This window comes from Nothoprocta perdicaria, unplaced genomic scaffold (genome assembly GCF_003342845.1).
Source record: "Nothoprocta perdicaria isolate Ctin4 unplaced genomic scaffold, notPer1 scaffold_93, whole genome shotgun sequence".
NCBI lineage: Eukaryota > Metazoa > Chordata > Aves > Tinamiformes > Tinamidae > Nothoprocta > Nothoprocta perdicaria.
Window position 1 is genome coordinate 1837006 of NW_020456232.1, and position 68306 is coordinate 1905311.

Consider the following 68306-nt stretch of genomic DNA (forward strand, 5'->3'; position numbering starts at 1 on the left):
ACAGCAGTTACTGTTTGTCCAAAGGAAGTGCTTTCCTGTGAACAACTTCAGGACTTTGGGGCTTGTATGTCACCAAGCTGCAGCTTCTGTCTACGAGCAACCCCTGGGGGAAGGTGAGAAGTATCTGGCAGTGTGGAGCTCACTCTGTTAACTACTTCTCCCAGGAATGTAAGAAAGTCCAGGAGGGGGAGAAACTAATTTAGATTTTTTTTTCCTTTTTCTTTTTCCTGGGTCTCTGCTTTAACTCTTTATAATACAGTCATATTGCTTTCATATGTGTATATGGCTTCATATATATACGAATACCCCCTCTCCCATGCATTTCAGGCTTTTCCAGGGTTATAAGCTAGATAAAACTATAAAAATGTTGCCTGACTTCGTGGCTGTTCATTGTGTGATGGCGTTTTTCAATCCRTGAAGCTTCATCCACCACTAAAAATGCAGTCACCTTTGGGTTGGGAGAGTGCCAAGTAATCTGTAACAGTAGAATTGTTCAAGCATTTCAGAGCAGGTAATGGAGAGAGGAGCAATGCATTGCTTGAGAACTGCAGCAGAGCGCAGCCAAGCAAGTCCTAATTACCTCTGGGAAGCTGGACTTTGGAGCAGGCAGCAGGGCTCACATATCTGCTCCGGGGAGAGTTGGATTCAGTTTGTCAAGGCCATCAGCGGTTAAAAGACAATTTATTTCTTTTCTAGCTCGTCATTTCTGGCTCTTAACTGATATCTATGCCCTTACTTTAAATAAATTCTGGCTTTCTTCCTTATTGACCTTGTGTATTTAGGCCACTGCATTGTATTGCAACAAGCTCTCCTCCAAAATGCACATACATTTTATTCCTAGTTCTTGCCTATCACCACTCTGTTGCTCCCTCTATGATACTTAGATATACATTTCCACCATTGAATCTGTCTCTCATTAAGTGATAATTTCCACTATGCAGTCCTGCATCCTAGTGGATTTTCTAGGATTTTTCTTTGTGCCTGTTAAAAAAGGCAAGTCCACTTCATAAGCTGAAAGTTGTTCCATTCCTGCTTTGCAGAAAACCTCATGCTACTCTGAGAAACAAAACTGGAAACTTTCATTGCTTTCTAGTACTATTGAGTTTTAGTGGACTATTGAAAGCATTTGGGCCACTTGCCTTAGTATTTCACAACGAAATCTAGCTTCATGTCTGCTCTTTCTTTCTGTTAACTTGCTATTTCCTCCTCACCTACCTCCTCTTTGTGCTCATCCCCAGTCCCCTTTTTAATTTATGTTAAGGAGTAGTATGATACCAACTTAGAGCACCAAGATCCTGACCTAAAGGCAGACAACCATGGCCTCTGAGCCTGATTATTCCAAGGAATCTAATCCACAGTCAGTTGAAACCAAGGCAAATACTTCCACTGGTGACAGCAGACTTCAGATCAGGCTCTGAATAAGGTCACCAGTAAGTCTGTGTGCTGTTTGAGATAAGTGTGGGGCATGGATAGACAAATAGAATCTCATCCCCAGCAAAGGGCAGGGACTGATTAGCCCTGCTGTCCGAGAGGAAGAAACTCAGACATTATTTTCTGGGCAAAATGAGGCAAAACGAAATGATAACATTTACCAGGTTAGGTTTTGCAAAGGMAAACAGTGTGCCCTGTATATGTTCCCTCTGAAATGTGCTGATATGCTGTAATTTCAAAGAGAATATAGCTATTGCATTGTAACTTTCCTTCTTGTAATGAGAGATGTGTATCTCCTCCACTGAAGAACACAGAATTCTAATAAAACAGAAGGGAGAAAAGAAGAAAATATTAAGTAATTAATCATGGCTGTTTCTGCTCTGAAAGCTGAAAGTTCATGCTGACCTGGTTTTTACCTGGCTTTGTAAAAGGAAAAGATTTATTTGAAAAGCTAACAGTGCTGAATCTTGCATTTAAAATGAGATTAAATGTATTAGTGAGCCACATAATCAATTGGTGTGACTTAGCATAACCCAGTGCTGCTGTGCTACACTACAGGCTGTCGAGCTCCTGCGCTGGGGCTCATCATTCATGTTTTTAAACAGAAATGGTTATACCTGCTAAAGGAACAGTTTTTTCTATAAACATAAGTAACTTCAAATACCTTTCCCTCAAAGCCTGTTTTTATCCAGTTGGTTTCATTCATGCAGATTCTCAAAGATAAARTTCAGGCAGTTAGTCTGTCTTAGGAACAGTGACAGTGAGCGATGATGAAGCAGCAGAGGAGGAGCCCTGCATGTTATGATGGTATTTCAGGTAGGGTTTTGCTGCACTCTGCTGGTATATAACCTCACAGAACTTTATATGGCTTAAAACCCATTTCCACAGCTGAATTTTTGCTAGATGCACATCTCTGTATGCAAAAAACCAACTGAATAAATGAATGTGTAACAAAATGAAACCTGCACTTTCAGGCACAGTTTAATCTCACAGACTACCATTTCTAACAGTAATAACGCATTTTTATTCTGGATCTGGAAGTGGAGAGAATCTTTTCTGCATTCCAGTAAGTGTACAGTAAAATTATGCACCTTCTGCGGAGTCCTTTAAAGCAATATTTTTAACCCTTGACTACTCAGGCATATTACTGATAGAGCAGGAGTACAATAGAGTTAGAATAAAGGAAATTCTCAATGAACACATTTCTAAAAAGAAAGAGTGGAAGAAGATTCTATACATTTTTGTTATAATTTTAGTTTTCCTTGAGCTTTTAAAATGACAAAATGATTGTGCCAATGTTTACTGCCAGAATCCGTGAGCAAAATTGCAGTTACCATAGTCAATGCTAGCGTTAATAGCCAAAATCCATGTTATAGACCAGGATTGTAGAAAGATGCCTCAGGTATGTTTTTTGACACGAACACCTGATTTCCTATTTCTAACTCAAAACTGACTAGCTAACAAGGAGGAACATGTACAAATGCTCTAAACGAATACAAAGGCACTGCAAGCAGTTTGCTAGGGCACGTCTGTAATTCTGCATTGACTGCTCCCATCTACCATACATCCACATAGCCTATTCTCACTAAAAATCCCAGGCTGCAAATTTCCAAATACTTTCCCTTGCCACTAGCCTGTCAGAGGGACTAGAAGAGCAGTGTGGAGCAGCATGAAAACTAAAGGCTATCACATCAGCACATTACACCTCTGGTGCTCCTCCCGGATTATTTATTTGTTATAATTACCATTCACTCCAAGGAGAGGAATACTGTTTCTGAGCCGCAGTGCTGTTGTACCAGAGGAAGTAATTTCATTTTTCAGATAARCTGGTTATTTGGAAGAGGTGCCGACTGCTCATTTGGTTGATTCCTCTCTCCTAGAAATTACAGCTCTCACTGGAACTGCATGCAGGCCAGTTTATTGATCTGCCCGACAGAGGTAAACATACTTCCTCCAGCTACTGTAAAGCAGCAGCACAAAAAAGAAGTGTACATCTTCAGAAGAGCTGCTCTGTCAAAATAGTACTACTATTCACTGTTCTTTTTTTTTTTTTTTTTTTTTCCTAATCAGGAACAGAAATATTCCTTGCATATTTGAGCATCTTTAAAAAGAAAAGATACTAAAATTAGTATCGATGTGCCTTAGATTCAGATTGAGGTTTTGTTCTTCCCCCTCCTTTTCGGTATTTTTGGTTCAGTCTCGTCCCCATTCACATCTTTCGAAACCTCACAATTTACCTCAAAGGGATAGAGATGAGCTCGCAGATCGGCAGGATCAGGGAATTGCTGTTTGATCCAGCTCAGTGCTGCTTCAGCCTGACATGCCTCCATGCCACGCACATGTACACACACACACAGGTCATTGCTGGAGCTCAGGGTTGCTATGCTGAGCAGAACAGACCTGGAAAGTGATGGACAGTGTTAGGAAAGAAACTTCTGTTCTCAATTAGACATAGATATCTCTCAGGAATAATTTGGTCATGTAGAAAGCAGTAAGAAGTGCAATTTAGCTGAACTAGAGATGGTCAGTAATGGACATTTTAGCTACAGATATTGCGGTTTAGTGATTAAAGTGCAGGGTCTGCACACAGAATATCTGGATACAGGTGCAATTATCTCATGCTAAATAAATTTACTTTTTGACAAATGCCTSGATTACCTTCATGTAGAGAAGAAAGAAACATGATTAAAGCAGCTTTTAGTTTATAGTCCTCAGCTTGGGATGATGAACAGGTATCCTCTACCTTTGAAGGTACCTTTGAAGGGATATTTTTATATGTATGGTAGGGCATAACCGTCTATGTTGCATCAGGTTGGTTTGGTTGCCCTAAAAATTGATACTTCCAAAATGCATCATCCTTACAATGTAGGTGAGTCTCCTTTACCTTCAAGCAGATATTATGTATGGTCCCAAAGGCTTGGCTGGAAAGAGGACTGTAAACCCAAGGTGCTAGTAATATATCCATGATTGCGAGAAGGTGATCTCAGACGGTAGATAAAACATTCACACATTGGACTTGTCTGCCAGAGTTTTGCATTTTGCTAGAGCCGCACTAAGCCTGCGTAGAGGAGACAGGGGACCTGGCCTGGTCTATTCAACAGTGCAACTTCCAAATTGACAATGTGACAGCTGAATATACAGCTTGAAGATGTTTTGTGAATATTTGAGCATTTCAGTCTATCATTTGCTTCTCCTGAGAGTATTCACCTAAGTGACACTCAAGGATGTGAAAAGCCCTCACGAAACAAACTAAGGTATGCCAACCCAATTAAATTGAAATTCACCATTGGCTTCCAGCAGCCGTTCTCCCCAGAGAAGCATTTGTTTTATTTGCTCAGCTGCACAGAAACAGGCATTGGCTGCCTAGTCCCTTTGAAGGTTTCCCTGCAGGTTTTTGCCAGTAAAAGCATGTTCTTGAGATATGACGCCCATTTTTTCCAATTCCTGAAAATATACGTCTTTTATTGTATCAACAAGAGTAGCAGAAACTGAAAGGGTAAGAGCAGCAAATGGTTCTAAGATGGTTTCTGATGAACTCGTGAAGGGGATTGTATGACGTAGCTTTTGGTGGTCACAAGAGCCTAGACTTGATAAGGCACAAGTCCCTTTAAGTCTGATGTTCCTAAAAGGGTTTTGTTATTAAAAAAGGAAAAAAGAAAAGCTGGGGGAAGGGCCTGGATGGCTCTCTGCTGTGGCAGAGGCCTGTCAGTTTAGTTCATCTCAGCACTGAACACATCAAGGAGGAGACAGTGGAAAAAACCCTCAAGGCGCCAGGAATGCACTGAGCATAATTGAAAATGCGATGGACTACTTTTATAACACAGCAGCAGGGCCAGCTACATGCCTCGCATTTTCAGTATTAGCAAGGCACTTCAAAATCATTGTACCCAGTTTAAATATTTTTTCTTAGTGTTGCAAAGTAGCTGCTCCTGGAACAAGTTTTAGGCTGTAGAGATTATTTTTTGGGTCTGCTAAATAATAACTGGATAATAAATAAGAATGCAAGTAAACAGCAGGCATTACAAAAGGGATGGTAGTTTCTGCAGTATCCCCATTCCCAGATTGGCACTCGGGGCACTTCATGTTATAGTATTAAGCTGGTAGTGTGCGACAGAGCAGCCTGGCAGCAACTCTTGGTCTCCAAAGGCCTCAATAACTCTCCTGCTTCTTTCTTGGAGCCTGGGGTACAGTCCTCTTCCCACTCCCATATAGTCTAGCCAGCCCCCAGCTTCCTGCTTCCCTGTATTCCACAAATGCCACCAGGGCAACCTCTTTGACATGAGAGAGATGCAAGGAAAGAGTTTTCAATCAGATTATCTTTTACGTGGTTGAAGAACTGCAGGAACATAAGTCAAAACACAGTTTCCTGAAGACACGGCAACTGCTCTCTGCTTGCCTCTGTTTTAGCAGAGAAAACGGAGCGAGGAAGGCCAGAGAGAGACGCTGTAGTGGAACTGGGACACCACCCAATGCCACGTTCATTCCACCAGACAAAGCAGAGCGGCACCCAGCAGCCCTGCTGAGGGCAGGACTGTGCAGGCACAGGCAAGACATTCCCCACCAACCTACAACACCCCACAACACAAACGTACAAGTGGGGAAAGAGTAGCAGGACAGGAAAGCAGCATGTGCAGAGGAAGAGCTGACTCTCAGCTCCTGGCCACATAAGCACCCTTAGCTACAAGGACTCCAGTGCTTCCCTTCTCTCCGACTGGTGCATTGATTAAGAGGCCAGAAGGGAACACTCGCCAGCTAGCTGAACCTCCTGTAAGACAAAACACCCCACAGGCTATAGGCTTCTCTGAATTAACTGCTTCTCCAGCAATGCAATTATCCAATCTTGATTTTAAGAATTGCCAGTGGTGGAGAATGTGACAATATATATTTTTAATTGAGTGGTGAAATCCAATAAGGCTTTCCTTGTGAATGCAATCATTTATCTCCAAAGTTATTAAACCGCTACCTGATTTGAAGAGCTGTTGCCCCAGGCTAGGGACAATGGCAGAGGTGTTGTACAAACATCTAGATTTCTAAAATACTTGTGGGTAGGAAGCTAGACTACTTCTGGTGTGACATGACCAGTCAGAAGAATTTTCTTCTTAAAGGGTACATTAGCAGCACACTGCAGTGCTCAGTTTGTCCCTGACAAATTCYCACGTAGGAGGCCCCACTGGCTTAGTCCTCTTGTTTCACGGATCAAGATCTATCTTGGCTGGGGCTCTGGTGTGATTTTTTTCCACAGTTGCTCCCATTCCCTCACAGAGTAACACTTACTTTCCTCTGTATTATTCACATGCTCGAGGGCTCTGTTCTTTCCTAGTAAGGATCGTATTACCTTATGTTCCCTCCTTCCCCAGAAGGTCTTTCCTTGCATTAGTAGACTACGAGGCTTTCAAAAGGCCTGGCAGGTGAAGAGATAAGACACTTATCCAATGACTAAAACATGTTCCATGATTAGAGCTTCAAGCACAAATTGCAGGACTCTAAAGCTATGTACAAATTTCCGTTTCTTTACCTTCTACTGTGTCTAGTCTGTTTTTCTCTTTATAGAGAGATGTGTTTTACACTCAGCTCTTCTCCAGGCAAAGAGCCCTTCCATTCAGATTTGTAGCCAGAATCTATTTCTCATGAGTCTAGTTCCTGTAAGGACTCGGAAAGTATTCACAACACTAATAATTTTTTTTAGCATCGTCAAATATGGTAGGGCAAATCCTGGGCTCAGAAGGGTTACTTGTCTTAAACACTGAGCCACTGTACAAGGAGGCTGAGGAAGGCGACAAGAGCAAAAAAATGAGAAGGAAATAACTAAAGCAAAAATAATTAAAAGGAAAAAAAGAAAAAAGGGAGAGAGAGAGAGAGAGAGAGAGAGAGAGAGAGAGAGAGAGAGAGAATAAAAGACAGGCAAATTAAAATAGGAAAAAGGATTGGATGGACTTTTTGATGAATCCTCTTTCTTACTGATGTTTGCATGTCAGCATAACAATGACAATTACCTAGACTTAAAAAAAAAAAAAAAAAAAAATTCAGCAGTCAAGGTTTTGGCAGTGGCACCATAAAACTTCACTCAAGTGTTAGGTTATAGTGTTGTCTTCCCCTGTCTCCAGCCTGCATCCTTTTACCTTCTCTTTAAGCTTTATATTTTAATCTGGGCTCACCTGTGCTCTCCTTTTTTCCTAATCCCATTAAGAGTTTGCATGAGTCTATCTTCCACTTCTTTCACTAAGAAAAGAAATCCTGTTGCCTTTGGTGGGCATGCACTCTGAAGGACAACTTTGCAAGCCACTTTTGGAAGCTGAGAAAGAGAGGCTGATATCCTTGTCTGTCCTGTGCTTCAACAAGCAGACAGCACCTCCAAGCTACCACTCTAGTGCCTGCCTTTTCCTTAAGCCCTTCTGCTTGCTGTTTTTTCTGAGTGCTAAGCCTTCTGGCACCAGATCTCCTGTCGAGAAAGGCAGCAGGAGAGCAAAGCCACCTTAGCTGTTTCCCACCTCCAAGTCTGGCTGGCTCCTGAGTCGTGATCTCTGCACCATCCATCGGCTGCAGGAGAAGAGGAGCTTGGAAAGGCTTGGCTGCAGGCTGCCTTTCTCCTCTCCCCATGGGCTGCTGCACTGAAGACCTGCAGCCCATGGGGAAGTAAGCAGCCTCAYGGACCCAGGTGTCACAGGGCACAGRGGGAAGCCAGAACTTCCTCTCTGCCAAYACCAAAGACCAGCCTACCCRGTTCCTGCCAGGCAGGTAGCTCTCATTCACATGACAGCTGGTATTCACGTGCAGACATATAACTTGGCATGGCATCTAGGGGCAGCACACGTGCACCATGACACTGGTTTTTTGCAGAGAATACATGTTCTTCATGCATTCAAGCTGTGCCACTTTTGATGACTGCAGCGAGTTAATTCCCTGCTAGAAATGGAGGAAATCAAAAATCAGCCACAGTGTTTAGTCACACTGAAGTCTTGCATATGTATATACAGACACCAGCTGGATGACAGTTTTTGTGAGAACTAAGACAACTGTTCCACTGTACTTACTGTTTCAGAGACAAATAGCTGAACAAAACATTAACCACTGCTATCTGCTCACTGCGGTATCTGAAATAAGCATTTGGTCTGCAGTACTTGCTTTGAAAATCGAAGTAAACCACTGTTTGGCATAGCACAAAGTAGAGCACAGGCTTCTCCTTTTAGCTAGAAAACCTCCCCAAAAGGCATTCTTTTACAGTGTTTTAGAAACAGAAACCTATTTTAGAAAAGACATAGAGTTATCTGTGCAAATGAATGGCTCCAGATAGGGGAGAGGGTAAATTACTGCCTCGCTGTTGAAGTCATGAGACAGAATGAAGARGTGGAATATAGAAAAGGCATCACTAGAAGTGGTGGGATCACGCTGCACGGGAGGGTTGTGAGTACTGTGCTCCTGCCTATAAGCAATTGCTCAGGTGACTGATGGTATCAGAGTGGGAGGAAGGAAAAAAGCCATAACCATTTTGAAGACTGTGCGTCATTTTCTACTACTCCACTCAGGACAAAGTGTCCAGCAGCGCAAGCACAACACAGTAAAACGTGATGGAGCTTTATCTTTTGGCCTGTCTCACCATTGCCAGGCTGGGGGAGCTCACTGCAGGAGGCAGTGGGTGTTCAGCAAATAAATACGGCTGCTCAGCAGGAATGGCAGAAAGTGAAGCTGCTGCCAGAGCAACAGGAAACTTCATGAGAGACACTGGTAGCAAGTTTCAGGGCTCTGTTAGTGAAATATAGATGTTTTTGCATTAAGAAAACAATTATTTAATACAGGCATTTCTCAAAACATTTCAGTTTCATTGCACTTAGGTAGTAAAAACATTTCTTCCTGTCCCATCGCCACTTTCCATGGGTGAAGAGAAAGAGCTGGAAGTAAATGGATACTTTCACTAATTTTGAATAGTGCAGGGAAAATAATGTCTAAGAGCTACTCAAACATGGTCTGATATGGAGTCCTGAGCAAAACAGGACATCAAAACAAACAAACAATATTTTTGAAAAGTCTTTTAAAGCAGCACTGGAGTAGGGATGTCCTGATGCAYAAGGCCTTACAGGTATGATCCAGGGCAACAAGACAGCTAGGAACTTTTGTTCTGATGCCACAGACAGGTCTTACCAGTCACAGAGACAGCCCTTCTTCTTCTCACAGATCATGCCTGCAAGAAGTTGTTTCAGTGGCAGAAGGCTTCTCACTCCAAGTGCATATTTAGTCCTTGATGCTTAGCTGAGCCAAATCAGTACAGCACCATCACAGTCAGCAAAGCGAGGCTGATCTGCACCACACAAAGAGCTTAACTATGCCTGACTTAAAAACACATTTGCAGAGGAAGAGGAAGGTGTTTGGGGTGGTAATGAAGCCATTTTTAACTCTCTGGGCACAGTAACAAAGAAGTCTCTTTCCAAAAGCAAGAGGCTTAMGTGCAAGCCTATCAGTAATGCATGGCCTTCTTGTAGGGAAGATGGAAGATGGGGCTTCTGCTCCTTCAGGAGGCAAGAGCAATGTGTGACTAAAGGCACAGGGCAGAACAGAGGCTCRGGAAGTATTGAACCTCAAGTCCTAAGAAAGCAGGGACTTGGTTTTTGGTCTTTGGCATGCAATTATGTGCAAATAAATAAGAGCACAATCACAGCCAACTTTACCCTATATCTCACTGAGCCAATAGTAATTTAATTAGCCGGTTGAGAAGCTAGACAGCCAGCTACATACATGCAAACATACAACGGATTATATAAGGCAGGAATATAGCCTAAAGAAGGTTTAATTACTTACTATCTACAAAACCCTCATCCAGTTGAGCTCAGTAGAAATTTTGCTATGAATCACCATGCATCTAAAGGAAAACTTGGTCTGTTTTTTTCTCCAAAATGGCAGAACTCAACTGACTCATTTCTACTGAATCAGTTTATTAAGTACAAAGCAGGGGCACGGCTGAGAAAATTGTCTCATCGGCACCTCCGTAATCACACGGCTATCTGAAGAGACCCTCTTAAGGAGTGACTCAGTTGAAGAAGTAAGGGAGCAATTCTCGGCAAATAAATTATATAGTGAAATCCCCATTATTTTTCTGGCTTTGGGATTGCTCACCACCCAATTGTGATTTTTCTCAACTTCTTCCTCGCTTGAAATTATTTGCTGAGTCATTTCTGAGAAAATTTCTAGATCTTCAGGCTCATCATTGCGCACATTTGAAACTCCACCTCCACTGCGTTCCTTCGATTTAGTGGGAATGGTGCAGAAGATTTTCTGCTCTCTTACCCCATGTGCAGAGACTATAGAGGTTCCTAGAACAGAAAGCTTGGATTTCAATTCAGAATTTTCTGTGAGTATTCCTAATTATTAAGAAAAAGAAGAGATATTTCTGCAAGCATTACTTCCAGCCATTTTATCYGCAAGACTTTTCATAATACTTTCAAGAACAGGATAAAAACCAATGCAATTTTGAAGCAGAAGGGGTGTGGATATGTTGTTCACATTTCCCTGGATGAAGCTGTCATATTCAGCTCTGCAGAAATAGCAACTGTCACCAGCAACACACCAAAGATGCAGTCCTGAAGAGTTATGTTGAGCAAAGAAGAGTAACAGGTCAGCAACTTTAGGTTATCCAGATTGTAACATTCTTCATATATGCTTTACCATATCATTGATAAAGATTTCCTAAAGGAAGATCACTGGCTATCCAGGTCTGCCATGGCTACAATAGCACAACAAGGCGCAATTGCAGAAATACTAATGTAGTGTGATACACACAGACATATGAAAAATTCTAAGCAAATTACTGTGGATATTAAAAAACAAACTTTTTTTTTTTTTAAACAAAATCTCTTTCTCTGCTGCTAAATGTTGTAATACAGGAAGGAGGTCCAAAATTGTCTTTGAACCACTGGGTACACTTTTTGGTGTTTATKGTTGATAATCTTATTTTCACAAGCTCAGAGGCCCAAGGACACTTGGAGAMAGGAAAGATTATAAAGATGTGGAAGTTGAGAACAGCGTACATCTCAAGTCGGAAGTGAATGATTCTGACCTGATGCAAAGGCACAGGTGATCCGCTATTTGGAACTTCTTAATAGAACTGCTAGGACCAGCCTCTTTCCATGGAAAGCCAGGATACTGCACGTGGACCTGCAAGGGTCGGCAGCAATCTGGCATTCTCTGAGCAAATTGTACACGCTGCAGGACTGCCAGATACAGATGGACCACAGGGAAACGGCCAGATGTCACTGCAAATGTCATAGGAAATTAAGCTATTCACTTGTGTTTATGATTCAAGAAGTTCCATTTTTAAGTCAGGCAGCAGTTTAGTTGGCTATTACTGGAAAAATCTCTGATTTTTCTTGAATTTTTCTGTTAAAAGTTCATAAAAAATAACAAAGGAAAAACACCATTTTTATGGGAGCACATTGTAAAACCACGTGAAGAATTAAATTCATAGAAGCTAAGAGCGAACTAAGGGAATATGATGTTGAATTATGAGCTTTTGTAATATTCAAAAAAAAAGACAAATGGAAAAAAATAACCATTCATTGTCTATGCGAAAACTAACTTTGCCAATATTTTTTATGTAGAAAAAAAACATTTGTTTTTTTAGATACAGTTATTATGATTGCGATGAATTATATCTTTGAGTAAATTATCAGTAAAGTTTATTCATCTCTACTGTTGCTGTGTCCTGCTGAATGAAATCCTGGTATGGTTGTTATCTATGGGTCACTGAGAGGCAAGCAAATACAATGCAGATAAACTGTTTGCTTAACAAGTCAGTCTAGCAAAGAATATAGGAACATTTTTAATGAATGCTTTTGAAATTAATCTATTTCAGAATTTAATCATCTCACTGTATAAATGTATTCATTACTATTTACACTATTAAATATTTCTTAAATCAAGTCATTTCAATTATATGGTAAAATCTGAAACCTTGGGGAAAATTTACTACATTAAATGAGAAATTCTATTCATTTTCCATCTATTCCAATAGCAAAGAGTAGCTCTTCTCTYCAGTAGTTGCATCATCTATTGCATTTTTCTTTAGTATCTAGTTAATCAGCAGAAAACGCAGTAAGATAGTAGTCAGGTTCCTAGCCACTGGGAGGTGGGCCTGTACTTTCCTAATGAAAACAAAAAGTCAGTGCTTCAAAAAGAAGCAAATACTTGTCTTTTATTTATATTTTTGATATAAGAAATTAAGAGTGTAAATACTCTAAGTCCTGAATTCTGTATTGAACTTGTATCATAAAATCTAGTTGTAATCCATGCTTCATGGTACCTTATGGGCATCTACCTGATTCTTAAGMTCTCAGATGGGAGAAAAGCATCCCTCAAAATGTCGGTATAAAAATAACATAGTTTTGCATCCTTTGCCTTCTACATGGTCTATGCCACTTCTGCTTGTGGTCTTTAGAGTGTCTTAAAATTAAATAATCTAAAAAGCACTTCTGTTCTTTAGTGGTCCTGGAGGAGGCTACCAATGGTCTGAGTGTGGGTCTCTGTCAGGGATGACTGCCAAGGTACATGATGGAAGGTGATTTCAGTGGTGCCTAAAAGGCTCCTATTTTGAAACCTCTTCCATCTAGCTTTTGAATTCGTTACGATTATATTGCCCTTAGCTTCTCTGGGGGTAAGAACAGTCTACTGAGAGTCATAAGAAAAGTATCTGCTTTCATTCCCATGTCTCTGCATGGGATGAAGTTCTGGAATTTTCCCACAGACTTCTGAGGGAGGAAGGCAGTGAATCCTAACGGTTAGACTTCTATGCCAAGGAAGGGTGAAGAGGAGTTTAAAGACTCCATGCATTGTGTGTTAAATGGGTACAACTGATCAGGACACTGGTTTTGGATTTCACTTTAGGTTTTGTAACTTCTTGGGCAGAGAATCCTGATGCTCTACTAAAATCATGTGCTGAGGCAGAAGTAAAAACTGCATTGACAGACCATTTTACATGGTATCATCACTACATCTGCTAACCAGGGTCAAATGTTGATTAGTACTTGAATGAAGAAGTCTTCTCAACAGCCCAAACATGGCACATTCRTTACCTATTCAAGCTCTGCTGGCTCAGTGACCCTATTTTGCTCCTAATCTAGTGCTCCCAGTGCTGCAGTTCAGTATATTTATTAATTCTAGGAAAGAGTCTTCGTATGAATTTTGTTGCTACACTGAGACATATTGAGGTGAAGATACGTGTGCACACACCTGTGCTATAAAACATTATGTTCGCTGTGCTTATATTGTTTGTGAGCTGTGCTTAGCTCAAAGCCAGTGAAATCTCTGGGAAAGACAACAGCTTCCTTAATTTTGGGGGAAGTTCTTTAATTCCTGTTTTAGTCAGAGGAGGTTTGAAGCAATAAGGTTTGCCAAAGACTAGAATTCCTGTTTCATGAGATATATCATTAACCTGGTTCAGAAATACGAAATAATGAGGATAATTTTTCTAGTGGATGATCATTCCAGACATCAATCAACACCTAACTGAGGACTCACAAGTTGGACAACTGTTTTCATCTCAGGGATGGACTAGGTTAAAAGGACTCCTTTTTGCTGAAACATAAGAAGAGCAGGAAGTACCACATTTCAGTAGTAAAGACCCTTTTTTTTTTTTTCCCCACCAAAGGGGAAAATCACTTGATATTCCTAAATAAGTGAAATCTCTTCATTCAGATAATTATTATAAATATGAATAAATACTGACTATTTTCATTAGGAATAGAAATCTATATTTAGACAAGGCAGTTAACGAGAACTACTAAAATGTATTAGATATGCTAGATTTTGAAGTAAAATCTGTTATTACTGAGTTCATAAGCAAAGACTTTCTTGCTTGAGCAGAAGGGAGATGAGAAAACTCATGTGACTCCTCTATAAAAAAAGTCTTCAGGACTTTATTTTTGACCTTAGCTTGACAAGGGGAAGAAGCTTTGGTGTCTCATTAAAATGAGCGTGACCTGTTCCAGGCTTTCAGGTCAAATCCTCAGAAGAGATCCAGTGACTTTAAATCATTCCCTCAATGAACCAACTAATATTTTGTATCACACCAGGGTATGATTGTATATGCTTTCCAGAAGTGAAGAAGCAGATGAGTGCAGAGCCCTTTTTCACAAGCTGGCTTTGGTTTCTTAAATATAAAATTAGTCTAACACTATTTTTCCATATTTTTTCAGTATTAACCACTGCTACGTTGTTTCCATATGCTAGGACAAAGTTTTCAACCACGGTGTCTCATTTTTGGGGTGTCTGAAATACTGAGATTGAAGTTCAACCTGATCCATGGATTGCTGCCAACCATCTAAGAGCCATCAGTGATGGTTCCTGTTCTTTTAGGGCCTATCTGAGGTTTTAGACAGAGATTACCCTCAATGTCTAAATCTGAGAATGCACTTAGTCTTTCTTGTGGCTCTACTGCTCTGGGTTACTTGAACTGGATTCTAGGCAGCCTCATGGTGAGGGAAKGGCGATGTATGGAAAAGAGAAGAAAATAAATAATTTGTCAGCTTGTAGTTGTGCTTCCCTGCATTTGTGTTTGAGCAAAACTAGGACACAACACAAAGGCCTCGCTCACAGCTGTTCCGGCTGGTTGAGGGGGAAGGAGACTGTGTCCTCCTTTCGTGGAGGCTGAGCTCAAGCCCTTTCCCTGCCCGACTGCCTACGGAGCTCTCTGCTCCAGGCACAAATGCCCAGGCATTTTCCCTGTCCAGTGAGGCCTTCTTGTTCCCATCGCGCTTCAGCACCACATCCTGCAGCAGTCTGCAGATTCTGCGGCAGATCCCCAAGGCAGAGGGTTTCTCCGCATCAAATATTAAAATGGATACTGCAGTATGCCCTCTCTGCTTTTATCCTGCCCTTATTTAACACACAGGAAACTTTCCTCTCAGTCTCCTCACTACAAGCGTAGAAATAGCTCTTGGAGCAAAGATGATCCCTGTCTGCAGAGACCCCGACCTGAGCGCACGAGCCCATAAATACTCCCTAGCCGTAACACTCACCTGTGCTCAGCAGCTTCATGCCCAGCAGTTTGGTCTTCATTTAACCCTCACCCACAGTGATACTCTGCAAGGGTTGGAGGAGCTGGCAAGCAGCAGGCAGCAGCTCTGCAGGGTCAGGACCCAGGGCTAGAAGACAGGGGTGGGCACGAGGCCCCTTGCACTACCTGAAGAAGCCAATTATTCTATGACACTGCCTGTGCAAGGTAAGAGACAACCCCATGATAGCCCTTCTTGCTCTATCAAAGACAACCTGGACAACAGCCCCAAGCAGAACGTGGTGTACAATATCCCATGATAAGTCTCCACCAGACTGAAGGGAGCCRAGTGGCCTTCATGTGCTCTGTATTCGTCCACGGGTTCCAAACAGCAGCTCAAAGCCAACGAGGGCCAGGAGATCCAGTAACGATTGTCATCGATACCTGAGCCTAAAYTAGCAACGAGGACAGGCAGGTGCTGCAGCAAATTTTAAGGCTCAAAACGGGTTTTCAATATATTCCTCTGAGCAGGAGGCCACTCCTTTCTATCTGGCAGMAATCCAGTTCCCAGAGTGTCATAAATTCCCAAACTGGATTATTTTTATTTAAAAATAGAGCACAGCCCTCCCACGAGCTCCTTAAATAAACCTCTTGCTCCTGTTCTTCTCTCCAGGCCAAGGTCATCTCAAAGTGCAGCTCTCCACTGGTGTGTAGGTATTCATCACACTCAGGTGAAGGCCAGAGGGCTGGCTGTCCTRCCCTGTTGCTTGCTGTATCTGGGTTGAGACTGAGACATTTCAGACAATTGTTCAGCCTTCAGTAACTGGCCTCCATGCTTACAGGGASTGAAACACAGTTACAAAGCTCTGTTAAGCCATTATCTGATTTAAGTGACACAAATATTATTTTCTTTTTTTCCCTCAACAATGGCCTGTTTTATTTGTTTGAACAAGGGGCTTGTAATCTACCAGATGGGTCCAGGTTGGATATCCTCAAGACACACTCTTCAGATGTAATTTCCAAGCTTAAGAGGGTAATTTCCTTTAAAGCTGTAGTCCTCAATTTACCCTAAGGTTAAGTGTGAAGACAGCAGCTGCACTACAAGATCTTTTACACTGCGTGGATTTTCTGCAGTATGTGTCATTAGGGTTTCATGAAGGGAAGAGTCATCTTCCTTTCTTTATTTCCTGTTATTGAGAAATAAATGTCATTGCTGTGAAAGCAGTCCAGTCTGAAATATCTGAACAATGCTATGTGGAGGGATGTTGCTTGCAGAAGATGAATTCTGCACGAGATGTGGAATTATTTCTGCATTACTCTTCGGCACAGAATGAAGACTCACTGATTCTTCATTCTGGAGTTTAGACGACATAAGATACACAAGAAAAAGATTGCAGCTTTAGATTTAAATTGGATTACATTCAAGCAAAGTTAATGGTCCATCCTCCTCTCTTTACTCACAAAAGTAGTATCTGAAAATACGTAGTAAAGCAGGCCAGTGTTCTTGACTAACTTTCCTGAAGACTTACCTCACTATCAAATATTGTTCTTGTCTTGAAAACACATCAGTTTCTAAAAATCTTCAACAAAATATTTGCAGAAGCGGTATATGGAAAGAGAGAGCCTTCTAAAACCAGATGAAAAATAAGGAATTCTTGGATGATACTGAAATACAAGAACACATCTACCAAAGTCTGTGAAGATGAATCTTCTCTGCTGGGTCTATCAGAAAGGACACACATACTGCTTCCTGAATAAGTCCAGCAGAACACTCAGGTGCAAATAAATTTGGCACAGCACCATCTGCTTGAGACGCCTAGCCTTGAACACAGACTGCTTGGTCATTTTAAAGTGTAAAAGTAACCTGTGGGGTGAAATTTCCTCATTCTACAACACCTGATCTCACACACACACCTCTGTGCACTGACTCCAAGTGCCCCATTTGGGGACCCAGCCTGAAGTCCATACTGCTGCTGAATACGGCTTATGGGACAACACGTAAGTGGCCACCCCCRTTATTTGGGCATCTCCTCTCTGCTGCTATCATGGACTGCGTTTGGCCAGATGCTCTCAGTGTTACAAATTGTTCATCCCCCGCTCAGTTTTGTCACAGACTTTGCCCTGTGGTCCTTGTCATACTGCAGCTTTGTAAGCGRCTGCGCCTCTTGCTCCCGGGTTGCCGGCCTGAGTCATCTCCGTAATGCTCTGGAGGCAGAACTGTTGATAGTTGCCTGTCCTTGGGACAAGCTCTGCTCTCATTTAGAGGGCTCTCTACAAGCAGACTGTCTCAACCAAAACCCAGAATTCCTCTAGATTTATGCTCAGGTGAATGAATGCAGAAGCAACTGAATAAATATTATGATGACAGAGGTTGGAAGGCAAATTCTATCTTCCCCATGTAAAATAAGTATCATTTTTACRTTTTGAAAATCAGATCGACTGTCACTATTAATCCACTGCAAGGAATATGTTATTCTTKTATTTTGGCATGACTGTTTAGAAAGCCTCTAGTCTTAAAAGCTGAAAGTCACCCTATGTAGCATCATTGATTTTTTTTTTTTTAAGAAAAAAAAAGATTTAAATGGAAAAAAATGGATCTTTCATTTTCAGGCAGTGAAGCAAAACTCCTCTGCCCTCAGCTGTATAGCACACATTTGCTCCTCAGCTTGAAAACTGAAGTTGTAGGCCATTTCTAGTGAGAGTGTAGGAATATCCAAACACAGTTCAGTAGAAATCCTGCATTTTCTAGATGCTCTCCTTTGTCCATGAGCAGACTATAATTGCTGTGAAATGTCAGCTATTAGTTTGTTTGCCGAGYTTGTTCTTGCAGTGGTGGTTGGTTGTATGGGAACTGCTCTCAGCTCAGCTCACTGTTGTGGTCCCCTATGCAGCAGCTGAGAAACGGGTTAGCCTCATTTCAGCATCCTGTAGCCTCTTGTTCAGAGGAGCCCTGGGAGTTTAATGAAACCTCTAAAGATCCACCCAGCTTCTGCCTTTCCCATGCCTTTCTTCTACAGATTGTATCACTACCTATATCCAATATACCCATCTCCCTTCACATGAACATGAACTTCAGCATGGAAAAAGGGGGAGTTTTTGAAAAACATTTTAAGTTGGGTCTTTCAGGGCCATCATTTGTGGACTGATTAGGTTCAAATTGTACTAATGTGGCTATGAGGCTCAGGAGAAGGGCAATGTTCTCACAAGGAATGTGGCAAACTGACTCGAAAATGACTGCATGCTGAAGCACGAAAGGTTAGAAGTCAACGCCGACCACCTTACTGGTCCTTGCAGGTTTTRATTCCTTCACAGATAATGTGCAAGCTGAATAAAAACAAACGTAGCTAAATAAAAATCCCTCTGCAGAAAGATTCTGATCCTCTGTTAAAATAGTTTGAGTGAAAAAGGATTTTACAGCCTCTCTGCTAATCTGCTGGTCACATGTTTGGAAGAGATGCCCTCGAGGTACAATCTAGCCTGTTGTTGAATTGATTGGTGAACAAAAATGGAAAGAGGGAAAAAAAACAGAATGGAAGTTGTGCCTCTGTATTGGTACAGCTAAATCCTTGCCTGTGAGTCTGGGTAATCTTCAACACGCTGCAGGAGTGTGCTGGATTTTTTCATCAGCTTGTGAAGGCTGAAATTGAGTTCAGAGGAAAGCGGCTCAACCTTATGAGCCTATAATGAATAATGGGGAGTTCTCTTACACCACACCAGGGAAAGTCAACGTGTGTGTGCGTCCATGGCCTCTTCAAATTCATATTACTCAATAGTAGGAAGTGAGTAGCAGTCATGAATTAGTTGTAGGTATGAATCAGAAAGAAGCAGTGGGTTTTGAAGATGAGTGAATAAGTTTTGTAAATTCGTGTGGCTAATATAACTTGTTATTTTGCCTAGAAATRTCAGGTACTTTCAATATTTGACTTGTATAAGTGTATGTGTATTGCAAGCATACATTTTTAAACTGTCATTCTTGGGTTATTGATTTTGCCATAAATATTCACRTGCACTCAACAACAGATACACTCCTAGGATAGTCCTATCTCTTCTCTCAGCCATGCCTACTGAAGAGAACAGYCAGCTCCTCTCCCTTGCATGAAAAGCATCTGTGAAATTGTAGGCTTTTGCAGGTGGGCCAGTGCTGGTCAAGGGCTAACATCATTTCAGAGAGATGAGGTGTTTAATGGGAGTGGAATTTTAAGCCCTTGTGACTCTATAAAGAAGCCTGAAAATAGAACAATTTAGAGCTGGAAAAGATCTTTTAGATTAAAATTGGGTTCCCTTTTTTTTTTTTTTTAATCATACACATTGTCTTAAAAAAAAAAAAAAAAAAAAAAAAAAGACTGTATCCTTCCATCATGTCATCTGCATTTCACGTGCTCTCTTGCCTAACCATGTATCATCTGTATATAAGTAGACAGAGAGGATAGTCCCAAGTGGGCAGGGTTCATTCTTTTTGTAATGCAGCTGGTGGTCCGGGCAATGCTTTTTTGTAAAAGCCCTGTGGTTCTAGACACCAGTGATTTGAGGCTTTCCTCAGCCTTGGGGTTTCAAAACCACTCTGCCTAACTCATCAGGAGTGTGCCAACCATGAGGCTGCTAGACCCTGGGTGGGCAAGGGGCCCAGTCTCTCCTGTAGAAACCAGGACATCATTTGGGCAGTCATACAAGGCTGAGAAGAAGCTTTTGATGGTGCTGGTGGTCAGGATGCTCTCTTCTCTCTGAACTTAGGGATGGAAGAGAAGATGAGGTACAGAGAACAGTGCTAAGCATTAGCATCCAGAAGAGTTTTGTTGAAAAAGGGTTTCTGGTTTTTGGACAGACTGACAAATGGATAATGAAATTGTATCATTAAAAATGACATTCCTTTCATTTGAAAAATAAAGCATATAAATAATGTGCTGTAACCAGGAGTCAAAGACAGTGAAATCTTTTCCTTAACATTTCCTTTTTTTTTTTCCTTATACCTCATAGCTAAAAAAAAAAAAAAAAAAAACCACCCACCTTCAAACATTAAGAATTCCATTCCACAAATGACCCTATCAATCCAATTTCACTACGCTTGTATTTTGTCAGCTGCAGATTTGATTCTGGAGATTTAGTTAAAGAAGATTTATTATTTCTGCTAAAAATATATCAGGTCATTGTCCACACATTTACATCAGGCAGAAATGAAAGGAAGGGATGAATATAATAAACATAACTAATTGCCTTGTTTACTGCATAAATATACCTAAAGGGATAATCTGACTATTTACATTCCTAACACCCTCATGTTTATAGTGTATAGAATTGTATGCTCGTCTTAGAATTTTTCTATATGGCAATAGTTGCATTCATCGTCTTTCATTATTTCTCCCAGTCTCCAAGTAGCCTTTTTATGTTTGTGGCTTGGAAGAATGTTGTCAACAACACTCCATGCAGGTGCTTTCCTCCTACAGCACACAGATTAATCCTGCCCTGGGTCATGACAGGGATTATGCTCTCTGACTGCTGTCCTTCATTGTAACTGTCCTGCCCCAACATCTTCTAGCTCTGTTTCGGAGCTGTTGCTGCAAGGTGTCATACAGCTATAAACACACTTGGACCTTTTAAATACTCAAGAGTCAATGCAGAAAGAGATCTAGATTTTGGGGAGAGCTCATGGAAGCTAGAGAACATCACTGCATGGACTGCTGCTTTTCAGGAGGAATATAAGATTTAACACAGTGGGGGACAAACTGCACACATATCATGTTTGCTGCCCAGTCAGGAGGAGATGGCATTTCAACTGTCTGCACTGGGAAGAGTAGTCAGTGCCTCTCCAAAGAGATGGACCCGGCAAAGGTCACAGCTGCATAGGCCAGAGACTACACTGCCAAGTCGTGCCAAAAGAAGGTGCCCTTTGGCATCGCACATTTGCCTCAGTCCCCACAGAAATGCACTGAACRTGAGGAAGAGCTACCCACAAAAAATCACAGCGAAGTCACAGTACTCTAGCCCAGCAACAAACTGCTCATGTGCTGCYCTGGCAAAACCATTTTGCAGATGCAAGATGATAAGATTTCTGTAAGACAGCAGTTTCCAGAGCAAAAAGACTGAACAAAGTACCTTACTGGTAGAAGCTGAAGATGAAAACTGGGCAATATCAATTCATTACCATGGTCTTAAGTGCAGGATCCTGTACCTGGGGAGGAATAACCCCAGGCACCAGTACAGATTAGGGGTCGACCTGCTGGAGAGCASCTCCACRGAGAGGGACCTGGGAGTCCTGGTTGACACTAAGTTAACCATGAGTGAGCAGTGTGCCCTCRTGGCCAAGAAGGCCAATGGGATCCTGGCCTGCATCAGGAGGAGTGTTGCCAGCAGGTCAAGGGAGGTGATTCTGCCCCTCTACTCAGCTCTGGTGAGGCCGCACCTGGAGTACTGTGTKCAGTTCTGGGCACCCCAGTATAGGAGGGACGTGGAGCTTCTGGAGAGGGTCCAGAGAAGGGCAACCAGGATGATTAAGGGAATGGARCATCTCTCGTATGAAGAGAGGCTGAGTGAGCTGAGCCTGTTTTCTCTGGAGAAGAGACGGCTCAGAGGGGATATGATTAATATGTAYAAGTTCAGGAAGGGAGAATGCAGGGAGGAGGGGGACAAGCTGTTCTCACTGGTGGCCAGCGATAGGACGAGGGGTAATGGCCACAAGCTGAAGCACAAGAAGTTCCGTCTCCAGGTGAGGAGCAACTTCTTTACTGTTAGGGTGACAGAGCAGTGGAACAGGCTGCCCAGGGAGGTTGTGGAGTCTCCTACTCTGGAGGTCTTCAAAACCCGCCTGGATGCCACCCTGTGCCACATGCTGTAGGTGTGCCTGCTTGAGCAGGAAGRTTGGACTAGATGATCTGTAGAGGTCCCTTCCAACCTTAAATATTCTGTGAATCTGTRAATCTTTCCCATGACTAGGCTCATATCCTGATTTAAAGTTAGACAAAACAAAAACAGATTCATCTTACCAGTTAGGCAGAGGGACTCTACTGACTCRGTCACCTCTACTGGACAAAAGGAGATAAAAGCCCAATGTCATGGACATATGAGGTAGCATTATCTGATGTCCCCTAACAGCCAAATGCAAGTACCGACTGAGAGGAGTGAAAGGATGAGGCTTGCGCAGCAGCTAATTCAACAAACACACCTTTATCAAGTGCTGTTGAGCATATGAAAAGCGAGACTCTAAGAGTAAGACCTTACTGGTACAATAGYGCCGAGGAGCTGGGGATGATGTGTGTTATAAACTGCATGGAAAACCCAAGTGTGAAATAAACAGAAATAAATGAAACCATATCTTCCTAAGTCTGCTGRCAGCTTATGAGAAATATCATGAAGTAAAAGCTTTATTCCCATCTATCAGTTTGAAATCAGAGATAAGAAATCATAGATGCTGATATTAGCTATGTCAGTGCCAATCTTTAACAGAAATATTGAGCTATTGTTCTTTATCCTCAAATTTTTTCTTCCATATTTTCCTAGCTACCAAAATCCCCAGCCATTTCATTGGAACAAGATGCATCACAACATCTGCAAACAGCGCTTAGCGGCCATGGGCCACAAGCAAGAGTTTAAGCAGAGAGAAAAAGGAGCACTAATGCTTCAGTGTAGATGAGTGCTGAACACCTTTGTGGAGACYGGTGCCAGGGGTGGATGGAAGCAGGTCCAAATTAGCTTCCTGGTAAATCTGCACCTGCCTTTGCCTTYCACTGACTTCCCTGTCACTGCACAGGTTTGAATCCAGCCCTCATTGTAGGGTGGGCTTTGATGTGGACATTTAGCAGAAGTGCCRATTAACTAGATTAGCAGTTGTGGAAGAAGCTTGCATGTGTGCACAGTGTCAAGAGGCAGAACCAGGGCCTGCTTAGAGTCTGACAAGGTCATGGGGACTCTTGGAAGAAGCAGAACTCCTTGACTGCTTCCATCCCAGCTATCTATCACAGCTGGGGTCAGGACATCTGTATGCTCTAACAGGGAACAGCCTCTTTCTTTTCCTAAACTCAGGGACAGCAAATGCAGAAGACCTTGAACAGTCTTGTGGGAACTCCCTTTATGCTCCCCAGGAAGCCCTGATATTTCCTAATCATCACTCTCTCCTGAATCCCCCAATAAACATCTTCTGATAATTCTCTTAGGTATATATAAGAGAAATATGAGTGGGCAGGTAGAGGCCCAGGGAAATCTGTCACAGAAGTGTTTAAGACTCCAAGACCCTCCCACCACACATTTGCACATTCTGCACTGTTCACCACCAACACACTGCCAAGATCCAACAGCATTTTGCCATCTGGCAGCCCCACTTGCAAGCCTAAGCATGCTCATGGCAGTGTGAAACTTCCTCCAACTCCAAGTGGGGCTTGACTTTCACCCTAGCTTCTAAAATGGTCCTTTAATCAGATTTAGCAGCTTAAGGAGCAACATAAAGAAACAGAAGGCAGAATATTATCAAAGACAAGTAAGATTTGCCACTTTGCTGCAGCAAAGGTGAGCGAGTATTTTGAGAAGCATCCGAGTTACACTGAAAAGCATAGCACAATTGCAAATCCTATCCTCTCACTGTGGAGATTTCCCTTATTTTTCTCCCAGAATGCTACAGAATGCAAATAACTCTGCCAGGAGTCAAGACATTTCCTTTAATCCTCTCCACTAATACCTGGATTTCTGTTCTTGAGCCACCAACAAGATCTAGCTATGCAAATAGCAAGTGAGGTTGTAGGATATTTTGGAAAAGCTATCACCTGCAGGGATGAGGAAGTACTAAGGCCTGGCAAAGCCTGTGCCCTCATTTAAAATACACTGTGAARTGCTGGCTACCCATTCCCAAGGAAAACCAAATCAAACTCAAACCAGCATAACCAGAAACTGCCAGGATGATCAGAGGAACAAGTAGTCCATGTACCAGGAAAGGAGTAACAAAGTGTGCTCACTCATGTCATAAGAAATACTGAGAAAGCTTATGATTTTTGTTTATATAACCATCATAGACAGAGAGAGAAGGARAGGCTAGGGAAGGAGAGTAACTATTTAAGCCACTATTTAAGGACAACAATGGCACAAGAATAAGCTAGTATTAACCATCTGTAAATGCATTTAAACTAGAAGTGAAATGTTTTCTACACGCTGGGAAAGTGATGGTCTGGAATGACCTCCTAACAGGAAYAGGGGGAACATAACAAACCTCAGGAATCACATGACATTGCTTGCTGCTTTACAAATCAAGCTGTAAGACACACCTATCCACAATAACAGAAAATTAGACTCACTGTAGCCAGTTCAGCCAGGACCTGTGTTGACTATCCTCTGCACCACCTACAGCCTCCTTCAGCTATGTGGGTTTCTTTATCCTCCACCACTCTGGTTGATTGCTCCCACACAAACCAGATTAAAAAAAAAAAAAAAAGTGTGTGGGATATAGCTTTGGAAATGATTGCAAAGAGATAATATTGAAAGGTTTATTTTCTCAAGTGGGTTTATTAGCAATAAAATGGATGGAAAGTTAAGTTATTATTTCTCTGAAGTGAAATTACTACAAAATGGCTGCTCTGAGCTCTTTTTCCCGTATAGGAGCCTGATAAAGAGGCGTGCACGTGCTGAAGCCTTACAAAATAGAAGTGTTGCCTGTGGACTGACAAGACAACAATGACTTGCTTTGTTTTAACGGGGAGGCTCCAGGCATTTCTTTTAGGACCTCCTGTTATTCTTTGAGCTTTCAAAGGCAACTTTTTTAGCCTGTCATTCCCCTCTTGCCGCAGCGCCTGGGGACAAAGCGTGGGATGTATTGTTCATAACCTCCCTGTCTGCAGAGCTGGAGGCACAGAGCAGTTGTGTCAACACGACTTGCTGGCTGCGCTGCAGCTGCACGTTTGCATGATCGTAATCATTTATCTGCTAATGAGCAGGGGTTTACCAGTGACGGAGGTGCCCGCATTTACAGGAAAAAGTAATTTCACTAGAAGCACGTTTATACCRTGAAATTGCATCCACACTAAGAAATATTCTCCTCTTGAGCTTTATGTCATTATAATAATAGAAGCCCATAGGAAAACCATTTTTCAATCATTTTTTTTTCCAACAAATTTCCAGCAAAAAGTCAAGACTCATAATTTTATCTAATTATTCTTCAATATCTTCATTTTGGCCCTTGGCTGGAAATTTCTCTTTTCAGATAGATATGGACTCTGACCGTAACAGTGCAATGTGAGATTATGGAATCATTCCCACTAGTGTTTATCCAAAAAAAACAAATAGTTTTTTTTGGATATTTTTATCCAAAAATACAATTTTTTTTGATAAATTGTCCTGCATCATATACATYCTCAAATTGAGTGTCAGTCTATGTCCTAAAGTACCTGCAATTCCACTAGACAAAAAGTACAAGGCAGGAAGAAAAGGAAGTTTATCTTCATTTTATAGATGGGAGGCAGATTCAGTAGTTACACTYGATGCAGCCCCATCAGAGGATATCTAAGACATCTGCACAGGCTGACAAGCGCAGCCAGCAGCAGCAAAGCAAATACCTAGAGCATCTCACATAGCCCTAGGGACCTATCTCTAGCCAATGGAAACAAGCCCTAGGCATAAAGTAAGTTGTCTAAGGCTACACAACGAGACTGTGATGAACTAGCAATTGCCTGCAATTCCTGAATATCAGATCTGCAAGATCTCGCTGCCTGTCTTTTCCAAAGCGACTTCCTGACAAGCCTTGACCTGGAGGCATTATTCTTCACTGAATATCAAGTGAAGAACAGGGTGAATTCAGCTATCACCATACTCTGGCAGTCTGGGCTGCAAAGCTGTGCCCAAAGGCTTGCAAGGAAGCCACTGTGGGAGAGCAACAGCAGAGCGGCAAGGTGTCTGTGTCACATATTAACATTAACATAACCCCCTCCAAAAACAGAGATGTTGCAAAACATCTCATTCATCAAACATCTCAAATCACRCATTGTTTGTAATGCAAACACTAAAAAAAGCAGTTTTTTGGGATATGATAGATAGTAACTTTGTTAAAAATCTTGTGGATAACTTGACTAATAACCCAATGAYAGGCTGAGCTGCAGAACTGCAACAAGAAACATGCCTTCCTCAAGATACTATTTCAGAGTTATTTAAAATTTAAACTTATAAAAATAAAAAATTACTTTTTTATTTGCTTTATACAATAGCATAAAATCTTTAAATAGGATTTCTCACTAAGAAATTAGATGATTTTTTCTTTAAGTGCTTTTAGATCAATTTGACTACAAGACACGCAAAAGCAGGAAATGTTACTGTTACAGGCAGTATTAATTTTAGTAAACTTTCTGTACAATGGAAATGACAGAAGACCCATAAGATTAGAACTTGTGGGGGACTCTGTGAGCCTGAAATGTATAAAAGTGACACTCCCACCTCCCTTAAATAATTTCTCACCAAYTGTTGCTTGTCACATTGACTATAGGCAGCACACACAAGCCTTTCCTTGATGTTCCTTCAGACACTATATCCTCAAACTATAGCTGCAATGTGATCCGGCTGCTGCCAGCAATGTGAGCATGTACGTGTACCTAAAAGTCCTCTCCCAACAAATTCTTGTTTTTGATTTGTTTTATTAAAGGCTCACATTAAAGGCTCACATTAAAGGCAGTCTCTAGACTAGCTTGAGCTCTGCAGTCAATGCCAATCCATTTCTTAAAACCTAGTTGCAAAGAGCCTGCTTAGGTAGGCTGGTAATAGTGGTAGACCAGGCAGCCAACCTTGAGAAAGCTCTTGGCTAGGCAGGGGAAAAGAGAAAGCTCTTGGCTGGGAAGGTGTGGTGATGAAAAGGATGCACACCTTGAGAAGAAGAGCCTACAAAGCTCCAGAAGCAGCTAGTGACTGGCCCCATCCCATGACCGAGCCTGCCTTGCACAGCATAGAGGCTGCATTATGGCACCACGTGGGAGAAAACCTCCTCCACGAGCCATCATCCATCTTCTTCCCCTTTGTCAGCATGTGTTTCTTATTCTATCACAGCAAATTAAAAGGGGAGCAGCTGTAACCCAAGCATCTAACTTTAAATGACTCTACATGCTCTTTGACAAACCTGACGACTAAAKATTCTCTTTGGATTTTCTGTAGCTGGAATAGTGCTACGCCGCTGTGGCAAGGTTCACTCATTTCTACAAGGGAGAAGCATAAAGTGTGGTATTGACTTTTTTAGTAGAATACGCCAATGCAGTCATCCCCTGGCTGCAAATAGCCACGGGAAAAATAGATGTGTCCTTTAATAAGAGTGAGAGTGCTTAAAAAAGAACACTTTATTGCAGGATTGCCTTCACCACTGTAAATTGCAGCATTTTCATTTGCCTATATTTATTGCACTGAAGTGTTTATATCACTGTAAAGTAAATATTTGCTTTCAAAGGTCACTTATTGGATCTCTATTTCTCTGGGGATAYGCACAGGGTTCTCTAAGACTCCAGTATAACTCCATAAGGATGTACAATGTTCTTGCAATGAGATTCTTTACTGCATCCAAAACTACTAAAATAGCAGATGCAGAATTCAAACTGTAACAGGCAACGCATTTCCACTAGACAGCTTCTCTCYGAATTTTCCTTTAACCTTTAATCTCCTGCTGTCTTGCTGTACCAGCACTGGTAAAACATGTAAGATTGGTWCACAGGGAATTTGATACGAGACATCAAGTCCTTGAAATCACCTATCTAGAAAATAGAGAGTGGTTTGGTCTGTGGAGCACACAGTTTTTTGACAAGATTTGGACTTCTATTTCTTTTAAGAGAAGCTAGTGTGTGTTTGCATGTAAACCCAAAGAGTTCACCCTTTTTGAAATGAAAAAAAGACTCTTGTGAATTTTTACACTTAAATTTGTAATACAGTTATTGCAAATGTAAACTTCTGCTGAAAATAAAGAATATATTTTGAGATGTTAAGTCTAATCATATTGGAGATTTCAAAGACAATCACAGAACTTCGATACTTGCTTCAAATTAGCTTGAATGAGCACAAAACAGACAAGCTCTGAAAAACACAAAATTTTAAAACATTTTTAAAAATATAAATTCTGCAAGGAATTTATTCCCTAAAGTCCTCAACATTATTTTCAATCTACTCTCATTTTACAAAAATAGCAGCTGGTTTTAGTGGGCCAATGTTAAGATTAATGCGTTTGCTTTTGAAAATCCACCCAGTAATCACTGAGAGCAAACCCATTATGGTTTACCTATTCTTAGCCATCATTCATTTTCAACATGTTTTAGTACAACAGTAGGACTATATATATACCCCAGACATTTCCCAAGGAACATTACAGGAAAAAAAGCATTCTTTTTGTCTTTTTTTTTTTTTTTTTAAGTGTAGAATTAAAGTAAATAAACATGCTCTTTAGAGTTACAGGATTTTATTGATAACAGATTTTGTGTTTTGTATTATTATTAAAAGGAATAAGCACCTACTGCCTATGGAATTTTCTAGAAAAATCCTAGCTGCAGTCTGTCCTTCTCCACACCTTGAGCGGCAATATCGCAAAAATTTAAACCCATACCCAGACACTTGCAGGATATATGCAGTTTATCATACTGTGTGCAAATGAGTAACCTTCATTGATTTTTTACATGGTTTTCTATTAAATAAAGTTGATTCAGCATTGCTATAGGGCACTTCGATTTAAGGCTAAAACTTGATGTAAAGTGACTTGTCTGGAAGAATGTTTTTTCCTATTTTTCAATGCATTCTAAGTGCTTTACAAATACCAAACAATCTCAATAAACCTGTCAAGTTCAATCACTTGCTACATAACGTCTCTCTGGTTACAACCTTTGACATTTTTTAAGGTTGATGTAAAATAGGATGCATCTGTCATGAAGAGGTCAACCGATGGCTCTAATTAACCAGAAGGATAACTCTAGAGATAAATCACAAAGTTATACCATTTTTTTACTACACTAGTGATTCATGATCAAAAATTAATAAGCAAAAGATCAAGAGTAAGGCTGGAACCTACTTGAGAATTGGTTTATCTGTGCAATTTTTATTATCTCTGGCAGTAGAATCCGTCTCTGACTGACAGATTCTACTATTTCTTRTTGCCACTTTCATCTCATCTTCGCTTGCTTATGCTTCTGTAATCATTGAGCTCACACTGGATATGGTTAGAGACTGAACCAAATCCCATGTTAGCATCCTATCCTCCTTCTGGTACCTCAGCTTCCGTTTTGCAGCTAGCAAAATGCTACCAGATAGGCATAATGCAGAACTAGCACCAAAGCCATGTTTAATTTTTCTGTGTTTTTGCTATGGCTCACTGATGCGGTTCTACTGGTACAAGCGTAGTGAGTGATGCAAGCAGAGAATATTTTAAGCACTAAATCTAGACTCACAGACTTAATCCTGCTGCTGAGGCTCTGCCGGAAATATTTAAATGCTGTTTTTTGTCTTGATTTGGGACAGAAGCAGATTGTGAAATGGTGGCATTCCTGAWTGCCCGGCTCTAGCGCCAGCTCATGCCAAGAGGAAAGGGAGTTCTGAGAGCGGTTCTTTACTCAGATAATTTCTTGTTATCCCAGAGGAGCCTGCCCTTAGTTCCTGCTCCATTTGCTGTTCAGGGGTGGGCTCTCCCCRGAGCTGCATGGGGTGCCACAAAAGTCGGGGCACAAAGCCCAGCCCAGCCAGTGCAGCAGTGTGTGGGAAGGCTGGGGGTCCTCAAGCAGCACAAGATGTCCCCACACTTTCACATGCCCTCCAGGAGTCTGACTCCTGGTTCATCTCTTCCTCCTAATCCTCAGAGTTCCATGGGGTTTTGCAAAGCTTATTTACTGCTATTTGTGAGCATCCTTGAAGTGCCYGATATCGCACGAATGTTAGCCAGGAAATTAAGCTCTGCATTTGCATCAGCTGGGGCTACAAATGAGTTGCTTGAGCTTGGTCCTTCACACTGCAGTGACTGTGCAGCTGTCAGAACCCAGTGGGCTTGTTCCAGCCACCTCTCCAGTATATATATTGAGGCTTCCAAATATTGTGTGACCCATCACAAAACGCCAGCCTCTCTCAGACAGGGATGTGGTGATGCTCTCAGTGATGAAAATAGGATGTCGTGCCAGTAGCTGCAGGGCTGATTTCAAGRCGGATTTCTTCCTGCTGTAGCTTGAAAGAGCAAAAGCAACCACAAGTGAGGACACGGCTAAGGCAAAAGCATGAAGGTCACATACTCCCTCTTAGATAAGAAAAATAGCCAATTCTTCGCTGAAGTTGCAGTGCAAATGCGAGGAGCTGCCTGCTTTCTTTATACATTTATAAGTAAAAGGGATATGATCTAGGAAATATCTCTGCCACCCCAGCTGTGCCTGTTCAGCTGTACCTGTTCAGCCTGCACTTCTGTTGTCCCAATGGAAAGCATGGTCAGATGAGGAATGGATTCATTTCTCCATTTAGGCAGAGCTGTTACTGCTAAAATTTTAGAGCCAAACTCTGCCCTAACTTACCTTGCTTCATAAAACTGCATGTTATCTCAAAGACAGGGCAGAAATAGCCTCTGGGATCTTACACTCCTAGAGTAGTTTTACTGAAATGGGCTGCTTTTATCCTGCTTCTGTAATTGAGCATGATGGCATGTGCTTTCTTGTTGTTTCATCTCAGTCCCCSACATCTCTTCCATCTTCCTTGCACCTGGGATTAGGTCTTCTTGCAATGAACAAATCTAACATTTGGTGAGCAGTAATTTGCAATGTGCCATGCTTGAATCAAACAGAGAAATAGGCCAGTGTTGCTGCTATAAAGACCTGACAGATGGTAGGAGGGTCTGCCTTTCTTAATCAAGTCATCTTCAGTAATCAAAGATAGCTCCAATTTATAACAAAAAAGAAGGCCTACCTGATGGGCTGCGCCCTGATCTCTGGTTAGGATGAGTTCAGTGATATTACTCTGTAGCGAGAAAGATAATTAAGATCAAAATTTGACCCATCTGGGGTCAACATTAGGTACCGATTAGGTCATACTGTGTATTCCCTGGGAATGAAGGAGACTTTCAGATAGGTATTTTTACCYAGTTTAGCCTCTAAGTATTTCAGAGTCTGCACTAGAGTTTCCTGGACAAGTCATTAGCTGATAAAAATCAGCAAGTTCCATTGTCTTTAGTTTCCCTGGAGATACATTAGCCGGGCATTAGGCCCTCCAACCTATGCAGCTGAAATACAGGATGCGAGGGGTACAGACTTAACCTTTAACTCCTTCCTAAGATTACTTTTAATTCTAGAGAAGAATGAATGGATCTCAAGCCCATTTCTGGTAGCAAACAATGCCTCCTGACTGTCCAACTTCAATCTGTAGAGCAATTGAAATGCTACCCCTAAGGGAAAAGAGCTAATTTTCCTTTAATGAGTCTGTCAARGATACATTCCTGTTCCTTCAGAGTGATTAACAGTGCAAGAATAAAACATTACCTTGAAAAATCCTGAGTGCTCCATACACATATAATCCTACACATGAGAATCGCTACCCAGAACTAAAAAGTTTGGGTGAGGGCACTAATGCAATAAAAGCACTTTGGGGCATTGACATTTAATTCCAGTGCTTTAAGCACAGGCGGTTTAACCACACTGTTTCTTTCCCTTWTTTTGCTGTCTTCCAGACTCGCAGGCTGAACACAAACCCTTGATCTGCAGCTTCCACAAACACACCCACCGCTAAAATGGCAGAAGACGCGGACATGCGCAATGAGTTGGAAGAAATGCAGCGGCGCGCCGACCAGCTCGCTGATGAAGTGAGGGCAATTGCTAACAAGAACCTCGGAGTTCTTTCTGTATGAGGGACATATCCAAACAGAGAAGCAGGAGTGGTTAAGGATTTATAGGGCTGGCTCTGTTTTCTGTCAGCTTTCTTCCAGGGAAATCTGACCCTCATTTAAATCTCGGTCTCTCCAGTGGCAACAGGCAGTGACTCAGCCAAAGACATGGAGTCGCTCCTGACTTACACTGCTGTCGCTGCGAGCAGAATTCCTGCACTTGTCACCAGATTTCTGGGACAAGACACATGCAGAATAGAGATAAATTGGGACAAAAATTGATGCTATGTTTCATCTGGATTAAGTAGTCTAGATTACTGATCGTGAGTTTGGTCTAGGTATTAGGGTCTGCATCACTTAGGCTGGCCTCAGGAAAAAAAAAAAACAGTAATTTCTTTTTCTTCGAGCGATTCCTTCCATTTGACAAACACATGGAATACTAAAGGTCAGCAATAATTTATATGAAGTTTCAGCTGAAAACAATGGCTTTTGTTTTCAGAATTGGAGCACTAGCTGTTCCAAATGCTACCACCAACCACATGGGTAAAGACGGTGGAAGCATTAGAAGCTACAGCTATTCAGAGACGTGGCAGGGTCTATTGCATTAGCGAACCATAGCAGATGAAGAGATCACTAGTACCCTGCTGACAGCATGTTTTTGAGGGATGGGAAAGATCACAAGAAACAACAGGGTCAGTATAAGCCTGCACCTTAGTGATGGAAACTGTATCTGCCCAATCTAAGTGTTTTTTCCTCTGTTTTTCAGTCACTTGAGAGCACCCGTCGAATGCTGCAGCTTGTTGAAGAGGTAAGGGCTTACATTTTATTTATATTTCCCTTATGAGTAAAAGTATTGGAGAGTGTGACACAGTGAAGTGTTTTTGCTATTTTATTCACATTGCTAGGGCATGGTCATGGCTTTATATGCCACTCCATCCCTGACTATCCTTATCCCAGCCACAAAAGTCATTTGAGCCTTTGTACCTCAGTCTTCAAGTGTCAAACTGCAGATGAGTAGCTGAGGCACTGTGATTCAGCCATATCTGATTATTTGTTGAGAGGGACTACTCAAGATAAAGCAAATAGCCTCTGAAGGTGACCTAAGTCAGAGACGGGTAGCTTGGCTCGCTACAGAGTTCCTGGAGCCTCATGCTGGCACGATTCAGACKTCACTGCTGTGATGCTGCAAGTGGGGACGGACATAAAGGCCCTTGGCCTGCTTGCCCTGTCATCTCTAAATATGTCCCTCTACATAAATACTTGCAGCTATTTACGGAACATCAATCACCATAGCATTTAAGTGTCAATTCTTTATGTATCTCTGAAACATTTATTACGATTTTGAGGCTCATTAAGTGTCATAGATTGACAGCTCTGGAGAAGGAAATTCTCTGTTTTTCCACAGTGTTGGGCAAGGGGATCCAAGCACACGGCTAATGCATTTTATGCCCACTTGGAGGGAGCACTTCTAGGTGGGGAAAGCAGCTCAGTGAGGCCTCATTTCACCACCTTTCTAATGAAGAGGTTTAAAAATCTGACCCTCCCAAACTCTACTCAATCTAGAGTGATCAGCCATCAGGTGATGAGAAACTTTAGTCCTGCCTGACAGGATGTACTATTTTCAGACACCATGCTAGAGCTGGTACTGGAGCTAGTGACATTTTTAATCAGGGTCTTCAGGAAAGAACAGTCTCAGCGTAGTGACAAGTGTGGGAGTCACAAGCAAAGAAAACGGGCACAACAGGACAACGACATCAGGTCCCATGCTCATGAACACACACAAGCCCAGCCTTAGGCTCCAAAGCCTTGGAATCAATCACGACTGCAGAAATCAATGGAGTACAACAGAGACAAAATTAAATTCCTGCGTACAGATAGATAGACAGATGGATCATTGAGCACAGGCAGCATCAGTTCTCCTCCAAGCACACTACAGCTCTCTTATGGCTTGGACTCTCCCACAAGGGACACGTTCTCATCTTGCAGGCGACCTGCCTTTTTGCTCTTTACTGCAGAGCTCCATGAACATGCTACTCTAACTRTCATTTCATTTCAGCTCAGTTCTTGGTGCAGCTCCTGATTAAACCAAATCAGCTATATTTAAGATTGTCTCGCATGTATTTGTGGGTATCTCCACAAATACAAAACAGGAGAGCCTGCTGCCCCAGAATGCCTGTGATTTAAATAGACAGGGCAGATGATGAGTGGGAAGCGAGAGAGGCACAGGAAAGAGAAGTGATTTGCCCAGGGCCATGCCATCAGTAAATATCAGACCTGCCTCTCCTGAGCCATATTTGTGTGACCTATGCACTGCCTGAATCTTCCTAGCATATTGAACCAGCATATTGCAAATGCCACTGAAATTTCAGTATTAAACCATAGCAATTCACAAATTGGGAGGAGAGCTTAGGCTACTACATCTACCAGCGAATTTACGTAGAGCATGTGATACATGTTTTATTTTATTCTGTTGATAGAGCAAAGTTGTTATTCTTTACTTGGGGAAATTAAAACTACATTTTTAAACATTATCGCTATATACATATGTAAGAAATTAAACAATGGTCAGCTCCACTGTGCTTGATGTTTTGAAAATACAGAGCAAACAGATTGACTTGGCCCCAGAGTACAATGTAATCCTCAACAGCACTCTAGAGACAGGGCCTGCAGTCCATTCATTGAAGCCTTACAACAGTACAAGCCACCTTCACATGTTGAACTGTAAGCCATGGTGTGGGGGACAAAGCCAATGTGCAGCCAGGATCCTTGCGCTCCTTGTCCAAGACTAGACCAAGTTTGGAGAGAATGGACTAAGGCCCGGTGCTAGTGCCAGGGAACATCAGCAAGGAAAACAGAACTGTTCTCCTTGCTGAAGGACCACATCTGTTACTGCTTCTTATTTTTATCATCCAGCTTTGCAAGGAGTTGATTGCTTCAGTTCTAGCACAACAGGGGAAGCTAAGAAGGAATGGTGAGTGGCCATTGTAAAGTAGCCACTGCTTTGCCCCAAGGAAACTGCAYACTGGGAAGATAGATTACAAAAATCACTTTGGTCCGTGAAGCTGATCATACCCATACAATATATAATTGCACCTACATTAACCAATGCTCATTAAATGTCTTAGACTGAAGGCCACTCAGTTACACAGTGCTATAAATAAGTGTACTTTGAGGTGCTGCTGTGCTATGTTCCAGCTAAACATAAACGAAAAATGAACTGAGGCAGAAGACTGAATATATAGCTTAAAGCTGGCCCTACTTTCTTGTTCGAACTTTTTACCTTTGAAGCAACTCTATTAAATGCAAGATAACACAATGAAGAAAAAAGAGAAATCCCGGGAAGAAAGCGCTTAGCAGCACATACACACAAAGGGGCTGCTTTGTATATTCAAATCCAAACAGGACTCCTTTCTCTTCTTACATGCTGGAGGGTTACAGTCAAGCTTACTAGCATTTCAAAGCTGAAATGGTGAGCTATAATCTTTATTTTGATAACCTTGTGATGTAGACCCTGATGCATGACATGGGACATATAGATGCCACCTCACTGACTTACATATACATTATCATGTCATCATTTGTGATTGGCAAAGAAGCTTCCCTGACATTATTATCATAGTCAAAATGACAGTCTGAAGAATAAGACAAGTAAGATTCTATTAATTTAGGCTTCTCAAAACTAATTTAAAAAATCCCTTTGACATCAGCAGCCAGTGAAACAGTTCTGCTCAGCAAAATATTTTAACTTGTATATTTCCACAGAAATAAGTATCTGAAGTAGACGAAGGTGATTCTTTGTTCTGCTGTCAGTTTTTGCTGGGCGGGATTAATCCCTTTTGTAAATCGGCACCTGGAGCCATGCACGTGGTGCTAGGTGAAACCAGGCCCACAAGATTCAGGGAGAGCTACACTGATTTGTATCAGCTGAGGATCTAAACTATGCAGTGAATTAACAGGGCGAAGAGAACCAACATGACTCTTAAATCAGGCATAAATAGACATTACAGCCTTAACAGGGTGGCAGTGAGCTTGGAGCAGGAGCTGAGGAGATGCGTTACAAAGGATGACTAAAAAATGTTTCTCTGACCACACTTTTGTCTTCAGGGAGTTGACACTTCTCTTTAGTGTCTCTCYAACTCCTAGCAATGTCAGCCTGTCCTGGTGTGTAATTGTCTGTTTTAATTTATTCAAAACAAACTCTATAATCTATATTGATTGAGGCAAAAATCCTTACYGAAGCGGAAGTTTATGTGTTTTTCAGAAAACTGAGAGTGTATAGTTGCTTTTCAGGGCACTTCCTGAAATGCTCAGAAAGAGATTTCTATAATTCGGATTCTCTAGCTGACATATCTTTCCTTCATACTGATATGTAAATTATGCCCAGAGCTTAAACAAAGCTGGAGTAGCTGCTTTTTGTAGCTGGCCCAGATAGGACAAAACATACTGTGTTCTTGGGAGGACCAATGGGCCTTTTCAGCAGCCATTCCAAATCCCTTCCTAGCTTTATTCTTACCTTGGGAAATTAAGTGACATAACAGTAATAACATGAAATGAAATGATAGAGCTATGCATCTCCCCTCCAAAGTGCTAGCAGATGTCAGTGAAAGTCTTGTCATTGACTTCAATGGGCTTCGAGTGAGATCCTAATAACAAAAAGATTTAAAAAGCTTTTAGAGAAGATTGAAGTTAATATATATTACAGTCTCCAACAGGGGTGCAAATTATACTGTTAAACAGATTTCACTGAAGCACTGACAGACTTAGAATGATGTACCTAAGAGTTGAATTAAGCCCAGAGGTTTTAAATCACAGGCTCTGAGTTTCTAATTAAGAATTGCATTGCTTAGACTGTGCTCCAGCRAAGAACTTGGGCACGTGCTTTACAAAAGCATACAGCTAATCTCACTGTCACCAACAGCGCTCACACAGTTAAACACAAACCGTTATTCCTTGCCTCTTTGCCTTTATTCAGTCTATTAGAGATTAGTATTATATAAAGGTAGAAAGACAAGGACTTACTGTATTTTATAAGATCTRTGAGGTCAATATTCATTGTGTTATTTCCACGTACGTGAATAATTTTTGAAAGCCAAGGATAACCTCACAGTCAGAGGGGTCTCAGGAGCAGCAAAGCATCTGATGCAATGGGCTTGTCACTCTAGGAGTAGGAGTGCTCTCCTACTAACTTCCCTGGAAGGCATCTTGTGTGGCAGCACCGCAGGAGAGGGGCCTTTGACACAACCACCTGAGAAGTCTTTCGTCTTACACACAAAATGTGCCAGCTCCTCTGCTTTGCAGAAAAGCAATTGGCTACTCATGACAGTCTCCATGGAAATCAAAGACTGGAAGGACACAAGGACTGACCTACTATTTCTGGACTTACGATTCAGTATGTTCCACAGTTGGGTGGGAAAATTATATATTTTACTGATGGTGTTATACCTGCTTTATAGATGAACAGAGGAACTCCAGAGCTGTCAGTTTAATGCCTTAATAAGAGCAATATAYTCTATGTCATTTTTTTCTAAAGGACAGAGGTCTAAGAAAGATGTTTGTTGTTCTGTGGCAAAATCCGGCAGTCCAAATTCTCTTCTCAAATACAATGGGAAAAMAAAGAGAGTCAAAAGTAAATCTGAATCGACGGGGCATTACATTTGTGGATTTGGAAACTGAATTAAAATAGTATGTACTCCTTGAACTCTGTAGTGTCCTCTCAGAGATGTATTTTTCATCCCACTCTAGCCTGAACTACCATGAGAGTCTTGTTTCTTGAGAAACCTTATTTTACAGCAAACTAAATGGCAGATTGGAAGATCTTAAAAAATACCTCCATCGCATAAGAAGAAATAAAGGCCCTGTTCCTTGGAGGAGTTTACCATTAGCACAAATTTTCATGACAGGGACCTTGCTGCAGCTCTACCGATCTCTGGCTTCCCACCTAGAGTCCTGTTCACGTTAACACTCAGTGTACGGGGAGTGGGAACCTCCCAGCACCGTCACTGCCCCTGCCAGGAGAGCAGCTCTGCTGGAAGCCTGTTACCAGGGTTTTATGATCRCTTGTTGTTAAACATATTCTTCTGGGCCGGCACTTTAGCAAACACAGGTTTTGTCCTGTCCTCTTACACACTCTCTAAGCAGCCAGTTCAAGTGTGTTAGCTGACACCTGCTCCTATTGAGACCACGGGAAGTTTCCATGATAGTTTCAGTGCAGAAAATGCCCTGGTCTCAATGGAGGCACTCAACATCTAGGGAAGTCCAGATCGGTTGAAAATGCACAAATGTTATTGGTAATATTTTTAATTGGCTTTATATAGCTGTTTTTTTTTTTTTTTTTTTTGAGGAAAAAAATGACAATTAGAGCTTAACAGAAACTTGGAACAGGATGAGATTTTCACTTCATGCCTGATTCACCTCTCATCTTTGTCAGTGAGCATCTTTTTATTAGCTTAAATATGCTCTGGATTAGACCTCAGATGCAGAGAGGTATATTCAGTCCTTAAAGATTTTCACATTAGTACTAATGCTGTAGAAGGTTGAGCCACACAACACCTTCTYAAGAGATAAGGTATTACCTGATGAAAATAAATAGCATTGATGGTCAGGTATATAGAAGAAAACTGTGCCTCTTCTGCTCTGTTCAAGGATTTAATGTGAAAACCAAACCATCATGTTTTCGTTTAGTCCTTCCATAAGAAAGGACTAATTGCTGGGTCCTCTCGGGTGAGATCTCATTCAGGTCACTAGACATCTTAACTGAATAAAGRCAGCTTGGTTAGATCTTAAAATATCATAGGAAAATAGAATCATGCAGTTAATATTTCTTAGCATGGCTAAGAAATTCTGACTTACTGAAAGGCAACAACTATTAATCTACCAATAGAGGATTTTTCAAGCCCAGTATCTGAAAGAACCCCATGTCAGATTGCAGCAWATTTACCCAAATCCAAGATGACTCAGGATTTAAGCGGCTTCCTTGTATCAGCATGATTTTTTTTAAATACATATCATTTTTTCAGGGTAAGATACTCCTGTGTAGTATGGGACAAGAGCACAGAGCGAGCACAGCAGCGGACTGCTGCAGATCAGATGTTTAGAAGATCTGGCACCAGGAAGATCATTAATGGCTGCTTTGTTACTCTGCACAGGCAAATCTGATGACCTTAGGACCTTAATTTTTCTAGAGGATGCAAAGGAAGCTGGCTGGCTTTCAAGTAAACACAGTGCCAGTTTGAAGGACAAGAAGGAAGCAGCAATTATCTAGTAGAACAACTGACTCAAGGAGCATTAAGGCCCAGGGACTAGGAGGAAGAGGCAGGTGGCATCTTCTCTCTGCCTGGCAATTCATGCAAGTGAAAACCTAGGAGAGCCAACCAGGCTGCACATATCTCATGTTTTTCCCAGTTTTTACAGTGACGCAGACATTAAAGACAAGAATAGGAGCGCAGTGAGAGGTGTATAGGAGTGTAGCAAGAGGCATGTTGCATCCCTCTTGAATCGAGCAGCTCCTGAAGCACCAGATGCACCAGGCAGCCATTCCCTGAATACAGCAGAAAGCGAGGCGTGAAGCTGAGCCCATGTGGGCAGCATGCAGCCAGCCTGCCTCAGAGCACGGACCAGGCACCTCACGGCCTGAGAGATGTCACTGTTCCTAGACAGACAAGGGATGGCAGCAAGGAGGGCGGTTGAAAGGAAGGATGACTCTCAGTCCTTAATTTGCTTCAAGGAGACAGGATGGCTTGCAACACGAGAGGAACAGTCAAGACTCCGTGTTTCCACTCTGGACAAGCAACTTCAAAACAGGCACCCAAATCCTTACCTGCTTCACAGGGGTCTTGGTGGTATTATGTCCAGCAAAGCAGCTGAATTTCTGCTGCACATGTCCAAGTAACTCTGCTGGCAAGATGCTAGGGCAGAGAAGAGTTACTTCATCTGTACTGAAATAAAGCAGTCACGGGAACCTTCAGACCATTAATTATTCATCGACATTATCACTGCTCTAAGCAGAATGAAGCCAGGTTTCGCTTTGTAATTAAAAAGGAGCTAATGTGATCCGTGATACAGCGTAGTATTACAGCATCCAGGAACCTGAGATACCTGATTGCATCCCAGAGTGAGGATAACACATATAAAAACTGTTTTTGTGAAAGGTGCCTTGCTGCTGGTTTAGGCAGATGGGAGCCATAAAAGTGCTCAGCTTTGCTCAAACTCTGTTCCCAGCAAAGATGATGATAGGATTCCYGAGATCCTCAATGGGAGCAGGGGTGGGATCACTGTGCACCTATTGCAAAAATTTTGCCCTCAAACAAGATCCAAATTCCATTGATATGGCTGAATTAAAATGGCTCAATCCCTTATCTATTAGGCTGTAAAGCTAAAAAAGGATGGCTTAATCCTATAAAACATTAGTCTACTTTAGGATGGAAGCCTAAGGAGGGAAGCTTCTGACTTYGGTTGCTAAGGCTACGTACTAGTCACCTGCCTCCTTACCAAATATATTTGTGTCATCTATTTTCCTTGGGACTTTCTCCTGTGGGATGAAAAATGATCATCTGCAAAATGACCATTTCACTCCTCCCTTTTCCTGTTTCAGGGAACATGGAGATGAACTCTCTTTTTAGAAATGATCCTTGCATAAAATGATTAATCTCAAGGTCTTGGATTGTCTCTTTTCTGCAGTCATTCAGTATCCTAGTGAATCCCAGAGGGCTGATGGTGCAACAGAGAACACCCAGTTCCTTCTTTGTACTGTGTCCATTTATATAAGGGCTTCAGATTAGATCACCAGCCCCTTATGACCTTGCCATTCCTTTCACTGTTTTTCTTTTGCCTTCTGTGTCCCATAGCCAGGACTGAGTGTTCCCTCACTGATCTCTCTTTCTCTCTCCCCCTTTCTCTTTCTTTTTCTCCCYCTCTCTCTCCTAACCTTGCTACCACTATCGGGATGTAGAGTAAAGATGCTGGTATCAGGACTTTGGTTATGTTGGATGAGCAAGGAGGTAAGTTCAGACTGTAAGGAAGTATAACTGTTCACAAAGAACCGTATTAACTGTGTGTGATTACAAAAATAAAGGCCATCAAATATGTCTGTGTAGTTGTGCATGAGAACCCAAGAATCTCTCTGCCTTTCGCTGTGTTGTCTGATAGAGGAACATACAATAACTGCTTGAGAATCTGCACTTCTTTTGATCTGCTTCCCAATAATGTCAAAGGGAGTTTGACTCCTCAATATGAAATCATATTCCTCTCAGTGGGTTTCTAGGCCAGGATCAAGAAACATGATGGGAAAGCTAGCCTTCATAAACGTGAAATCCAGCATTATTTACACAGGTGCTATGTAATTTTCTCACTTGTCTGAGCTACAAGTGAAACACATGCTGTAAATGCATCCAAAGTAGCATCCAAGTATATTTTGTTCCCTCTCAATGAAGRTAAGAGTAGCTTAACATCAGAAGCCATGACTGGCTCATTATAACTGACCGTATAGGAGCTTGAAGTTAGAGGAGTCCCAGTCTGAATAACATTAGCAAAGACAGAGATAGGGCTATTCAGTATGATTCCAGGAAATTTGCTTTTCATAATATTAAAAAGCAGTGGATAGCTTTTTTTTTTTTTTTCTGCAACAAAACTACTAAGTCGTCACACGCAGCAGACTCACAGAAACAACAAAATGATGCACTGAAATGAAACAGCAAGACTTAAACAGAGAACGTTTGGTTATTTTTACATAGATGTCTCTTTTTTTATTTTTTTCCTCTTAAGAAAAAGATTTAACCCAATCAAAATTGCCTCACAAATTGGTCTAGACAAGGAAAATATTAAAGAGAATATTTTGGTGCCTTTGAATTCTTTTATTTCCTGGTAAAGGGTGGTAAAAGGATTGCCTATGAATACAGAAAACCAAGGATTAGTTGTGTTAAAACAGATACAGCATCTGCCTAAATAATGTGCTTTTTTTTTTCTTCAGAACTGAATTATACATTTAAAGAAAACCAAAAATATTGTCAGAGAAATCCTATAAATATCCATGTGGGACAAATGATGCAGTTCACAGGCAGATCAGCAGAGACCTCAGTGCTGCCTAAATCTTCATTGTACTAACTCTGGGGAAAATATGCTCCTTTTTTTTTTTGGTTTGTTTGTTTTTTCTCTCTTTTTATTTTTTTTCCCCTACAGATTCATAGGCCTTTTGTTTTTAACATTGTTTTTCTTTTTTTTTCTTTCTTTTTTTTTTTTTTTAAGAGTGTTATTGTTAAAGTTGTACTGTAAGATTATAAAGTATTGCTAAGGAGTGCTGTATGCACAAGTTGTACTGACTCTGAAATCACTAGGCATGCTAGGAAGGAGTGTCAGTGTGAGCAAAGGAGCTGAGGTCAGACTCATTGCACCCTCTGGAGTCCAGGAACCTCAGTATTAAACACTTATAGTCAGTRAAACCTGAAATGTATATTGCATAATCAGAGATGGAAGTAGCCAATACTTTCAAGAAAAGAGCAGACAACTTAAAAGCCTCCTTAAATTGGTTATGGTCATGCCTTAAGTGGTTCAGGGAATTAAGCTTGTAATTATACTTTATAGGTTTCTGAAATAAAACAGCCTAATAATGCTACAAACCCTGCAAATATTGTAATCAGTACACTGTGTTAAATGTTTAATTGCGTTTTGTCCATTTTAGCCATATGCAACTCTAATAATGCCTAAGTATTTTTTATTTTTTTTTAAGTCGTGAAGGACTTCTTATATTACTGAAAAAAATACACTAATGATGACTTTGAAACCTCTGCAATTAATGCAATATGTGCAACGCGTGGATGTCTCAGCAGATTATGAGATTAAGGAAATCATTTGCTAACATTGCCATGTGATCTCTTTTCAGCTGACTGCACAAGTCACTTAAGATTATTAGGTGCTATATAGACAAAGACCATGACATTGATCTTTCCAGTGGGCGGCAAGCAGAATATCTAATCTTCACTGTTGCTCAAAGCTATGTTTTGAGGGTTTTTTTTTTTTTTAGACAATTTCTGCTTTTAAATTACACATACTTTATGAGCAAAACTTCTTTAAGCCAGTAGCACAGAGCAGAACTCTTTTTCTGTCATTTATAAATCAAAATCTTCCTGGTGTCTGTAAGGGTTAGGTGTATCTGGCTGTTCAGCAGTTCACAGAGTATTTTTTAGCCCTATCTGGATATGTGGAGCTTCACAAGAGCTTCATTTTCACAGAGATTGGGACTACCATGAAAATTAGCAGCCTCCTCCMGCACCCTTTAAGGTCACTGGGAACATTTGCATGAATTTGAATAGGTTTTTGGAGTAGCCTCTCTGCAATCCCAGATGTCCCTGCAATCCCTGCTGTCTTTTGGGACCAAGTATTCTCATCCAAACCATTTCAACACTGTCCTCCTCCTGAGGAAGCCATGAGAGAGGGACTAGGAGGTTAAGCTCTCCTTGATGAAATTTTTCATCAGTGAGAAACACTTTCTGAGGGTCTAACTCTCAGCGCATCCACAACACATTTTTTAAATCTGGCCTTGGGACAAACTTCTTTGTTTAATTATTTAAGAGCATGTGTGTGTGTGTATATATATATATATTTGCATTTTAAAGTAATGTGTTTACATTTTATACTAAAAATTGTCATGCTGTGAACCATTACTGTGGAGTAGCAGTTGCTGTGCTTCATTAAATATATCTTAGAAATATAYCAGCTTAGGAACAAGTTAACATTTGGATGAGTTAATATGCTGGTTAAAAGCAGACTATAAAAAAATGAAGCTGGTAGTTGACAGGATATGAAGACAAGCATGACTTTCACACGTGGCAGGAGCTCCCACAGCTTGTAGCTCTCTTCCTCCAGAGGAGATCTCTGTCCTTCTCAATCTTCTATCACCTGGGGAGTATCAGCAGGCAGAGCTCTTTGGATCTATGAGGATGTCTGAGGGATGATGTCCTTGTGTAGGATATTACAAAGGAATTTCATTCTTGTATTGAAAATGCAGTGGTGGGGAATGTTTCCACTAACACCAATAACAGCCCTGCCATTTTTTCAGCCAGGACAAGACAGAGGAATGTCCTCACTGTCTTGGAGAAGCCACAACAAAAATGACACAGCAACAAATCTTCTCCCTGCACTGCATCACATCAGTTGCAAATAGACAGCCAGCAATGCCAATAAACATAGAGGGTAGTTTAATACACCAAGCTGCCTAATACAAATTTAAGATAGTATTGTCTGTCCCCTCTGGACAGATAGACCCAAAGTAGCTACAATACAACCACGAGCAATAAGTGGACAATAAAAATAATAAAATACTTAAATATATTCTCGCCCTTCCACTGGAGGTGGTAGAGGAAGGACAAAATGCCCACCTTGAAATTCTCACCAGCAATCTAATTTCTCTGCACAGGAAATGAGGATTTCTATGGACAGATGGCACTTTTAAATTATAGGAGGGACAGTCCAACATCTTACAGGTTAGACCTTTCAGTTCATACTGGAACAAGTCTATTAAGACTGAAAGAGTTGATCAGAGGAAAAAAAAGGTTTGTTAATTAGCTTTTTAATTAATGAAAATAATGATATTGATTATTCCAAATTTTAAAGAGAAAATGGCATGGATTATGCTGAAGTTGTACTACAGAAAGAAGAAGATAAAACCCCCACAGAAGCAGGTTGTGTCTTGTCTGTTGTTATTTTAGTCCAGCTAGCCTTGGTTTCCCAAGTACTCCCCATCAGCTTTCTTCCTTTCACACGCATGCTTAGCAAAGCCTTTCAAAGAAGAGCTAGGTCAAGGCTGAGGATTTTTCAAAAGGCCGTCCTAGAAATGAACCTCATTCCAATCTGATTCTCCTTTGTGGAAAATGTGATCACTGAGTATCATTGTAAGAGGCTAATTTGCTGACTCTCCTTCAAACATAGCCCTCTCTGTCTAATTATGATTAAAATGTGCTGTTAAACCTCCTTTTTAAAATTAAAATTGTCCTTGGTGGAGGTTGCTTTGTTGCACAACACTCCAGGCAGAGATACAAGTTTTCTTCTCTAAAAGCTCTCAACTGCCATTTGAGAAGCACAGGCCCCGAATGCTGGACACAAATTGAGGAAAAATTCTTGCACATTGTGGATGAGGATGTAAAGGTGCCAGCTGCCACTTGTTGGTCCTGCTTCCAACACTGGGCTAAGAGTCTTCAGCAGCTGCATCAGCTCAAGAGACCACGGGAGCAGCTGAGGGATATCCCTGCCTTTCAGCCTGGATGAGTCCCACAGMGGAGGTTTTTCAAGCTGTTGCAGCTGATGCAGCAATACTTGAGGATCTCCCACTTGGTGCTCCCCCTGGGATTCACCAAGCAAGCTTTGGGCATAGGTAACACTGCCAGCGGGGCACAGTGCCACTGTAAGCCTCACAGGACTAAGTTTATGATCTCTCAATCTACATGATCTCTGTTAATCCATAAGTAGCTCATAAGGATAATGATAGAGGTATAAAAATCAATGTGCATGCCATCAGTTTGCTATAAGATCTGGAAAATGATATATGGGCACTCTTTCAAGTCAAAGTGATATTCTCGGGCATCAGATAATATCAACAAGGCAAAAGGGGTTTTATAAATAACAGAGCTTCCTGGAAAAAAAATGAATCAAGTCTCAATAAAAAAAAAAAAAAACCCTTGTGTATATTCTGCCTCCAGATTCAGACAATGCCAATTCCTATATACCATGTGCATATACATACATATGTATAGTGCATGTGCATATAACATATCTAGAGATGGAGAATGTCTAAGGAATACTTCAAGAAACTATAAAAAGACAAAGTCTGAGCCTGATCTTTGGGCAATGTGAATTTTCATAGTTTCATGGCAGTATATGCTAGCAGAATGCCTTCCCCAAAACCTTTTAGTACGATTCACAATGTTAGAATAGGAAAAGATATGACAACATATTATATTAACCTTTTGATAACCATCTAATTTCTTGCTTGCAACGATTCATTCTGGGTCAGAGCTTAATAGCAGTTATACCAAAACAAATCCAGAGTGAGCCCCATTAAATTAATTCCTCTGTAACATTTATATCTCTGCAATGGTAGAAAATACATTCCACAAACCAGTTTACTTGCACGTGGGACCACATCTGTGGCACAGATAAATTGGTTTTGTGCCATGAAGACAGAATAACTGTTCTGAAATAAGCCAGTTAACAATCCATCCCACTACATTTACAACAAGCAAATGACTTTAGGAGCAGCAGCCAGATGTCTAGACTTCTGGGCCACAAATGTCTCATGTCTTTTCACAGTGATCTTTAATGGAAGATAAATTAAAGATGTTGGCTTCAGAAATAGCATAGGCATACACACAAATACTGAAGCAAGATAAATGCAGAGTCCTGAAGAGAAATATAATTTAAAAGAAAGTCTATCATGTCAAATATTTCCTTCAATCAAAACCCAGCAACTTAGGCAGAATGGGATAGGGGAAAGAAAGTTCAAAAAGCCCTGCACTGTATATTTGACTTTAGTGAAGCTGTATCTGGTTTAGTAAACATGCTTAGGCTGAAAGTAAGTATGACCTGTAAGTATTGACCAGTAATACACGATCTAGGACTGATCTCTACAGTCTTAGTTAGTCTCTTCCTGGGACCAGACGAGACAGACAAAAACAGGTAGTAAAATCAGTGAGGGGAAAAAACAGTCATTACTATTTGTCCCTCCCAATGGAAACCAATAGCCCTGGAAAATATGACCTCACAATTTTCTCTGGAAATTGTGACTGCAATTTCTGGTCACACTGCATAAAAAAAAAAAAAAAAAAAAAAAAAAAAGCCAGTTCATGCTCACAGTTGTGCAGGCCCCACAGAACTAGAGCACACGACACCCAGCTACAGAGCAGCAGGCGAGACCTGGTATGTGAGGAGCAGGATTAGCACCTTTTATCACACACTCACACCTCTGATGAAAACATCTTAACTACAATGGCACAAAACTCACTGGGCAAGTTAAATCCATGCTAAGTGGGTGCAAACACGGCAAAGTTTCTGTTCAACCTCCAAACCAAGAAAAATTGCAGTGTGTGCTAAAACAGTCTGAACTTGTATTTCTTTCTTTAGCAGCTTATCTGGCCAAGCTTGTGCAACACATCTCTAAGGTTTGCTTATTAACTTCCTAATCTTTTCCTCACATTAAATGGGCTCCTTTCAGGGAGAAACATTGCCAGATAACTCTGATCCGCCATTCATCTTTGGCTTCAAGATCAATAACCCCTTTTGTATCAGGAAACAGGTACATTTTGTTGCAGAAAATGAGAACTGATAGCCAAAAAGCAGATGTAACTGGCAACACTGCCATGGTGCCTCTCCATCTCCTGCCTCATTCAAGAATTAAATAAACAGCACAAGYTCAATATTAGAATTATTTCAGCTTGAACAATTTAGGCTGAAATTTTCAAAGCCCTCTAGGGGTGAGATGCTCAATTCCCATTAAAATTAATTTTAATTAATTTTAAATTTGGGCATCCAAATCCCCCAGACAGCTTTRAAAATCTAAACCTTAGTTGTTAATGGAAAGGAACAAATCAAGCCTATTCCTATTCCCAAAGAAGTCAATGGGAGTTTTTTTGTTTCTGATGTGAAATTTTTAATGATTCCTTTTGTCTTGACACAGGTAACAATGTGAGGGATGATGTTATATTTCTCCTATAACCTGTGCTGTCTTAGATCCTTACCTCTTAGTTCTAATTCCRTGTTACATTTTCTCTACTCAATACAAGGAATAGAAACGTATTTGACTCAGACTGCTTTTCTTGGCCTCTTTAGGTACTATGAAATGTTCTACTGCATTGAAGTATCACTCCAACTAACTTTTTTGTTCCATGTAATAATAATGTGGGTTCATCTCGCATTAAGCAAATGGCCGAGCCTTCTACCACTTTTAAATGTTACAGCTACACYAAACTTCACATAGGAACCCTGATCCAGCTGGACCCATGTCTGTTTGCATCAGTGAAGGATCTGGTCTGACAGTTTTATATATGCCATTCTGCTCCTCCAGGCCATTTTTCTCAGCTTTAACATTAGTGAAGAAATTAACACATTCAATTATTCTGAGCTACAGTGTTACYGAGGAAAAACCCACAGTAAGAGAGCCTTAGTGGGAAAAAAAAAAAAAAGGAAAATTGTTTGATACTAAAGAAGAAATAGTGTCTATGTATGGCTAGTTACTGGGCTGATGACCTAGTCCCTTTACTTGGTGCAAATCAGAAGTGACCCCACTGAAAAATGTTAGTCTTTGCCTAATATTTATGTAAAATCCCCTGGGGACAGAGACAAAATGCATCATAGCTGCTGCTCCTCTTTCAGGGGGCACTGGATCAGGTTCCTTAGGTGGTTTTAATTCCTCTGTGTTCACTGGGGTTACTCATAATTTACAGCAGTCCAAAAGAGAAGGAATCAGTGCTGAACTCATACTCAAGACTAGAGATTAATATTCAATGCCAAAGTGGCATGTCTCAAGTTTCCTCAGCCTCCGGAAAAAGGAGTTCTTGGACACAACTCTTTACAGCTCTCACCATCTCTGATACTGCTATGACCAAACCTCTCATTCAATCACTAATTAAACCAGTTCCTTTGCCAAACATCATCTAATTCCAAGGCATTTGTAAGTAATTCAAGCGTTTTCCATGGAAGGACATTCCTATGTATTAACATGCATAAATGCAAATATTAACACCGTATCTTTCTTTCTCTTGGATGTCATTGGTGTTTTAGTAAGTGGATGTATTGTAATATGTTTCTGGACCTTAAAGTTTATAATCCTTCCTTTCTACACCATTACATCTTGTTTAAATTAATATATTTCAAACATCTGCCTCCTTTGTTTTAACTCTTCCCATGTTAGTAACAAACATCTTCAGCATCCAGTACAGCACACATCCTCACAACAATGCATCAGCGCAGATTAATGCATTGTATCCCATTATTAATTCAGTTTTACATGGTCATTTTTCATGTTCTGTTGAAGACAAAAACAAACAAAAATACAATTCATTCCACACTGTCATCCCTTTGTCCTGACCAGAACAACTCGATCGTGTTGAAGAAGGCATGAACCATATCAACCAAGACATGAAGGAGGCCGAGAAAAATTTAAAAGATTTAGGGAAATGCTGTGGCCTTTTCATATGTCCTTGTAACAAGTAGGTACTGGGTACCGGCTCTGCTATGTGGTGTCCAGTTCTTTTTGTCACAGTGAATGTCTGAAGTTTTTTGTCTTTTTTTTCTTTGTCCTTTTCCATCTGCTTCATTCTGTGGGGATAAAATACTTGTGTTTAATCAGAACAACTGGAACGCATCGAAGAGGGAATGGACCAAATCAATAAGGACATGAAAGAAGCAGAAAAGAATTTGACGGACCTAGGAAAATTCTGTGGTCTTTGTGTCTGTCCATGTAACAAGTAGGTGCTGCCTGCCTCATCTCTTTGAGCACTTAAGGCTGATCCCAAAGGCCTTGTGAAGCTCATCCTTGCTAGGCACATGGACAGGATGAGCATGTGGCATGCAGAAAGAACGATTCTGATTCAAATGCATTCATCTCATAGCATAGACAGCTGACTGGGAATTCCTGTAGATGCATTAAAATCAGGCATACTGAAGTGAAAGCTTCACTGTCAACCCCTTTTACAGTAAAAGTTTCAACATTTTACCTGAAGTGTACTAAGTGTTTCCATTTTTCCAGCAAACAAAAACATGGGGGCTACTTTATTTCTGCAAGCCCTAAGTTTTAAAACTTATTTTCACACAATAAAATTCTAATAAAAATTTATAGCTAACAAATGCAAAATAGGAAATAAAAATCATTGCCAAAAATTATAGAAGAAAATCATGATATCTCTCACTGTTTAACAGATATCATCCTTGCTGAGATCTTGATGGAGACATGATGTTTTACAATTGGAATTCAACTTAAAATGATTTTCATCATCTTAGGGAACCAAATTTGAGAAAAATGAACACATTGTGTTACTTTCTCTCATTTGGGTAGAACGTACACTAAGCAGAAATGTTGAAATGCATCGAATTTTGCTTGCATGCCATCACACTTGAACAAAACTGTTCTCCAAGTAATGCGAAGCTTGTTTTAAATGCCAAAGGAAAAYGATATGTGCATATTGTGGGTGCAGAAACTAGGGAAAAACTGTAACAATCAGACTTCCTCAAGGAATAGCAAATCCAGCATGCATGAGTTAGCGCTCAGCCAGGTTATTGTGACAACATTTATAAATGGTTGGCCAAAGATTCTGCAGGAAACAAAGTAGAATGCTGTGTTTCTATAATGTTGTGCTCAGTTTTTGCACAGCACAGATGATTTTGCATAGCACAGATTGCACAGCACATTTTCACAACCATAGCCCAATCCTACCATGATTTTCAAGACCAAATGACTGAAAGCTATTGTAGAATTCAGTGGGAATTTTGTCTGGAATAGGAACAGTAGGGCTGGATTTCTGTCTTATCAGTCACTGCTTATTTTGAAGTTAATTCTCTCGGGACAAAATGCAGATACTGTCTCAGCTATAAAAAAAAATTATCAATTTTGCTTCTGCATACCAAGCCACAAGTATTTAGCTAGGGTATGTATTTTGCCCTGTATATGTATACCATTGCTTACAAGTGCAAAGTGGGAGAGAGGAAAGTGGCAGCTTAAAGAGGAACACTGCTMTGGCTTGCTCCTCCTGGAGAAACCTGTCATTTAGGTCAAAAATTCATTCAGAATCAACTGGTGAACCTAAGACGATATACTGAGCAGAGTTAAGGAGAGAGAGAAATCCAAACAATTCTGGATGTCAGAATGATTATGCCTTCATTCTCTAATGCTCTTCTGGCTGGTGGTGAATTGCACACCTTAAAAAAAAAAAAATAGTCCCTCTCCTCCCCTTTCCACACACAGTTATTCTTTTTTGCTTGTAAATACAACTCAGTGAACCGAAATATAAGTCCTCAATCCTATGTTCCTAGAAGACACAATATTCCCATGGCATAAAATTTTTACCAGAGAAAAGACAGTAAAGTGACCGCTATCAATCATGAGCGRGTCTGGATTCAACCTGTAGACTTCAACAGGAAGTTTGCATGCAGAAAAATCAACTTTCAAGTGCTTAGATTATAAAATATTTCTCCTCAAACACAACACTTGTAATTGAATGTGCAGGAAGAGAACTAGCTGCACTCATTTCCAGAAACACCAAAGCTGATGCATAGTTTCAGTGAACTAAGAATAACTTTGAATGACCRAATCAACACCTCCAAGTCTTCACATTTTTTAAAAAGAAATAAACAACAAAAGAGTASCTGGGAAAGATCCTCTTAATTTATATTTTAGTTCCCCATCAGAGTATGCTAAACAGCTTTGCAGAACATAGAGAACATTAACATCAGAGCTGGTTTTCTTTTATCCTTTCCCAACTAGAAGAATGTTCAATTTCTCCCACCAAAGCCAAGCCACAGGGCTCCTCGTATGATTCACTAGCAGCAAAATGAAGAACACTGAAACCATAGGGATTTGCCACTTTCAACAGCTTTGTTGAAAACTGCACCATTTCTGAAATAAGACTGAGGATTTTTAGCTACCGACCCCAAACACTCAGGCTCTCCTGCTCAAGTGTGATCTTGTCTGATCACCCAAAGACAGCAACCCAAAACATGCTGGCACATATGCTAATCTGCCACTGAAGGTATGCCTGGATTTTAATTTTTCTATCCATGGCAGCTCAGTCAAAAATGGCTCTCTAAAAGCAAACGTGACTCTCACAAACAACAAATAAAACAACCTGAAAGGCTAATTTAAAGTCCTGTGGTTTAAAGCTCCTAAAGGAAGTGATGATCCATTTTTGCCTGTGTCTTGCTTATTGTGAAGGCTGTTACTGCTGGTGCATTAAGAGTATGACGAAATATTGGGGCAACTGTGCTTAGTGAGAATGCTTCACTTTTTATTCATGCCTGTAGCTGGTGCATGAAGAAAATGTAGAAAAATTTCCCTTTCTGATGCTAGATTGCTTGTATCTTTTCTTTTCTCCTGCACTCATCTCACTTCTGCATATTTTACTTTTTGTCTCTGTGGAGAAAGGTTTGTACATCAACTGTCGATGTATGATTACTATTTTCAAGTACCGATATATTATTTAGAAATCCAATGACTTTGACAAAAACAATCCTTAAATCGCCTCAGAAAACGTTCGTGGCTCTAAATGCCTATTATGCCACATACATGTTAAACAATAAAGCCCAATCTTCTGTAAGGTAACTTGTTTAAATCTAGCCAAATCTGTTTTTCTCTAAAAGGGTGTGTTGCTGTGATGTGATGTACATACTATACTTGGCACTTTTGTTTTTATGTCTGTCTGCCAGTACGTTCTCTGTGTTCGATGTCAAAACATATGTATCACTGAAATGAAACAATGTTTTCCAGTTATCTATTTCTTCTCATCTTTTTTTCTTTTATCTTTTTCTTTTTTTTTTTTTTTGGTTTATTCTTCTCTCTGGAAACTAAGTTAACATCCAAAAACCTGTGTGCAGTGTTGTAGACTTGACAAGTGCAATTCACCCTATTGGAAACAAAACCTCTGACCATCACAGTCGTTGTGGCAGAAAAATAAAACCTCCTTTTACTCAGGCTTATGATATATCGGTATACAAACAATGACCCTCTTTCTGAAAACTCATTTGCTTGATTCAGCTTTTAGCTTGGAGAAGGTAAAGAGTTTTGCATTTGTCTTTGTCCTCTTGCTTTGTTACTCATCATCTTTTTTGCATAGGCTTAAATCAAGTGATGCTTACAAAAAAGCCTGGGGTAATAACCAGGATGGGGTTGTAGCCAGCCAGCCTGCACGTGTTGTAGATGAACGGGAGCAGATGGCCATCAGTGGTGGCTTTATCCGCAGGTGAGTCCTTCCATCCACTGTTTTCTTTGTATTTTGCTTGTCACTGATATACTTAGAAATCTCCCATATGGTCATGTGTTCTGTGATGTTCATTAACTCCCTCAGCGACACCAGATAATGCAACAGAGCCACCTTTTTTCATCTGGTGGAAGATGCTCATATTTAGGTTGACACTGAGGAGTACAGGGACAGGCCCTAAACAGCCCCTGCTTCCACCAACCTCACCTGACCCTATGGGTGTTTGCCTGAGCTAGTGCAACTAATAATGAGGATGTTGATGAAAATCCTGGAAGTCAGGGCTCCCGCCCTAAGAACCAGCAGGTATTTGCCCTAATCTTCTTCCTTGCGATTACCAAGAGTTCTGAAGTACTTACATAGATATAATATATACTTATTTAGTTCACAGCGAACAGATTTATATTCTCAAGGTCAGTCAGCATTTGCCACATCATTCTTGTGCTCCAGCTCTCCAGCACCATCAATAACTTTTACTTGGGGTTCTATTATAGGTCTCATTAACAACATTTGGTGAAATGTCTTGGAAATAAACTGTCAAATAAAGCTAGTATATAATTACCTTGGTTTTYAAGATATATAGGGCTGACTATGCATTAACTGTCCCCGTCAGAGGGCATATCAAGGCACTCAGCAGCCCTCCCTCTTTTCTAAGAGAGCCTCAGGCCCTTCACCAAARAAGAGACAAGCACAGGACCTAGAGCATTTTTACTAGAGGTAAACTGTGTCCAAGAAAAACACTTTCCTGCTTATGACTATTACCCAGAAAAACCCTCATTGAGTGGGAAATGCTGCACTATTCCTCAATTGCTGAAATGCCATAACTGTTGAAAAATGTTGACACTTTAGTGGCAACCACCGTGCACCCAAATGAAAGCCAATTTTAAACACACGGCTATACTAACAGCAACCAGGCTGCAAACCTCCAGCAATGCAGAAGGACTCAGGATAAGTACGTACTTACCGTACTTACCGAGTATGTATTTAGATGACAATGCTATCAACTGACTGGATAAAGACATATCTGTAGGCAAAGCTTTGATCTCTGAAGATTAAGAACACCAGATTAATAAGTAATTAAGATAATAAGTAATTATCTTTCCAAAAGCTACTATCCACTTATTTTTGGCTGCTATATTAAAAGAAATCAGCATGATGGAAACAACGCTGTCATGCAATGCAGCGTGGGGATTGCACTGCCATTTAAATTTGCTGGGATTACCATTCACTTTATCATCTCTGAAGGGAAGCTCCATTAACATGAAGGCTGGGGCAGTCTAACAGAACAGCAAGTGAAGGAAGTTTACCAGAGTGCTCTGCCATAATTGCTCTACAAATAGCCTATGCAGCCTTTCTGGTGCCCTTATAAACACAAAGGGCACAAAATCTATCAAAGAAGTATTTTCTGAGCATCACGAATGGACCTTGCTTTTCCCAGTGTCCGTCACCACATAATTCTCTAGTGACTAGAGTGCTGAGCTGGGCTCTCCAGGCTAAGGCACATTTTATTTTTATCTTTTCCCCTGCTTTTACACAGCAAGCAGCTGAAAAAGAGCTAACAAGAGAGGAAGTGCATCTTTACTGAAGCCAGCAAGTCAGAGAGAAGCTGCTTCTGTCATTTACCAGAAATACATTTCATTAAAATAGGAGTTTAGGCCAGGACTTCCACAGCAGAAGCTGCTCATGCCGAGCACTTCAGGCAGCCCGTGTCTGCAAGGACTGCACTGTACCAGCTCGCTGTGCACAGCCCAAGGTTGGAGTGCAATTCCAAGGCCCCCCAGCACTTTGCACGTACTGTAAGCACACCTGGGTTCAAACAGAGCACACTTTTGTTCTTCTGAGAAGCAACAGTGCTGCCAAAGGCGTGCTATGTGAGCAGGGGAGCCAAGCAGCATTTCCAGGAGCAGCAGAAATGAGCATTGCAAATGGAGTAGTAACAAACCAAAAAAGTTAGTCCCAATAGTCAAAAAGTAAGCATACAAGGGTTTGAGAGTTACCTGTTTAATAAATACTCCTTTCTCTTCAAAGCCCAGTACAGAAGCATACTCTACAAGCCACAGGTGAAGAAGGATGTAGGGGAGGTTTCAGGTGAATCAGCATTTTGGAGGGATCTTCTCAGTCTCTACTCAGACTTGTTTTTGCGCTCACAGGGTAACAAACGATGCCCGGGAAAACGAAATGGATGAGAACCTCGAGCAGGTCAGCGGCATCATTGGAAACCTACGTCACATGGCCCTGGATATGGGCAACGAGATTGACACACAGAATCGCCAGATTGACAGGATCATGGAGAAGGTAAGAGCTGACATTTTTAAGAGAACCCCAAAGGGTGGCTGTGTTTCCATTCTGCAGGCCTTGATGGGCACAGACAGCTACAGGAACCACAGAAGATGTGCAACCCGGTCTGTTCCCAGCTCCTTCAGCTTAGGGCTCATGCTGCAGTTGCTCTTCAGCTCTTTCGGAGAAGGATAAGGGACTAGGAGCTGCTAGAGCTCCTCTCTGCCTTCCAAAACTTTGGAAGAAAGCAGAGCTTGCTGCTGTAGATCTTGATTCATTCCTTCACTGCAGGTCATACTGCACTGCTAGGYTCAAAAGATAACAGCTGATAAGGGCAACACTTGACACAAATCAAGGATCCTTCTGTAAAGGTTTGGGAAAGAAGCATCTGAGATGTTCAGGATTGTGGAGCTTAGGCCTAAACTCTTGGGCATTTCCTGGCAAGTGTTAAACTCTTCTGGACTTTTCTTCCCTCCGAAACTCGACAAACGATGGAGATCAGTTGTTAGAAGGGCCAGTCCAAAAAGGAGGATGTCAACTCACTAAGGTTGCCTTAGTCAGATGGTAACAGTGCAGTCAGTCTTGTTCTGCTGCCTGCTTTTATCTGCTTTAGGATAGTGATCCACCAGGTGTGTGTGTGTATACATATGCATGTATATATGCATATATACACACACACATTATATACATACATTATTTATATATAAACTGGGTTCTGCATGGGCCCAGTGAACTACAAAATTCTAATATTACCACTGTGAAATCGCTAACTAAAAAAAAAGTGCAGAGAGCATCATTCCAGTGCCAGATCTGCACTGCAGGTTTCCAAAGTAGAGCTGCACCTCCACCCCCAGCTGGGAACTCACTCTTGTCCTCAGCTCCGAAGATCTGCAGCCACCTGCATTGGCTACTGGCAGAGCTCCAAGCGGAGACACAGCCAGGCTCAGGCAACAGAACGGACTAGATCTTTTGCTGGTGTAAAAACAACCTTGACTTCAGCTAAAATTTACACAGCCTGAGGATCTAACCCTAGGATTTAAATGTACTGATTAGAATTAATGCTGATCTTAAGTGGTAGAGCTTGTACTCAAGCTGTACTCTTACACATACAAGCTATAAAGAGCAAGATGGCCATGCCCGGTCCTCATGTCAATTAACTAAGTGTGCACAATGAATTAAAATAAGAAAATATTGCTGTCAGAGTTCACAGTTCAGTGACTTTCTCAACTGGAGTTTGCTTCCAGGGAGAACTGGTTGAAGTGTGTCATCTTAAAGGGAATTTATTTCCGACAGACTGATAGTCGCATAACAAAAAGAGCACACAGCTCTGGAACAGTCAAAACTTCTGTTTTAAAGCTGAATTTGTTTGTTTGAATGAATTTGAAAACTCAAAGTACTACTGTAATGCCATTCTACAGTAGTTCATATATCTGTGGAAAAAAAAAATAAGGCTTGGGAGAGAGATTTACCATCGTTATTCATAAGAATGGTACTTTCACTGGAAAGTAGTCCATCTGTCTACATTGCAAGAAGGGACTGGAGGATTATAAAGCATGTGTCATAACTAATCTTAAGAAAGAAATCTAGGATACATACTATTTTCTCAGAGAAAGTACAAGGACRTGTACTACTTTGTTGGTAACTATTCTAGTCGTGACAATTTTAGCCACAGATGACAKGCGCTATCCTTGGACAACAGGTGTGTCCCATCCATGCTTTTAGGATGCTACCACCAAACACAGTGATGCTAACTTTGTAACACTGTACTACTCTATTAGGTCATGCCTGCATCCTTCTGGATTCTGAAAGCATTGACTAGACATTTTGTGCACACAAAATACATGCACCAAGTTCCTAGGCAGTGCAGACTGACAGCAGGTCACTGAGGGACTGGCCATCCACTTCTATGGAATCTCCTCATAGAGTTAGCTATACAGCATTTTATACAGCAGCAAAAAAGCATTGCAAAATAGTATCAGTCACTAAATCCACCCTCACGGATAGGCCTAGTCAGGCAGAGATCTTTGCTAGGAACAGTGACACTCTTCTGAAAGATGGATTTGCGGTGTATACAGACGACTAACATAGTAGCAGCACAAAAACAAGGCAGTTCAGTCTTAATGAAGATCTAAATTTTGCAGGCTAAGTACACGTGGTCTGAACAGTAACAATATACAAATAAAACAAACCAGATATTAGGAAAACCCTTCTATTCAGAAGCAACTTAGAGATGGATAATGCTGAAAACAGATCAATACTTGCCTATTTTGTGAAGAAATACTGCATTAGAACAACAGTCTGACCTTGGCTGGTGGCAACTATAGCCACAGCATTGCCAGAACTGTTTTCTTCTCTGACCAGCTAAAAATGATGCTTTTGATCAGCTATGACTATGAGAAAGAACCTTTGCAAAATGTAGCAAAGTTAGACTTTGTATTTCCATTCAGGAYTATTATATTTCATCTCTGAAAAAAGTACACACACAGAGCATTGCAGTGTTCATATATGACAAATGCCTCCAAAACCATTCACATTTTTTCTAGGTAGTTATATGGTTACAGAAAAGGTCAAACTCATGACTAATATGAATTAGTGTGCTGCATATGAGCAGTTATGCTGAGTTATACTTGCTGAGGACCTGGCACCTACTACTGCATTAAAAAGATGYGTCTACATAGTATTTGCCAAAACAATTATAAAGAAAAGCCCAAGATGTTCAAGAATTATTTACTTCACATCAGTATAACTATTTTAAAGGGCTTAGAAACATATGTGGAAAAGTTGCTTTACCATTCTGTATCCTTCCAAACTGAACAGCAGCATCACTCCTACCTATTCCCTTCCTGTCTCATGTAAAGAGAAGAGACATAGGCTAATTTCTTTTCAAATAAACACAYATTGCCCAGCATTCCCACATAAGATTATCTTGGTTTTCTACTCCAGTGATTCTGCAGTACACTGAACAAAATTTAGTTTTGACTGCATGGAAATCCAAATGTTAGTGTAACTTTCAGCTGAGGCAGACCCTGCATGCACTGAATCTATTGGTCTTATATTTCATGAAAGCTTGAAACAAATAAAATCCATGCATACATCATCAATTGTCAATGCAATCACCAGAGCATCACTATAATTGGAGTTACCCCTTAACATTGCCTACAGACCTGGCAGAGCAGTAGAAGAGTTCACAGAAACTGCTGAACACAAATGCTTTACTCAGAGGCTATTTGAAATGTCACAAATCAGAAAAATCTGTAATTCTGATCTGGCCTGCAACGCCACAAAAAAAACCAGTTATCTAGTATTTTTAAAGTTTTTTTTTTTCCCCCTCCAATGCAGTTAAAAACAGGGAAGTGTCCACAAAGCATTGCAAATGTTCTCTCTCTGCCATATAACCAAGTGCTTGTTTTATTTGTGTTTCCATAGGCTGATTCCAACAAAACCAGGATTGATGAAGCTAACCAGCGTGCAACAAAGATGCTGGGCAGTGGTTAAATGCAGCCAAGTGCATTTCCTTTTAACACTGTCCAACAGGGCAGCACCTTCATGCTTTTATCATGGTATTTACCTACTAGGTTTGCACACATGCACATATCAGCCCCATTGTAAATGTTGTCCTGTGTAGTTTGTCAGCTTTCCAAAAATGATACTTGTAATTATTTTTTTCTAGATATCTTTCTTTCCAAAGGTTGTACATAGTGCTGATTTGATGGCTATAGCTCACTATGATGATTTTTGAGATTTTTCCTTTCCTTGATTCTATTTTGGATTCCTTTTTTTTTTTTTTTCCTCTTCTCCCCTWTTTTTTTTTTTTTTTAAATGATGTTTGCTGAATGACAACAATGTTGGAATGCTAAACGTGCTGTTAACCTTTAAATATACAGTATTGTTCTTGTAAAACTGTGACATTCCACAGAGCTACTGCCATGCTCCTGTCTTTGGGTAACATGTTTAAGCACTTAAACCTGCTGTCTTCAGTTTTTCATTACCATTATCTGTTGTTATGATTTCATGATTAGACAATGTGAAATTATATTACTATAACAAGCATTGCACTAAAAAGTGGTGTGATTTATGCATTTATGCATGAGGAATAAATAGACTTTTAGACTCCTTAAACCAGACTTTTCCCATGGCAGTAGCACACCAACAATGACAACAAAAGCATGCTCAGTATTCGGACTCTTTTGGGACTATGTTATACCAGCAAGTTTGCAGTCGTGCCACTTTTTCTTGTTGATATATATATAGTTATTAATCATGATCATTTTTTTAATAATGAAAAAAGAGGGATTTGGCACTCACTATTTAGCCATTGCCAGCAAAACAAGAGCTCGGCTGAAACTATGTTAAAGACACAAAGAAGTAAGTGTAATATATTGGGTTTGTCTGCTGCTTTTGAAGACTATCTTTTGGAGGAAACGACTACCATATGAAATTGTGCAGAGAAATGTAATTTTTATAAGGCTTTCTCTACTAGTCGCTATCCCCATGTGGTTTGTTATCAGTACAGTTCTCTGTTGCTTACCTAGAGCTATGCACACCAAATTGCTGAGATGTTTAGTAGCTGACTCAGTTAAAAAAATAATAAAAAAACCTAAATGAATGAACTCTAGATAAACTGTGAGATAAATATAATTTACAGCATGTAATATGAAATTCCTTATGTCTCCTGTCAGTTTGTGAAGTGATTGACATTTTGTAGCTAGTTTAAAATTATTAAAAATTATAGATCTCAGAATCTATGCTTGCTTTATCGATTTGTTGCCCCATGCATCAGTGACACCCAGCTATTTGCCAGTTACTTGGGGAAGGGAGAAGCGCAAAGATGTCCAAAGACCCTTTACAAACTGGTTCTGTGCAAGTGGAAACCAAAGACCTCCATTTTGAATGCTGTAAAGAGGGACAGGTACTTACTCTAAAATAGCACTTTACACTGAGCACCCTGACCATGTATATTATTTTAAATAATCGGGCTTGGTTTGCTGAACACTGTATGAAAATATATTTTTCTTGTTTGGGGAATGAAAAAAATAAATGAAATGGTACAAAAAGATAATTAATTCCTGTAGTGGCTCTTCTCAAGGAACCGTTTGAATCAGAAAATTTGTATATTTTCCTATGCACAATTTTATCAAATGATTAACAACCAATGCTTACTACTAATGAAAAGTGTTAATATATTTTTCCAAGGATTTTTTTTTAATTCCCCCGTATGGACAAATTATAATTACCTCTACATGACTGACAGTTCACTCATGTGTCTCATATGGMCCTAAGTCAAAATACACAAAGAACATAAATGCTTGTGTAAAGTTGCATGATAATGTCTATGCAAGCTATGTTTTATTTTGTGTAGTAATTTCAGTATCTATTAATATTTCATTTATGCAAATACTTCTCCCCTACTACTTCACAGCAAAGAGGATGCTTTAAGCGAGTATTTCTAATCTGTTGGCCATTTCCAATCCAGTTCATTCAGGGATTCTAATATTTGTGACAGCACTCTCACTCCACAACAGCAAGGGCTACTGAAAAGAGGACAATAATTGTGCTGGGAAACAAGTCTAGGTGAGAATAGACACATTCAAAAGTATTGGAGAAATGTAAGAAAAAATAAGAAACAAYGATAATGACAATGGAGGAATTATTCCCACCTGTCAGATAATGCAGCCTATCTATCTCAGGAAAGATATACTATCCAAAGGTCATTATAGTTGATGGGCAAATATAGGTTACTGCTCTGAAGGAAATTGCTAGTCTTGACATTTGTTTTTGCCTTGTGTGAAGATTAAAAATGAAATGTTTTGCCAAATGGAAAGTTTTAAAGGATAGAATCACTGAGAAGTTCCATTACATCAATCTTTGTATTCTCTCCACCATATGCAAGGTCTCTTGGAAGCTGGCAAAAATTTGTCAATAGACAAAGAAAGCACATGTAATACTGCATTTCTATGATGTTTTTCAGGATTGACTTCTGTGGAATCAATTATAATMATTCAAAGAAAGACTTGTTCTAGCAACAAACTGCACGAGGAAGGCAACGATCTTCTTTGTTCTTCATGATTTGTGCACACCAAATTCTTGGTATGATTTAGTTGCTAACAAYATAGAAAAGAGTATTTAGAGGAATTTACCTCAAACACATAACGCTCATCATCTCCTCTTCCCCTAYTCTCTTGGCCTGTGCCTTCCATGATCCACTGCAGGTTCTCCTTAGGGCAGAAAAGCACAGTGCACAGCAGAAAACCAAGAGGCTGGGTGAAGAAGTGGTTGCCCATTTGARGGACATTGTTTATGGGAAGACAAGGGACACAGCAAGGAGCTGGAATCAAAGCTCCTAGAGGGTAAAATGGCTACACTGACTATGGAACTAAAAACTGTCCAGATTTTTCTGAAGTTTTCCTATTTAAAAAAATATGGAAATATCAAAACAACAAAAACATGTCTTTAAATGTTATTCCTCAGCAGAACCAAATCCAAACTCCATGCACCACTACCTCTTCATTAAATATCTGACTTGATTTCAGCAGTGGCAAATGAAGGTAAGACAGAAAACTTAAAGAGCTCAGTAAAATTGAGAGGAATTACCTGAAAGAAATCCTAAAACCTTTAACATGTTGATGGTATTATATATAATAGAAAAAGTTAACCTTAAAAAAGTGTATTTTTTTTGAAGAAAATTACATTAGCTTACATGGTTAATTATGATGTATCCTTTGTGAAGAAAGCTAAACATTTTGCACAATCCACACAACAAACTGAAATGCTTCCTTATAGAGACACGTGTAGAACAAACTTGCTACAGATACACTTAAAAATACTTTAGAAATACAGAGAACAAAATTATTCTCTAGAAAATTCCACATGACACAAGGCTGATAACCTCTACAGGCTTTGCATTAGGCCCTGAAACTGCCTAGATTGCTCAAGACTTATTGGGGGATCTGGAGGCAGATAATTCCTTTACTTTTTCCTCCCTCTTTCTGTTATGTACATGTACATACAAATCCTTGAATTTAAAAGCATTAGAGAAGAGACAMGTACTTAGTAATAAGGAAAATTATGTGTCAGAGACAGCTTAAGTATATGCACTGCTGCTGTGCGTTCTTCAATGCGTAGGTGTGCAGCATGTGACCTTGTCTTCTGAGGTATTTGGTTTCCTTTCTAGAGAGATACGAGGACAGATTGTTTGCTATTTAAAAGGAGAACATAAATAACAGTATTTTTAAGTCTACAGAGRACTACAAGGAACAGATGTAGGAGATGAATCCTGCAGACACAGTAGGTTTTTGGTCCATTTTTCAAGGCACTTACAAATGGAATTGGATCCTCTAGGTAATAGTACTCAGAGGATTATGCTTAAAAATCAGAGGATTTTAGTGTTTAATAATTACAAAATAATATTTGAAATTAAAAGAGAGAGAAGAGGAGAGAAGTTACAGGGGACCATCCGAATTCCTGCTTATTGTGGACCTACTCAAGAGATCACTGCTCTTAGTGTGTAGGTGGCACACGATGAACCAAGCAGCAGATGAGGGGGCACTGCTGGGTAGGTTTCAACATTACTTGCTAAAAGTAAAAGGCAGGAACTCAGATTCCAGTGTCTAGTTGCTGCAGCAGTAGTAGTAGGAGCAGTGAGGATTTTTCCACAGGAGAGTTTCAGCCTTGAACTCTTCTTTCTTTCCACCGGCTTATCCCAAACTCCAGCATTCCACGTATGTGTGCGCCAAGTCCCCATCAAAAGATRGCCCATCTTTAGACTCTTATCTTAAAACATATTTTCAGTGTCCATTGCATATTTCTGTTTCTTAGATTAAATTAAGAAGGGAAACGAACCAGAAGCATAAAATTTAATGAACTGCTGTTCCTCTCAGGCTGTCCTTAGAGTCTTAGCCTCCAAAGTCGAGCCATATTCACTGATTCTTGCTATGCCTTGAGGTGAAAAAGACAGAAAGCCCATTTGCCCTTAAACTAAAGCATAATTAGATTTAGCCCCAACATACATGATACAACATGAGCACTTGTAAATAAGAGTTGGAGAAAGGAAAAAAAGCTGGGGCCAGGGAAATGCACATAAGAAATTAAAGCAGAAAATGGACAAGAGAAGCACAGGCACTGGTGGGGGAGAATTGCTGCAGTGCATGAGAGGACAGTCAGGGCTCAGCCCAGAAGCCTGCAGCACTGCTCCAACATGACCTGATTTAAAGACACTGTAAGTGAACAGTCAGCAAGGACTTAATACTAGAGACCATGGTACAGACATAGTGACTTGTGTGAGCAAAGATGCAAGAGATCARGAGTTCAGTCAATACTAAGCTGAAAATCCTATGGAAACCCATATACCACATGTGTACATATATAACAATATTATGAAACKAGCCTAGAAGACATTCATAGTTCAATATTGCTCTTATTATGTTCTTTAGTAAACATGAAAATAAGAGTAGCAATCTAGGGGAGAAAATATTTACAAAAATCTCAGGAACATATTCAAAATATTTGTTTAGAAATATTTCTGTGGAAAGCGAATCAGGAGAGTTACATAAAATATCTTAACTCTATTGAGGTCTGCTGGACTGCACTCCAGGAAAGCATCTGACTTGTTAAATATTAAGTGCCAGTCAGAGGCTCTTCCAACCCATCAGATCTTCTGCACCAGCAGCACTTTTGCTACAGCAGCACCTCAAGGCTGCTACCAAGGTCAGCATTCCTAGGGCATCAGTGGTCTGTATTTGTGCCTTAACAAGCTCACAGTCTATGCAAACTGAACAGACAAAGGTGTAGAAAGGGAACTGTGTACAGGCTGAAAGCCCCTGTGCRTATACCAGAGGGAAAAATTGAATCCTGATCTCCAAATTGGCATAGGAGTATTTTCTTATTTTTCCAGTTGTCATTACAGATAAAGGTCTGTCTTGGCGTCTGGCTGGCAWACATGTTGACAGCACAAAGTCAGAATGAATACAGCTCATTCTTCCATGGCTATCCAGTGACTCTGCAAGAGCTTAACTCATCCTAACTTATCAAAATCCAGCTATTATTTATGACCCAACACACAACATGTTTTTGCAGCATTTTAAAAGCAAGAGAGATTCCCRAGAACAGGAGTTCAGTATATATATTCTTTTGATATATTACTCCTTGAATTATTGCTATATACTGGTTTTGATTTTCACACAATATTTGATTGTGCAAACTGAAGCACAGTATTAGTCATTTAGAGACCCAAATCAATAAAAAGGTGAGAAAAAAAGAGAAATGATGAATAGGATTATAGTCACCATAGAAGATTTTAAGTTGTACTTCACATCTTGCAGAATCCCATCGAGTGCTCTGTGGAAACATTCAGTTTAATAATTCTTGCTTGAGACAAATTCCAGGAGCTTTGAATACCGTGAGGGGTAGGATATACTTTATGTAATTTCAAAATGATTTTTGCAAATCCTTTGAAACATAGAACATCTTTGGAATTTAGAAAAGGYGTAAAATGAAAGTGACAGGACTAGAGATTTCTTAGTTTATAAGAAATCGTGACAGAKGGTCAAGCAGAATATTTGTTCTGGTTTTGGTGATCTTTAGCTAATTGTTCAATCCCAAGTTAATACAACAATTTAGCTGATTTCTGTTGTGAGTTTGAAACTGGATTGCTCAATCCTATTTTCATTTAAATGGGAATAAACCAGGATACACATGACAAATCAATAGTGACCTAGACAATGGTAAAATTCATTTGGAAAACAAGGATGTGCAGGTGCATACAAGCTCTGCAACATATGCAGCATCTCCTGCACACTGACCCATTAATACCCTCTAGGATTAATTTCATGTATCATACACTGTTGTATGATACATCAGCTTTTATGAAGTYGAAGCTTTTATAAAGTGACTCACAGAGCATTCACATATCACAGAAGTTACAAGAATTAAGATCTCTGGGAAAAATAACTGTCACTGATTGCATGATATATAAGGACACTGAACTGCCACCAGTGAGTCACRCAAACACAGAAAACCTCAATAATTGAAACAAGAAAAAACACCTCTCCCCCCTCGAAACAAAACCTAACACCCCCACACCACCACAGAACACAAGCTAATGAAGAGACAAGTTTCTAAAAGAGGCCCTGTCTAAACTGAGTCCTTTCACATAGGAGGAACTGGCAGAGCTTCTGGCTGAACTGAGTACTTAGGAGGCAGTGTGACAACCCCAAACCTTCCAGGTCTGGCACATTCCTTATTTTGGCTCATCTCCTACAAAGTGTCCCTAGAGATATTCCCCTCTGTCCCTCACACCATTGTAACATCTCTTTCAAAAAGCTACTGACTCAAATGACCAGCCACATGGATTCCAACTTTACACCAAAGAAAYGGGGGCTTTGTAGCAGGTTTTCCTCTTGTGAAAGAAAGAAAAGATCTTACTAGGGATTTTTTATTAAATTCAAATGACAAATCTGACCCAAAAATGTTTTWAAAACATAAAAGTGATAGTACTTATTCCTGCTCTGAGCCAATTTGGATCCTCTGTAGAAGAAAATAGCCATTTTTGTCAAAGCTTCCTCACAGTTTCCAGCCATTTCCCTGTTTCAAGAAGTGCCTAATAGCTGCAAAGGCACACAGTGCAGCAGCTAATTTTTGCAGCTCAGAGCAACTTCAGCAGAAAGGATATTTCTCAGCTTAGAGAGCAAAGAAAACACATTGTCAAGACAAACAGCTGTTTAAATCACGCTTCTGTGAAGCAACAGCTTCCCACAGAGAGAATTCCCAGTGCTATTCTCACACCTGTGAATGTCTCAGCCATTCCCCTGCCCAGYGCAGCACGCACAAGACCAAGAGGATGAAGTTACACTTCCACAGGGCAGGTGGCTTGGCTCTTTTTCTCCCTTTAATACTTCAGAGGGCAGAACTCCCCTCCATTGGAAATAGTCCCTCTAGAAGTGGCATGGTTGTATGAGCAGCACTAAGAGGCTAAAGAAAGTGTCTAAATGCATACTCTACACATGCCACTGGGTTTATGATGYTTGACATTTCACAGCCATAGGAACATACAAATAGCTAAGAGCAACAAGAAAAAAATCCAAAATTTAAGTACTATTCAGACTAGCTTTGCTCAAGTGGAATTAGGGGCATAGTTCTGGAAATGTGACACCAGGCACTTGATCTCCATCATAGCAGCCTTGGAATAAACCAAATATTAATGACCTTACTTGCCTTACCAAGACAAACAGCTCACCTTGAGGAAGGCAAACAGGATCTCTGGACAGGCACTGAACTCAGCTGTGCAGGGATGCAGGGCACTCAGCTCATGGCAACCTGCCCTCCCCAAGATACACATGTCGGGGTTTGTTTCAGAAGGCACTAGCACAAAGTGGAGGCTCTGCCTGTCCTGGCTCTCAGCATTTAGCTCCCCCAAGCACTGTGCACTTGCAGAGCCTCTGTGCAAGRACTGCTGAGGAGCATGTGCACCAGGGCACCTCCACGATGCTCAGCTTCTGCCTTGCCCTTAAGGGCTGTGGGCATCACAGATGAACGGGGACTGGACTCTGCACATCTTGGCTTGACCTCCTGAGCTCCCTGTACCTGATACTGCGGCATCAGTCATCAAGGGCTGAGCTGAAAATCCAAAGGTTTGTTAATGCAGTTCCTCAGGAAAATGCAGGATTCAATCAGATTAGCATCTGACATTCTGGTGGCACATATAGAATTATGTAAAATGGTGCTTCACATGTCCAGCAGATGCACAACTATATGACTTGAAGTACAGGCACAGCTAGGGATWAAACAGACTGGATCCAGCTTGGGGATGGGGGCAGAATATTTCCAATGCTCCCCCACATGTGCTGTATCATATCATCTAACAACATGCAAAAGCCAACACAGCACCRTGATCTCAGCATGGGAAGCAAGATGGAGCTCAATTATGTTTAGATAAAACCCTTCTCCTTTGTCTTTCTCCTCACAACTGCATGACTCTGGAAACAACATAGAAGCCTCCAGGAACAGCAATCAACTGTAGCCACTCTTGAAAAGGGACTGGGGGCTCAGTCTCATCATTATCCATTTGTATTTTCCATTTAAACAAGAATGCTTTCACCTAATAAGGTTAGCCTATGCATTTCAATAATGTGCTTCCCTTCAAAGGCAGGTCTTCTATCAACTTAAATGAACTCAGCTGCCAATTAAACAACCAGCGATGAGACATGCACCAGCCAGCAAGAATAAGTACATGAGAATTAACTGCTGAGAAGACAGACAGGATAGTTAATGTTTTCAAAACAAACATAAWTTAAGTTAATTTAGATTGAAATGTGGTCAACATCCCCTTTAATTTTAAACACAGAAGAGCTAATATGTGGAGAACATGGCCTCAAGACTCCAATCGTTTCAGACATTTCTTATTTGGGGCAAACTTCACACCAGCTTGTGCTAATTGGTGCAAAAATACATAAAGAATATGTAGCCTACAGTAAAGAGAACAGTAAAGGCAGCTGCATACTCTGTCCAGCTCAGTAATGGTAAAACTTGTCCTGAGTCTTGAGAGCACAGGCCTTTCCCTCATTTGGATAAGGTCAGCTCATAGATGAAGAACAGCTGAAAAATCCAAGTCTGGTAGAAAAGAGTACAGAGATACTCTGCGCTCATTTTGCTCTGTGTACTTTTTATGCCAAAAGGAGAAACCAGGGGAGAAGCCAAGAGAGCTTCTAGAGCTTCCATTCCCCCAGCAGATAATTTAGACTTGAGCAYTCATTCTTTACAATATGTATATGTAAAAATATATATACACACACACACACTCACACAGATTACATTGTAGAGTGTAATGTGGAAGAGCAACTCATGGCTAACTAGCAAGGAAAATAGAAACAGCTTAAGAATCACAGAATAACAGAATATTTAAGGTTGGAAGGGACCTCTA

General features: G+C 40.6%; 1 protein-coding gene across 2 annotated transcripts; it reads left to right on the forward strand.

Moving 5' to 3' along the window:
* Positions 1 to 32021: 32021 nt before the first annotated feature.
* SNAP25 (synaptosome associated protein 25) lies at positions 32022 to 60133 on the forward strand. 2 transcript variants are annotated; one of them, XM_026052881.1, is made up of 7 exons: positions 32022 to 32150; positions 32938 to 32979; positions 41119 to 41167; positions 49243 to 49360; positions 52976 to 53101; positions 55267 to 55411; positions 58820 to 60133. In XM_026052881.1, exons 1-7 carry the CDS (start codon positions 32079 to 32081, stop codon positions 58886 to 58888), a joined length of 621 nt encoding a protein of 206 aa, XP_025908666.1. In that variant the 5' UTR covers positions 32022 to 32078; the 3' UTR covers positions 58889 to 60133. The 2 variants fall into 2 exon arrangements, with proteins under 2 accessions (XP_025908666.1, XP_025908665.1); XM_026052880.1 differs by lacking the exon at positions 49243 to 49360 and adding an exon at positions 49501 to 49618.
* The last annotated feature ends 8173 nt before the right edge of the window (positions 60134 to 68306 follow it).

Bases quoted from the DNA above. Each gene is read 5' to 3' on its own strand.
- SNAP25 (XM_026052881.1), top strand. From the start codon at position 32,079: ATGGCAGAAGACGCGGACATGCGCAATGAGTTGGAAGAAATGCAGCGG. The intron at 32,151-32,937 runs GTGAGGGCAATT...TCTGTTTTTCAG, and splicing joins CCGACCAGCTCGCTGATGAA to TCACTTGAGAGCACCCGTCG. The intron at 41,168-49,242 runs GTAAGTTCAGAC...TGTCCTGACCAG, and splicing joins TATGTTGGATGAGCAAGGAG to AACAACTCGATCGTGTTGAA.